We start from the raw sequence: 72,089 nt of genomic DNA, 5'->3' as shown, positions 1-72,089 counted from the left end.
CATTGGTCGTACCTCTGTGACAGAATCAGCAACCAAGGATCTCTGTTCCAGAGATCAGTTAATGGTAGTACCTCTGTGACAGAATCAGCAACCAATCCTGAAGAAAAGTGAAAGTAAAGACTGGGCCGAGGCCCGGTATGGCCTCCACTACGCGCCGCCCCTGCTCCAGAGATCACGATGTGATACCTTCACTGATGTAGTGATAGCATTGCTCCGCCATTGTCGACCACCTCGCTCCCCCTACCAATGATCATCATCATTCTACATTAGCAACACCGATATAGTCTTGTCTCATGTGGGTGTTGTCTACATGTGTCCTCCAACAATACTAAGAGGTAGGTGAACTTGAGAGATGGGTGGCTTCTAGTGTTGAAGCCATCTAAGCAACCCTATCAAGAAGTTACTTCTCTACCTAGTTCACTATTCCTGATTTGTGTATTGTATTACGATTTGTATTTCGCTATTTTGTATCAAGGGCGGTGTGGTGCACTAGATTATGTTTTGTTGTGGCTCTTGATGGATAAAAATGTTTCAAATACTTTTTGCGTTTTCTAGGAGTCATTTATGCAAGGGTATGTTGCATAGCTCAATCAGTACATCGCTACTTGGTGGACCTTGTTGTGAAGGATTGTAATAGTTGACAGAGAAAATATAATTCTCTCCTCAAAACATGATTTAACTAATGGAAATAATTAATAATGGTGTACATATATATTTATAGGAATAAAAAATACCTTACTGCGTCAAGATATAACCCATGTCCATATATATTATATTATACAAAATATTGCATGCCATAAATGTGCTCATTAAAGTATTAAATATGCACCAAATATACGCTATATAGCAACGGTCGAAATCCCAAGCATGGGGACCATGTGTGTCCTATATTTATATGAAAATTAATGCTTGCACAAATCTTAGATACTGCAATTATTTTCGATAGTATTTCTTATAGGTGTTGATGGCTATATATACATTGCACCCTGGCAAGTTGAGAGCTCAGTCACAACACAATACTACTGTACTTTTGTCGTTTACCTCGGTGCTCATACAAAGGACTACTGCTTAGTTCAAAGGTATTTACACGAGATATATCATATTGTATTATGTTATATAATCAACTCTTGTTTATTCTTGCTATTTTTAGATCTATAACATCTTAAATTGAGCACAGATTCTTCACTGTATTTCCCCACGTGTTCTGGGAAAGAGCGTTAGATCCACAATGGAGTGAGTGCCACGTGGTTAGACAAAGTAACGTCCCACGTGTTATTTGGTAGATCTGTAGTATCTCGCTATAAAGAAGTTTCAAATGGTAAAACATGTAGCATAGATCTATAGATCTTATTTATATCTCATTTTTAGATCTATAATGTCATCTTGTTTGTGTTCCTATTCTTAGATCTATAACGTCGAAAGTTGAAAATGGGTTATTCATAACATGTATCATAGATCTATAGATCTTATTACATAATCAAATCTTATTTATGTCTCATGCTTAGATCTATCATGGATTCTTCCCAACATGTAGCATCCCATCATGGATTCTTCCCAACATGTAGCATCCCACTTGTTTTTAGAAACAACGTGAATTAGATCCACGACAAAGTGAGTGGCACGTGGGTGAACGATGTAATATAGATTTGGTGTATCTTGCTATAAAGAAGCTTCAAATGGTAAAACATGTCTTATTCCATTATTACACTTACTGTGAGATTGGTTATGGGTACGATGTTTTTCCTCCAATCGAAACATTTGGGAACCGCATCATTTGATTATTTATTGCAGCGTATCAACATGTTATTGTGTAGTATTTATTTTAGAGCCCTTTGAGAAAATGTGGTAAGATATTGCTGTTAATTTGATATCATTTATTATGTCTATCTTTCTTATAAAGGAACGAAATTCGAATTATCTAGATCTGCATCCACTAGATCTATCTGTACCGACTTACTCCTCTTAGTAGGTGAAGAAACACTTGACCAATACATTGGCTATTTTAAATATTAAAGTGTAGATGTACTTTCTGTTGTAACACCGTCCCTTTTTTCTAAGTTGTTAAGTTTTTTCACTTATATTTTTGGTAGTACATTGGGGAATAAACATCTAATGATTTCTTAGTGATACCTCTAACACTATTTCTTCGTGAGATTTATCCGCATGATTTTTTTAATAGATCACCATGGAGGGACAGTGGGAGCAAGAAAAGAACGATGATGTGAACACTGAGCTTGTCCTCGGCATCGGAAGCCCTGGTGAGTACAGCCTGATGTTGCAAGATCTTAGAGTTGATCCAGATGGCCTGCTTGGACTTGTGAAGAACACCAACATGGGCAAACATGGTGATGCTAGCACAACAGCTGCTGAGCAAGACAATAGCAATGACATCGCGAGGAGAGCAGACTGGAGTGGAAGGCGTCACAACCGAGACCAAGTGCATCAGCTCGAAATGTATACATTACATTATTAGATAATCTACTTTATTTCTTATTGAAGAAGATGTATGTGGCACTTATCTATTCTTGCTAACTTTACGTGTAGTGTGTTCCGGGAAAACCAACATCCTTATGAAAAACAGCGTGCGGACCTTGCGAGGAGGCTTGGCATAACTGAAAAGCAGGTCAAGTTCTGGTTCCAGAACCGACGAACCTTCCAAAAGGTAGAACCATTTTCTTCCGATCCACCAGGAGCCATTTTGGCTTGTCATCATATTGTAATGCACTACTCTATGCTAACTACTTGAATTTTTCGTGTTTGGAATTAACAATTGCAGACCCAGGGACAGAGGAAGGAGACAAATGAGCTTAGAGAAGAGAATGAGTCGCTAAAAGCTGAACGCCTAGCCCTCATGTCCGCAATAGAGGATAGTAGGTGCCTCACATGCAGTGGGAGGATGATACAAGCTGGCGAAACAGCCCGGCAACAGTTGCTCTTGGAGAACACGAGGCTTAGGGAAGAAATCCAGAAGACAAACACCTTCCTTCAAACAGTCTCCATGGGGACGACGCCAAGACTAACGGCGACCGGCATTCTGTTTAAGGCGTTTCAGGCGGCACACATGCGTAGCTAAACATGTTGCTTCCAATGATACATGGATGCAGAGCTGACGCGGGTGTCAATCCGGTCGCGGCAAGTCAATTGGCCGGGATCCATCTCAATCGCTAGCTTCTACTAGCCCGAAAGCAAAGTTGGGGAAAAAATCAACAACGGCCAAAACCAAAGTTATTCTTTTTTCTCATTCTCGAACATATACCAATGTGGGCAGAATTACCTTTCGAGATTTTTCAAATTAATTTTAAAATTCATCCATCTGCTGCCTCTAGTCCATAATAAGTTTCATGGTTCTAGTTTAAATTCAAACTAAATCACATTGTTTATTATGGATCGAAGGGAGTAGAATCATTTAAATTTGGCCGCAAATTGCACGAATTTTGGTAAATATCGGTCGGTCATTTCGTGTAAAGGTGGCTACCCAGCAAGATAGCTGCCAACAAAAAAAACCTGTGCAAAACATGTCGAACGAGGCATGCGCCATGATAGAAAGGTGTCGCCATGCCCAGAGACAACTAGTCTCATCTTGACATATTGTGTGTGTGTGTCGCAGCGATGAGCATGTAAGATGCGTGTGGGGTGGGGGGTTCTCATATAATGTCGCCATCACTAACCGGCCGGATCCAAATCAATTCATGGTGTCAAAGAAGCGGGAACAGATATGGCCGGCCGTCGACCGAGTTATAGCTCGTCGGCCGTACGCCCATCATGGTCCACGGCATATCTGTTGCGACCGAGCCACCGCGGAGGATGTCACATGGTTATTGTTCGATAGTATGGTCAGCAACCACACCAAGCCGATCTAAAGATCACCTGCCAGGTGCCCATTGCTTCACGCGTTATTATTGAATGATAGGTGTTGCTCGTCATTTCATGTGTCGTCTCAACGTCGCTCATTTTCGGGATCCTTAATTCATGCTACAACAAAGTCGTTGCTTGTCGTTATCTATGATTTTATTTCCTACCCCAATCAATGTTTCGATATTTGGCACGATGAAATAAGTGATACTTATTCTATCTATTCGTTATATCTTGCTATTAATGTGAAACCCACATCCCCACCTAGCGACAGCACCTACCGACTCTTCTCTCTCCCTCCCTCTCTCTCTCCCTCCCTCCCTCCCTCTCTCTCCCTCTCCCTCTCTCCCTCGCTCTCTCTCCCTCTCCCTCTCCCTCTCTCTCTCTCTCTGGCACCAATAAGATGTCCATAATGCACCTGCCGCAGATCTCCCCATGGAACACAATCTAAACCATCCAAAAATATCACACATCCAACCCCTCGATCCTCCCTAAAAGAGGACATAGAGTACACCGAACCTTGCCAAATTCTTTTCCAGAAGCTAAAGAGCACAGGATGACTTAGTCCCCAGAAAAGAACCGGATATCTTCTTTGTTGGAATGCTGATGTACTCCAATGCGGCACATTGGTCGTGGATTCGTGTCGATCTACGTATTCAGAGGCCAGATATGCCCTTCGGCCAAGTCGGTTCGTCCTCAACCTCCACCGTGGCCAAGACGGCGCGAGACTACGCCCATCAACCTCCAGCAGTTTTACATTGTTAGATTTTGCATGTTTACCTTCTATTTATAGCTCGGATCTACTCTATGCACGGGTGTTTTTTGGTGGCAAGATTGGACTGTATAGTGAGTTAGATCCATGTTTTACTCTATTTGGTTGCTACATCTTTGAGAATTCTCTACTAATATAAGTGTGTGATTCGGTGTATGATGCCAATGATTAAATTCAGTAGCACAAAAGGATGATTTTGCATACTTACCTTCTAATTTAAGGTCAGATGTACTCTAAGCACCGGTGTTTTTGGTGACAATATTGAATTATATAGTGAGTTAGATCCATGTTTTACTCCATTCAGTAGCTACATCCTTGAGAATGCTCTGTTAATATAAATGTGTGATTTGGTGTATGAGACTGATGCACAAAAAGATGATTCTATCTAACCTTGTGTACCATTTAGTGCCACACTTATTTTGTGGAACCCTATGTTCTGCACAAGCAGTCCTCATTGTGCATAGTACTTGGTTCCATAGGATCAAGTGTGTCATTGCGTATGATTGGTATTATGAGACCTTCATTTGTATGTGAATCATTCTTGTAAGTACGTTTATGATGTTGGTGATTAAAATGTTGACGAGATGAACTGCATCTACCCACTTCTATCGAGCAACTATGTTTGTACATCAAACTTGGTAGATACCGATTCATCTCGCTGACTATATGAGGCACATTGTACATTGTTCATTCTTTTGATATTATGATGTTTAACCATAGCTAACTCCATCTCTGTTCCATACACTTGGCCATAGTGATCTTATTTTGGTAACACTTCATAAGATAAAGATAAAGGGGAGAAAATGATGTTTCACCTATTTAACTCTAGCTGTCATATTATAATAGGAAAGATATTTTAGTGACACTGCATAAGAATTGGACAACTCTGGTTATGCACCATCACTTGCGAGTAAGAACGCAAATCATTAGCACTTGCATTTTTAAATTTTTACTTGTCTATATTTATGGTCTAACGCCAATGAGTTTTTTGTGCGGTTTTCCCAACTTGTGCCATGATTCTAGGAAAGCACAGAATTGAATCCAGATTATGGCCAGTGATAATGGACGCATGCGGGTGTCCTACCACAAATTCCAGCGGCATCAGAGGTGGGGTGGAGGTGCATCATCGCAAGTAGAACCTGTGTCATGGAGACTACGACTTAACCAAGAATTTCCATAGTTAGCAATTGAACCTATATTGAAATACATGTATACATGTGATGTATGAAATGTACAATCAAATATAGATGAGTTATGCTAATGTATTTGCATGCATTATTGAGTTATGGGATTCTTAGTACAGCTGGGTATTGCTTGTTGCGTATATAAACGTTTGTGAAGCTTGCTGAAATCATACGACTGGTTGAGACAAATGTGTGCCACCTGGCTACACCACACACACCCAGTTCAACACTAGTTCTTTGGGATCTTGTACTGCGCTGACGTTAGGGTATAGCAAATCATTTGTGATAGCATTTCTACTGCAAACGGTTTCCTGCAATGACGCGGGTGCGAATGGAGGCCCCATCGCACACGGTTAATTCAACCATGTGCTTTGTAGAGAAGCATCGCCCACCCTTGGATAGTGACGGAAGGTTCACCGTGTGTGACAAGCCATTTCAGCCGTGCATGAATGCATGTTCTATACTAGTGGGTGGCGGAAGATGGCGGTTGGGTTGACGCAGAGCACGTGCGATAGAATGGGAATGCTTGGCCGGATCTAGGGCCACGTGGGCTTGTTGAGGGATGGCATAGAGGTGACCCTTGATCCAGCCGGTGGGGCGAAGGCCGGTGTAGGATGTTGGGGCAGTGGCCCTAGAGATAGTTATGCGAGATAGCTGCAGCTGTGGCGGGATCTGCTTACATCTAGTGTCACATTCTCTCCGATTGATGGGATTGAAGGAGTTGTGACTGTGACTAGAAGAGGAGAAGTGATGCATCAACCTGCTTCCTGTGTCTTCTCCAACGGCCTGTGAGATCCTCTTTCTCTCAGGTCCGGGATCTGACTAGAAAGAACTTGTGAGCTAGTAGCGAGATTGTTGGTGGTGCTCGTGTCGCCTATCGATGACAAGTATGCACACACTCTAGTGGAAACACAAGGTCCATGATTAGGCAATGTCGACACACATTTGTTGTGCATTGCTAAAAGTGGTGGGTCAGAGCTCTACTTTAGGGGTGAAAATCTTATGATCGACATATAGTTGGACTCGTCTTCATTGGCGCACGTATGATGAACCTTATTAAAGATATTTTCTAGAAGTTGAGTACATTTTGTTGTTGGGTCTCTTGTCACAGTGTTTGTGAATATACCGTTGCGAGGTTATCCATTTTGGAAGGCCTCATTTTTTCTCTTTGTTTATCCAAATGACATTGATTCAATCCTTTATTTGGCACTAATGAATGTTAAGTAATATATGACCACGTGCATCAACAGATCTAAAAGCCGGGGTCATCCTCCTTTTCTGAAAAAAAGACATTGTGTTTCTAACACTGAAGTGTTATAATACTATAATAAAATTTACAACTACATACTAAATTATGTTGGATAAGAACCAGATGTTGAGACTCTTGATTTAGAGATAAGTATTTGTCCATTGACTAAGAACTAGATACCACGTGAGTTATATGGAATTTTAGTTCCCGAGCTCCATTGAGCTCTTTATTTTTCTTAGTCTTTATCTTTTTTTAGGACATGGTGTTTTCCATATGCACCTATCATAGATAATGAATTCTAAATGCATTTTGAAATTCCAAAAAAAATACTGATTATGCACCCGGACATTCTATGTTCTCACAAAACAGTTTGTGAACAAAAACATATTTTTGTGTGGATTGTTTAGAAATGACAAAAGAGTGTAGCGTGAAAAGCTATTTTAAAGCACCGAAAATTATCTTTTTTACACTGTCCTTGCAAAATGTCTTTTTTTCGTGAAACTTTCTGTGCAAGCATAGGATGTCTTGATGTAGACCTGCATATTCTATCCAATTTTTTTAGACATTTTGAAATATATTTTTTGGGTAATGGGTGTATATGTACCTTTGAGACAAAATGGATTTCCTTTTTGTTGATCTCTACTCTCATAAAGGTATGAGTTGGGGACGGTCTATTCAATTCTACTCCCTCGGTCCAAAAAATAAGTGACTCAACCTTATTTAGATGCGAATGTATCTAGATTTATTTTAGTTATAGACGCATGCATATCTAAAGATAAGTTAATTATTTTTGGAGAGAGGGAGTGTAAGATTGCCTATTTAATCGACAAGAAGCTGCAGTTATCATGAATTTTATTTACTCTAGACTCTAATACACATATGTATCGTTAGCTTTTGATTAATTACATGTTCAGATTTATCTATAATTATAGATAAATTTTACTATAATAATAGTTACTCACAACTGCAATACATCACAATATACTATTATTATTATCATCCATTTTTGTATGAATTTTGTATTCCTTTTGTTTTGCGATTACCGTTCTGTAATATCCCAGGTATTGGGGTTACAAAAATAGAGGAAACAGATGTGTGCATTGCATTCATGCATAGAAAATCTGGGGAATTTTCGCGCTTTAAAGTAAAACAGTCACGATGACTCGAAGTTTCACTTGACCTTGGTGGAATTGAAGTAGCTCATCAAGTCAAGCGCTAAAAACCTCAATGTGACTTTGCTAAAACCTTGCTTTGGGTAGAGATGATTTGATCTATGGGGTTAGATCAAAGGGAAACCAATAATCAACACAACAACACTATAATCAATGATCAATTGCTTGATCTTATAAAATATTATAATATGGCAATCCTTGCCACAGCATATGAACATCTAATCAATTACAAACCAAGTAACAATAAAATGGAGAAACCACTCTTGACTATCTGTTCCATGTCTTAAACTAATCCCTGATCCTACCAGGAACCTCATGGTATCCATTTTACTCCATTCATGGAAAAATAACAAGGAGATCAACTTCAGAAATAGATATTCTTCTCCATTCCAAGTTATTACACATCAAACCTAGAGAGGTGAGAGTTCTGTTGTAATTATTAGAGAAGCAATAACAAACCTTGAGTTAAACCTTGGATATACATCCAAGTATTCAAATCATCATCTCTAAGAGAAACCCTAGGATATTATCCAAGACAATTCCTAGAGAGATAAATCATTTATATTTAACATAGACATTGATGATCACATCAACCTCTAGGAAGCCTAACCTTAGGCTAGTATTGAAGTCCTTCCCAAATGAGAGAGACCAATCATGCCAATCTTAGCTTTACCTATTTAAGAATAAAGGACAACCATTGCACTAAAGTATTAGGAGTACACCATAAACCCTAGAATAACTATTCCTATATGAGAGAACTCAAGTTATGGTGTTACACTCAAATTAATGAGGCAACACTTGGACTTGGGAAAGAGAACTATCCATATACTCAGATGATTATATCATCATTCCCTGGAAAGAATCCTAAGAATTATCCCAGGCAATTTCCTGGGATATCAATTATAGAGGCCACCATAATAGCTCATCCTAGAAAATAAAATAGAAGTGCTATACCTTAGTTCATCAAGACAATGCTTGATCATGGAAGTGAGAAACCCATTTAATGAGAGATCCCTTAGGAAGCCAAACCTTGATCATTATAAATTGAGTGATGATCATAAACCCTAAGAACTTGAGGTAGAGATATTAAGAACAAGTTGATCATGCCTAATCCATGATCATGCTCTTGAGGGATGTGAGGATAATTTAAACCCTAATATGATTATTAGATATTATTCCCCACATGAAATCATAGGGAGGTAACTAGTAAACAAACCTAGATTTATATCCTAAACCCTAACTTGTGAACCACTTGGTGATCACAAGTAGGATTCTACCACACCTACATTCCACTTGTTTTTCATCTAAGAAAGCTTTAGAGTAAAACTCTATACTTGATATGGTGAGAAATCATCAATCCATATGACCAAAGTTAACTATAAAAAGAACTATAACCACTGTAGTTACTTTAATGATAAATTGAGGTTAACAATAGAAGTTAATTGGTAAAAGATAAAACCACTTCTCAAATCCTTAGTAACTAGGAAGCACATGAAATATTAAGTAAGTAAACACCTTACCATGGTTAGGGAAGATTAAACCCTAGCATGCAATATGGTGTCATCTCATTTCTACAACCTTGAATTAAATCTCAACACTGGTTTATGTATCACTATGGTGATCATAATATAAAACCAGGCCATACTTGAGATTCAAACCAATTCCCATTAGGCCTCGTTTGGCAGCCCGGGTTCTAGGTGGATTCACGTGTATTTTACCAGCCTAGCCCGTTACCCAGAAATACTCGCTACAGCCCATTTGGCAGCCCGGTATAGAGGCGTGTAAGCCCGAGAAAACTCGCACAAACACGTCAGGTGGACGGGTTTCCAAGACGCGAGGAGGGTGACGCGTTTCTTACACGCGCGGCGGCGGCGGCTGCAGCAAAACCACTGTCGCGGCGGAGCTTCACCGACGGCGCGGTCGATCTCGCCGCCGCCAGATCTCGGCGCCGTCAGATCTCGCCACCGCTTCCTCCCGCCACCACCTCCTCGACACGAAGACCTCTTCGGTCGCCAGATCCCGCCGCCTCCTCGCCGTCGCCCCCAACGGAACCTCCAACCGCCGTATCCTCGCGCCGTCAGCTCGGCCACCAGCTGCTCCGTTGAACTGGCGTTCACTCCGGTATGTTCCCCTCCATTACGATAGCTGTGTACTGGGTTTAACTGAATAGTTGCGTCATGGATGCACAAATCTTTGATTTGGTCCGGTTATTTAATGCCGATAGACATGCACAACGATGATGCGCCATGGACGCCATGAATTTGCAGTTGTATGCAGTTGTATTCGATGCAATACATTGTTGAAAGTAGAGATTATTCCCCAGTCTTCTGAATAAATCACAACAGCATTTCTTGGATGTTTAATATACTGCTGTAGATTACAACCGTTTCTTGGATGCTACATTATCACTATTCCAGGTTGTTGATTAGTTTCTGACGCTAAAGAAAATAGCTAGCTACTTGATCCTATAGACCTGAAACAGAAAAATGAAGTGATACTCCATAATTGTTTGCAGGTTGAGTTAGCTAGATGCGTAGATAGATTTGATAGCGGGTTAACAACGGAAGATCTTAGACAGTTCTGGGTGCTTAGGTTACAAAATATTCCTATATATGCTTGTTGATTGCTTGTGCTGGTGTGCTTGTGCGTATATACGCATACTGATTGTGCACACCGCATCCATTAACTAAGTAGATCATACTCTGAAACACGATATCTCTGTAACACTTCTCATCTTGAATGTGCGTATATCTCTGTAACACTTCTCATCTTGAATGCTATGGTTCATAGATACATCTTTCAAATGCTATCCTACTGTGCTGAACACATAAGCCCAGCAATTTTCTGGATAGGATTCAGTGCCTGTTAGTTTTGGAAAGTTGACAGAGATTACATTCATTTGTATGTGCATATCTTGCCTTCTTGTTAGACCAATCTCATTCTATAACCTGCCGATTCAACCTGACTCTTCTCTGCATTGACCATGTGTCCAATTCTGCAAGTAGTAGGATTGCATCGACTATAGGTTCAGTTCTGCAAATAGTAGGATTGCATCGACAGGGAAGTTGTGCATATGTTCTGCAAGTAGTAGGAACCGAAGAGGAGAATGCTCCACCAGGCTAGGACCCTGTGCCTAACCCTTGAAACTGATAGTAGTAGTAGGACCGGAGTGTTTGTGCATCTGCTGTTTTCAGACTATGCAGTGTTCAGTTGCTTCGAGTATCACTTAACAATGCCAATGAGTTTACTCACTGTTTATGCCTCTGTTGTTTCAGGAATGCAGCATAATTGAAATTCAGGAATCCAAGAGGAGGACGCTCCACAGCTAGTAGTTTTTAGTGTATGTTTTCTAAGATTGTGAACTGGTGAATTTGTCATCTCTGCTTCCAAAGTTGAGCACAAGAAGTGTCATTTAATATATTGCATTTACTTGATACTTAATTTAGTTTTGTGGTCACCATTGATTGAAGTTAATGTGAGCCAGTTGATGAACAGAATGGTATACAGTTTTGATTTTTATTACTTCACAATGCAACATGCCATTTGCTCCCAGTTTGTGTTCAAATGCGATCAGATTTATCCCTGTGTGCCAAACGATGGGATTGGATGGAGAGTATTGTGGTGTGAGAGTATTGGGTGGGAGAAAGGGAATTGGGTGACGGAAGTGTATTCACCAAAAACACGTTGTATTATACACTCCAAAACACTGGAATCCACCGTTGCCAAACGAGGCCTTAGGTGAATATGCTTAGAACCCTAGGATTGTTCACTAGTTAAATCCTAGACTTAATTATGGAGCATAAGAGGAACATAGTTGAAACCCTTTATTTAAAACCATGTGAGGTGATCAATCACTTACCTTTGTAATCAAGACCAAACCATTATGAGAACAATATTTACTCTAGACATTTTCAATAATAATAATAGTGTTCATCTTAAAAGGGGGTTATAAGAGAATTTACAAAACTACAATAAATAGGTGATTCCATAAAATAATATGTAAGTGAAACAAACTCTCAATTAAGAACTCAATACCTTATAATAATCTTTGAAATGCTTTGAGCACTAATTATACACTTTAAATAATCCAAAAGAAAATTAAAGTGTAAATATAAATTCATGCCTATTTGTTATTTTGAATAAGCCAACAAGCATGAAATATGATCAAGTATAAAATATCTGCCTCAAATAGGAAAGTGGTGTAATAGTCATTGCACTACACATTAATGGAATTAACATAGTAATAAAACCTGCAAGGTATAAATAGGATTCAAATTTGAATTTTAAAAGCAGAATTCAAAACAGAAAATAAGAGAAAAAGAAAACAGAAAGGAAAATAAGAGAGAGGAGAGGCTTACCGGTTGGGCCACCGCAGCCCAACACCAATCCACCAGCAGCCCGTTAGGCCAGCCCAAACCACAGCCCAGTCTAGCCCAAAGTACCCCTTCGCTCGGATAAGAACGAGAGAGACGGAGAGGACTTCGTCTTCCTCTCTGGACGCCCTGGAGCTCGCCACCGCGACGCCCGCTCCACGTCCCGCGGTCGCCGCCGCCTATGCTGACCTCCAGCTCACGCTGAAGAGCCTATAAAACGCGTCGGCAACCTCAATTTTCCCTCTTTTCGTCTCAAACCGCCAAATTCCCGAAACCCTAGCTCGACAGCAATTATCTCGCCCCAGCGATTCTGACCACCTCTGAGGCCGCCGTTGAGCTTGGGAGGAGCGCCTCGTCGTCCTCGGTCGTCTGGTAGAGTTTCGCGTCAAGGGGAGCTCGGGTTATGGCGCAATCGACCGTTTCCTTCCGCCGGGGTTCCACAGAAAAATGGACCATGGCGTCGCCACCGTCGACAATCGCCGTCGTCAAGCCTACCGTGAGCATCTAGGTGAGCATGCGCTTCTCTGGAGCCCAAAATCGCATCCTAGTTCGCATCGTAGCTCCACCGCGTCGTTGCTCGTCGGAAACCGCCGCGGTTCTTAGTCGCCGGCAAGGTTCCGGTGGCTATTTCCGAGCGGCGCCGCCACTATCGCGTTCACCTCGGCGTGCTTGTTCCAGTGGGCACCTGCGTGACCCCGCGGGAACCCTGGACCGCCGCCGTCGATCCCGTCTGGCCGCCGGCCAGCAGCCTCGTTGCCACGGTGGCAATTTTGACCCAGTCAAATGCCCCGTGGCAGATGAGGTGGACAGACCCCACCAGTCATAGACTATGGGTGGTATCTGTCCAGGTATGTTTAGCAGTTTCGTTTCATTTCAAATTTCAATAATACCTGCAATTTCAAATGAATTTAAAAAATTCAATTTAAGTCAGAAAAATATAAATGAGATATCACAATTCTTAGAAAAGAAAATTCTATCCAATAAAAATACAATATGAAATTTTTATTTTTATAAAAAAAAATCATTTATTTAATACTTATTAAATGAGCCTTTTCTTTAATTCTAAATTGAATTAAAATTCAATAAATTGGAAAACCTTCTAAAATAAATAAAAACCAGTAAGAAAAATAAAGAAAACATTAAAGTTATTTTTCTTTACTTGTTATTTTGTTAAATCTTTATTAGTGGAAATTTAAACCCTAATTAATAATTATCTTAATTATTAATTTATTAAAAATAATAAAATGCCAAACCTAACATTATTTTTATTTCAAAGTTATTAATAACTTCAACTTTATTAATGAAGTTATTAATCCAATAATTATAGGGTAATTAAGAAACCCTAGTTTCATTATAAACCAAGTGATAACCTCATAATTTTGTGTGGAATCCTAAAACCCTAATTCAACTATGCACCAAATCCTAGCTCCATTAATTCATAAGAAACCTAAATTGATTCTAACCTAAACCCTAGGTTAGAGCATGTGATCATGGTACCTTCTTCCAAACCATAAGAATTATGGTAGCAACTAAATACTTAGCTTAGTCACATAAAATGTAGAAGACCTATCACTAGCAAGATAGATAGCCCATGTGTTCATCTCATCAAACCTAGATGATCAAACAGGAACACCTAAGTCTAAACCCTTGTTCCTATCATCAAAATATCAACCTTACTCATACCTATATGGAATCACACCATTGTGATGAACTCCAATAACAACCATGCTAATATTGACATCACATCCCATACACACTAAACCCTATTAGTGTGAGATAATTATTAAACATCCTATTTAGGAAACCATCATTTCTTACTTAATAAACCCAATAACAAAACCTAGACAACCTCAACCCTAATTGATATACTTCTTATTATGTAAGAAGTATGTTCTTCAAAAGTTATTCTTTTGAAGTAAATAAATAATCATCATCAACCCTACCTAACAGGACCTATTAACTCTAGCTAGCTATCACCAGCAAAATGAATCAACCTTGCAAACAACCATGTATAAATACTTGCTTAGGATGCCTAGGCTTAACTCAGCCTTATCAGCCCTAGGTATTGATGAATCCAACATTGTTGTGATCCATCTACTACTTACTCCAGAAACCAATTACAATCATAGAAAACCATAGAACCCCACAAACCTAATATCATACTTGTTCTTCATTTTAGAACATGTTCTTCAAAAGTTATTCTTTTGAATTATATGATAAATAATCATTAACCATGTCATATAATGCTAACCCCCAACCACTATTCATTACATGTCGGGATTATACAAAATGTTATTGTTGTGTGCTATTAATGCTATTGTTATGATATGTTGCAACACCTGTCTATGATACTATGTAACCACACCTGAATAAGAACCTTGTTTGTAAATCACTCTAAAAGTGCAACACACCCTGAATTAATCATCCCAACTCACTAATCCTAAATCATCGGGGTTAGGTCACGCTTAGAGCGATTGCATCTCATTCTTATGCATTATTGCATCCTTGCCAATCTTTTAAACATCGTCCTTACCGGACGATGATGCTATTTCAGAATTTGGAGTTAATACGCATCGAAGACCTTGTCTGCATAATCTTGCAGCCAAGAAAGGCAAGTTCATCACTTGCTCATGTCATTTGAGTATTTTTATCAAATTACTTGCAAAGTATTATGGTTATCACTATTGCACAAAATCAAAACCACTACTTTCATAACTATGAATATGACTATGTGGTGGGCAATGGAACCATGGATTGTGATGATATGGTGGAGGTTCCATTGCACGGGCTTATATCCATCTAGGATTAAACAACAAATGTCGCCGAGTGATTCTTGTGCCGTAATATCCGTGTTAACCATAAGATCCGGAGTGGGACGGAGTAGTCAAAAGTGTTTCCACCTCTCGTTCATCAACGGATGCGCTTTACCGTAGACACTTGTATCCGTCGGAGCAAGCGGTGGGCTGGGGATCCAGCCTAAAGTCCCCACGGCATAGCTTGCCGTAGACACTTGTCGTCTCGAAGTGCAAGCGGTGGGCTGGGGAAGCCATTCTAAGTCCCCACGGTAATGCGATCTATGATGGGTTGCAGCCACCGGCGAAGGAGTGTATGGTTAACGAGTCCCAACATCGTTGTCGTGGTCGGGGTCCATCCTTAAGTACGGTAATAATGAGGACCGACGAGGACCCGGGGTCGGCGTATGCAACAAAGGGTGGGTGTTCGAGGTAGCGGAGGAACATGATTGGCTAGACCTTATACCGGGCCTCACACCATAGGAAGTGTGGACGGGTTGTGCGCCGGTTGGCACCAAGGTTAAGATCTCTTATGGGTAAAGCAACACACCTCTGCAGAGTGTAAAGAACCGTGACCTGTCACTCCCCGTTCCGGGATATGGAACTGCGAACGCGGCCGGAAAGGAGCTCCATGAAGTTCTAGTAAACCGGTGAAGGCCGACGGACATAGTTCTTCTGAATAAAAGCAACCTCTTGAAGAAATGGTTATGAAAACCTGCATTGGTATTAGACTTTCTGGTCTAATGCCGTAGCTAGTGCATTAAACACCTCTTTCCTATAATGAACTTGTTGAGTACGCTCGTACTCATCCCACTCTTAAATCCCCTGCTTAGATATGGAGGCCATCGAAGGAGGATCTACAGGTGCAACTCGAAGACCGAGGAAATCAACAACTACTTCAAGGGACATGAACTCGTCGGAGGAGTCAAACACCACATCTCACAAGAATACAACCTAGATTAGCAATAGAAAGGAACTAGCTTCCTAAACTTAGCTCCTATTTAGCTAGAATCTACTCATAGCCTCTGTAGCTAGTTAAATACTCTACAAATAGAGTTCGTGATAAGGCTAGTATACGAGTCGTTCTTCCGGAGTTATTTGCGGTTTTACCTCATTGTAAAGTAGGAGGCTGTGATGATCTTATGTAACAGAGTCAATGTTGTAATTCTATAGACATGCCTTGGACCCGCATATGTTTTCGTTGTACCACTCGAGCGATATAATACTAGTGGAACGGTGTTTCATTGGTGTTATATCGGACTTGCATACTACACCATGCAGTGGTATGCCGGGTCACCACAGTTGGTATCAGAGCAAATGCTTTGACCTTAGGATTAAAACCCTTTAAAGGAGACCTATAGGATTGGTAGTGTCTATAGGAAATTATCTTAGTTAAACCAAATACTCCTTTTGACTTGAGATGGATATTCACTTGAGAATAATCCTGACACACTTGAGTCAACATTTCTTATCTAGTTTATCAAGATAAAATAAAGTTAGTTAGCTAATCCCAAATATGTAGTATACCATTAAGTCCTTAGAACAATAGATGAGTAGATCACAGTTGGTATACAATACATGGTAGTCCAAAGAGAGGATACAACCATAAGGAAGATATCCTATTGGAAGATGTGTACCAACACATGTTATAGTCAAATAAGAATTACTCAGACCTGCACTAGAAGTAATAACAAGTGATGTAGATAATTAAGATACCCTAATAGAGAATGTAGACCAAGCTAAGTAATGAGTAAGTAAAATATCTCAACTTGTAAAACAATTGATAACAAGTGATAACTATGAGTTATATGAGGTAGTATAGACCAGGATAAGTCAATCATGAGAGGTAAGTAAGAGAGATAGAAATAAAACATGTCTACTTAAAGAGTAGTGATAGTAATCATATATGATTCACCTGAGAATCGTTATGTGATGGACTAGAACCTTATAATAATTAAAAGGTGTACATTAAGAAGCCAGTTGTTCAACAATAGTGCAAGAACTGTGTACCAAAAATATGGAAGTGTGCCAAGCACATCATGACCATATGCTTATAATAGAAACACTTGGAAGTATAGGAGTTATATCTTAATAGATATGTATTCAGAGTAACTATATTAGAACTAGAGGTATCATACCAAATAGTCCTCAATAGCACTTATATATGGAATAATACTAAGTTAAGTAGTACTTCCAAAGAAAATTAGGTTAACCTTAACCATCCCAAACCACTTTGTTTCAAGTTTATCTCATTGCAGAGGTGCAATTAAGGTAAAGGTTGAGACAAATAGTAAAATCCCCATATTCGAGCTAAGTATCACGATATAAACCTATATTATGTGGTGTTCTATACTACACATCAGAGCCTGATGTTTAGAGATGTCTTACTCAACTATCATATTCAGGCTTATGATGATGTGTATTATAAGCACAAAGCTGAATCTTCTTGGATTTTATGGGATTTTCATTGTTTGACTAGATCCATACATGAAGTTGGACTTTGATATGCAAATGCATGTTGCAATATCTAGTTCTTACTTGATGCTATAGATCTAGAGGGTAATGGTATTCGTGTGAGGAAGTGACGAATTCTGAAGATTCTGAAGACATGAGGAAGTCCCATCAGAAAAAAGAAAGTAAAGTTCTGGGAAGTAACCACAACACTCTGAAGGAAGTACAATCAGTTGCTCATGCTTACCTCAACAGAGGAGTACTTTAGTACATGAGAAGCATGAGGGTGGGAAATCTGGTGATTATGGAGAAGCTCAAGCAGATCCATAGTCAATATAGAAGAGGGAATGCATGGGAAATCACTCAGAATACTATATTCATAGTGTTAACTAGTGGTTTTTTTGCAACAATAAACCCTCGAAAAAGGAAGATGACCTATGAAACCATAGCAGATATAAGAAGACCATAGTCGATATCAGAAGACCACAATTGGTATAGGAACAATACTGCGAGATAAAGTAGAAGATGTCTCGTCCAGTTGATCAGAACCTATAATCGAATCCATTTTTAGATATCAAATAGCCACAGTTGGTATAATAACCACAGCTGGTATCAGTTGGTATTACTAATAGTCCACGATTTAATTAGTTGTAACAAAAGTTTGTGAACAAATAAAAATCTTGCCAGCCAAATAGCTAGATCTATAATCATTTAGTTGAAGGATTCACATTGGATGTCCACAATTGAGTGGATACACCACAAAGATGCTTCACAAGACCTTAGAAGAATATAAACAATAAGCTACACCTAGACCAATATTCTAACCATCAATCCAATGCTTGGAAGAAAAAGGAATTGAAGACCATAAGAAAACTCTAAGGGGTAGAATAAAGATTGAGTTGGATGTACAATAACTCAATACCTTGAGCATAATAGAAGAAGAAGGTCTGAACTGAGAGGAAGTTCGATCTTATTTTCATAAGATTGTTGAACACTACTTTCAGAAGGATGTCAGATCAGAAGCCGAGGTTTATACCTCGAGGAAGTAAGAAGATGACTATCACTTGAGAAAGGGAGAAATATTTACTCAGAAGTACGAAATCTCAAGTAAGTTAAGCTTAGTGAAGTTGGAAGAAGGAAATATAGGAGACCAAATAAAGCTCAAGGAGGTCAAAGACTGAAAGGATTTGACCATACCAGAATCAGAGACTACATGAAAGATTCCTTTCATGGAACCTAAATAAACCAAAAATCGTTATAGGTATCAACTATAAACCATGATTGGATGGACTAAATGAGTCTAATCCATTCTTAGGAATAAACCATCACGATCATTTCCATGATAAGTACTTTACGAAGTACCAATATTGAAGTTTTGGTAGTAAGGGGAAAACAAAGACCTATTTTATCAAATAGGAGAATGTTATCCAATTAGTCCTCAATAAAGACTGCCAGGACAAGAAGAAGTCCCAATAATTGAATATTCAATGAGAAAGGAAACAAGCTTATAATATTGGAGGAAGTCATGGAAGTAAAGGAAGTAATAGTTGTTTGATGACAAACACTAATGGATTCCAGGAAGAATCTGGACAAGGGATATATTCAATTATATCCAGTGAGATCACCACGGAGTTCGAGAAAAGTCGTAGTATGCACAAGTCAGATACACACTTCGGAAACGTGAGAGAGTTCAAACTTCGAGGACGAAGTTTAATTTAAGGGGTAGAGACTGTAATATCCCAGGTATTGGGGTTACAAAAATAGAGGAAACAGATGTGTGCATTGCATTCATGCATAGAAAATGCTGGGAATTTTCGCGCTTTAAAGTAAAACAGATCACGATGAATCGAAGTTTCACTTGACCTTGGTGGAATTGAAGTAGCTCATCAAGTCAAGCGCTAAAAACCTCAATGTGACTTTGCTAAAACCTTGCGTTGGGTAGAGATGATTTGATCTATGGGGTTAGATCAAAGGGAAACCAATAATCAACACAACAACACTATAATCAATGATCAATTGCTTGATCTTATAAAATATTATAATATGGCAATCCTTGCCATAACATATGAACATCTAATTAATTACAAACCAAGTAACAATAAATTGGAGAAACCACTCTTGACTTATCTGTCTCCATGTCTTAAACTAATCCATGATCCTACCATGAACCTCATGGTATCCATTTTACTCCATTCATGGAAACAATAACAAGGAGATCAACTCTAGAAATAGATATTCTTCTCCATTCCATAGTTATTACACATCAAACCTAGAGAGGTGAGAGTTCTATGTGTAATTATTAGAGAAGCAATAACAAACCTTGAGTTAAACCTTGGATATACATCCAAGTATTCAAATCATCATCTCTAAGAGAAATCCTAGGATATTATCCAAGACAATTCCTAGAGAGATAAATCATTTATATTTAACATAGACATTGATGATCACATCAATCCTCTAGGAAGCCTAACCTTAGGCTAGTATTGAAGTCCTTCCCAAATGAGAGAGACCAATCATGCCAATCTTAGCTTTACCTATTTAAGAATAAAGGACAACCATTGCACTAGAAGTATTAGGAGTACACCATAAACCCTAGAATAAACTATTCCTATATGAGAGAACTCAAGTTATGGTGTTACACTCAAATTAAGTGAGGCAACACTTGGACTTGGGAAAGAGAACTATCCATATACTCGGATGATTATATCATCATTCCTTAGAATAGAATCCTAAGAATTATCTCAGGCAATTCTCCGGGATATCAATTTATAGAGGCCACCATAGCCATAGTCTCATCCTAGAAAATAAAATAGAAGTGCTATACCTTAGTTCATCAAGACAATGCTTGATCATGGAAGTGAGAAACCCATTTAATGAGAGATCACCTTAGGAAGCCAAACCTTGATCATTATAAATTGAGTGATGATCATAAACCCTAAGAACTTGAGGTAGAGATATTAAGAACAAGTTGATCATGCCTAATCCATGATCATGCTCTTGAGGTATGTGAGGATAATTTAAACCCTAATATGATTATTAGATATTATTCCCCACATGAAATCATAAGGAGGTCAACTAGTAAACAAACCTAGATTTATATCCTAAACCCTAACTTGTGAACCACTTGGTGATCACAAGTAGGATTCTACCACACCTACATTCCACTTGTTTTTCATCTAAGAACCATGAAAACCTTTAGAGTAAAACTCTATACTTGATATGGTGAGAAATCATCATATCCATATGACCAAAGTTAACTATAAAAAGAACTATAACCAATGTAGTTACTTTAATGATAGAATTGAGGTTAACTAATAGAAGTTAATTGGTAGAAGATAAAACCACTTCTCAAATCCTTAGTAACTAGAGAAGCACATGAAATATTAAGTAAGTAAACACCTTACCATGGTTAGGGAAGATTAAACCCTATCGCATGCAATATGGTGTCATCTCATTTCTACAACCTTGAATTAAATCTCAACACCTGGTTTATGTATCACTATGGTGATCATAATATAAAACCTAGACCATACTTGAGATTCAAACCAATTCCCATTAGGTGAATATGCTTAGAACCCTAGGATTGTTCACTAGATTAAATCCTAGACTTCAATTATGGAGCATAAGAGGAACATAGTTGAAACCCTTATATTTAAAACCATAAGTGTAGGTGATCAATCACTTACCTTTGTAATCAAGACCAAACCATTATGAGAACAATATTTACTCTAGACATTTTCAATAATAATAATAGTGTTCATCTTAAAAGGGGTTATAAGAGAATTTACAAAACTACAATAAATAGGTGATTCACATAAAATAATATGCAAGTGAAACAAACTCTCAATTAAGAACTCAATACCTTATAATAATCTTTGAAATGCTTTGAGTCACTAATTACTACACTTTAAATAATCCATAAAGAAAAATTAAAGTGTAAATATAAATTCATGCCTATTTGTTATTTTGAATAAGCCAACAAGCATGAAATATGATCAAGTATAAAATATCTTATTTCAAATAGGAAAGTGGTGTAATAGTCATTGCACTACACATTAATGGAATTAACATAGTAATAAAACCTGCAAGGTATAAATAGGATTCAAATTTGAATTTTAAAAGCGAAATTCAAAACAGAAAATAAGAGAAAAAGAAAACGAAAGGAAAATAAGAGAGAGGAGAGGCTTACCGGTTGGGCCACCGCAGCCCAACACCAATCCACCAACGAGCCCGTTAGGCCAGCCCAAACCACAGCCCAGCCTAGCCCAAAGTACCCCTTCGCTCGGATAAGAACGAGAGAGACGGAGAGGACTTCGTCTTCCTCTCCGGACGCCCCGGAGCTCGCCACCGCGACGCCCGCTCCACGTCCCGCGGTCGCCGCCGCCTATGCCGACCTCCGGCTCACGCCGAAGAGCCTATAAAACGCGTCGGCAACCTCAATTTTCCCTCTTTTCGTCTCAAACCGCCAAATCCCCGAAACCCTAGCTCGACAGCAATTATCTCGCCCCAGCGATTCTGACCACCTCTGAGGCCGCCGTTGAGCTTGGGAGGAGCGCCTCGTCGTCCTCGGTCGTCTGGTAGAGTTTCGCGTCAAGGGGAGCTCGGGATATGGCGCAATCGACCGTTTCCTTCCGCCGGGGTTCCACAGAAAAATGGACCATGGCGTCGCCACCGTCGACAATCGCTGTCGTCAAGCCTACCGTGAGCATCTAGGTGAGCATGCGCTTCTCTGGAGCCCAAAATCGCATCCTAGTTCGCATCGTAGCTCCACCGCGTCGTTGCTCGTCGGAAACCGCCGCGGTTCTTAGTCGCCGGCAAGGTTCCGGTGGCTATTTCCGAGCGGCGCCGCCACTATCGCGTTCACCTCGGCGTGCTTGTTCCAATGGGCACTGCGTGACCCCGCGGGAACCCCGGACCGCCGCCGTCGATCCCGCTCGGCCGCCGGCCAGCAGCCTCGTTGCCACGGTGGCAATTTTGACCCGGTCAAATGCCCCGTGGCAGATGAGGTGGACAGACCCCACCAGTCATAGACTATGGGTGGTATCTCGTCCGGTATGTTTAGCGGTTTCGTTTCATTTCAAATTTCAATAATACTCGCAATTTCAAATGAATTTAAAAAATTCAATTTAAGTCAGAAAAATATAAATGAGATATCACAATTCTTAGAAAAGAAAATTCTATCCAATAAAAATACAATATGAAATTTTTATTTTTATAAAAAAAAATCATTTATTTAATACTTATTAAATGAGCCTTTTCTTTAATTCTAAATTGAATTAAAATTCAATAAATTGGAAAACCTTCTAAAATAAATAAAAACCAGTAAGAAAAATAAAGAAAACATTAAAGTTATTTTTCTTTACTTGTTATTTTGTTAAATCTTTATTAGTGGAAATTTAAACCCTAATTAATAATTATCTTAATTATTAATTTATTAAAAATAATAAAATGCCAAACCTAACATTATTTTTATTTCAAAGTTATTAATAACTTAAACTTTATTAATGAAGTTATTAATCCAATAATTATAGGGTAATTAAGAAACCCTAGTTTCATTATAAACCAAGTGATAACCTCATAATTTTGTGTGGAATCCTAAAACCCTAATTCAACTATGCACCAAATCCTAGCTCCATTAATTCATAAGAAACCTAAATTGATTCTAACCTAAACCCTAGGTTAGAGCATGTGATCATGGTACCTTCTTCCAAACCATAAGAATTATGGTAGCAACTAAATACTTAGCTTAGTCACATAAAATGTAGAAGACCTATCACTAGCAAGATAGATAGCCCATGTGTTCATCTCATCAAACCTAGATGATCAAACAGGAACACCTAAGTCTAAACCCTTGTTCCTATCATCAAAATATCAACCTTACTCATACCTATATGGAATCACACCATTGTGATGAACTCCAATAACAACCATGCTAATATTGACATCACATCCCATACACACTAAACCCTATTAGTGTGAGATAATTATTAAACATCCTATTTAGGAAACCATCATTCCTTACTTAATAAACCCAATAACAAAACCTAGACAACCTCAACCCTAATTGATATACTTCTTATTATGTAAGAAGTATGTTCTTCAAAAGTTATTCTTTTGAAGTAAATAAATAATCATCATCAACCCTACCTAATAGGACCTATTAACTCTAGCTAGCTATCACCAGCAAAATGAATCAACCTTGCTAACAACCATGTATAAATACTTGCTTAGGATGCCTAGGCTTAACTCAGCCTTATCAGCCCTAGGTATTGATGAATCCAACATTGTTGTGATCCATCTACTACTTACTCCAGAAACCAATTACAATCATAGAAAACCATAGAACCCCACAAACCTAATATCATACTTGTTCTTCATTTTAGAACATGTTCTTCAAAAGTTATTCTTTTGAATTATATGATAAATAATCATTAACCATGTCATATAATGCTAACCCCCAACCACTATTCATTACATGTCGGGATTATACAAAATGTTATTGTTGTGTGCTATTAATGCTATTGTTATGATATGTTGCAACACCTGTCTATGATACTATGTAACCACACCCGAATAAGAACCTTGTTTGTAAATCACTCTAAAAGTGCAACACACCCTGAATTAATCATCCCAACTCACTAATCCTAAATCATCGGGGTTAGGTCACGCTTAGAGCGATTGCATCTCATTCTTATGCATTATTGCATCCTTGCCAATCTTTTAAACATCGTCCTTACCGGACGATGATGCTATTTCAGAATTTGGAGTTATTACGCATCGAAGACCTTGTCTGCATAATCTTGCAGCCAAGAAAGGCAAGTTCATCACTTGCTCATGTCATTTGAGTATTTCTATCAAATTACTTGCAAAGTATTATGGTTATCACTATTGCACAAAATCAAAACCACTACTTTCATAACTATGAATATGACTATGTGGTGGGCAATGGAACCATGGATTGTGATGATATGGTGGAGGTTCCATTGCACGGGCTTATATCCATCTAGGATTAAACAACAAATGTCGCCGAGTGATTCTTGTGCCGTAATATCCGTGTTAACCATAAGATCCGGAGTGGGACGGAGTAGTCAAAAGTGTTTCCACCTCTCGTTCATCAACGGATGCGCTTTACCGTAGACACTTGTATCCGTCGGAGCAAGCGGAGGGTGGGGAAGCCTTCAAAGTCCCCACGGCATAGCTTGCCGTAGACACTTGTCGCTCGAAGTGCAAGCGGTGGGCTGGGGAAGCCATTCAAAGTCCCCACGGTATTGCGGTCTATGATGGGTTGCAGCTACCGGCGAAGGAGTTATGGTTAACGAGTCCCAAGCTCGTTGTCGTGGTCGGGGTCCATCCTGAAGTGGTAATAATGAGGACCGACGAGGACCCGTGGTCGGCGTATGCAACAAAGGGTGGGTGTTCGAGGTAGCGGAGGAACATGATTGGCTAGACCTTATACCGGGCCTCACACCATAGGAAGTGTGGACGGGTTGCGCGCCGGTTGGCACCAAGGTTAAGATCTCTTATGGGTAAAGCAACACACCTCTGCAGAGTGTAAAGAACCGTGACTCGTCACTCCTCGTTCCGGGATATGGAACTGCGAACGCGGCCGGAAAGGAGCTCCATGAAGTTCTAGTAAACCGGTGAAGGCCGACGGACATAGTTCTTCCGAATAAAAGCAACCTCTTGAAGAAATGGTTATGAAAACCTGCATTGGTATTAGACTTTCCGGTCTAATGCCGTAGCTAGTGCATTAAACACCTCTTTCCTATAATGAACTTGTTGAGTACGCTCGTACTCATCCCACTCTTAAATCCCCGCTTAGATATGGAGGCCATGAAGGAGGATCTACAGTGCAACTCGAAGACCGAGGAAATCAACAACTACTTCAAGGGACATGAATCTGTCAGAGGAGTCAAACACCACACTCACAAGAATACAACCTAGATTAGCAATAGAAGGAACTAGCTTCCTAAACTTAGCTCCTATTTAGCTAGAATCTACTCATAGCCTCTGTAGCTAGTTAAATACTCTACAAATAGAGTTCGTGATAAGGCTAGTATACGAGTCGTTCTTCTGGAGTTATTTGCAGTTTTACCTCATTGTAAAGTAGGAGGCTGTGATGATCTTATGTAACAGAGTCAATGTTGTAATTCTATAGACATGCCTTGGACCCGCATATGTTTCTGTTGTACCACTCTGAGCGATATAATACTAGTGGAACGGTGTTTCATTGGTGTTATATCAGACTTGCATACTACACCATGCAGTGGTATGCCGGGTCACCACACGTTCCTTGCATCGACAGATCAACTGGGTTTTGCTTTCATCGATCCCCTGATGTTGACAGGTAAGAACATAAGCCATGTAGTATCAAAATAGAGTTTGATGAGGAATAACCATGTACGCTCCTACTAAATGAGATACTACAGTCACTTAACCCTTTCTAATAATGCATTAAAACATGGATGCACCTAGAGCAAAATCATTCAGATTTGGTATTTCTAGTAGATAGTGTTTGGCCGTAATGACCCCGATCGGGGTTCTCCTCTCTTTATATATACAACAGAAGGAGTACACTACACGGCAAGGTAGGATCACAATCCCTTGAATACAGGATAGGGAAATTTCTATACTTAGCTAACTGAATCAAAACCGTATCCTATCGTTAACATTTCTAAAACGGCTGATAAAGTAGTGTTTTTGAAGTGTAACCAACACAAAGGCAAGAAATATGGAGATTTATAATTACCTATCTACAATTACTTTTGCATGTGTCACCAATTACACTTTTAGTACTTAACGTGTTGTACTTTTTTTCTTGCATTAAGTTATTCTTTTTACCGATAATAATAAGGAGCTAAGCATGGGACGCCAAAGGCAGTTACCAGTCCTAAAGCTGTTACTCCCTCTAGCTAATGTACTTCCTCCGTCTTTGGGTAAGTGTATTTCTAGAAAATATCTTAAGTCAAATATTGTAAAGTTTGAAAAAACTTATGGGAAAAAGTAAAAACATTTATGGCACCAATTTAGTATCATTAGATCCATCTTTAAATGTAGTTTCATATTATACTGTTGTGATGTCATACATGTTGTTAATATTTTCAATAAAATTGGTCAAAGTTCAATTTTTGGGACTTAAGTAAAATCACACTTACTTAAGGATGGTGGAAGTACATGACATCCTTGATTTAACTTTGAATTTCAATACGATCAATAAAAATTCATGAGACATGTGCCATATAAATAATACCTTTGGAAAGTTTTTCAAATAATAAATTTATGGCATTAATTTGTAGCAAATAATACGTATATATTTTATGGACGCTGCTAGTTCTTAGTCGTCCTAGCACAAACTTAATTCTTGGCTACCAAATTTCATGCGATGTTCATGTGCAACTTACGAAAAAGATGCGCAATTGCACACCCACTTGCAGTTAAACACTCATGTGCAATTCTCATATGAATCTAAATGTGCTAGAGTCGAAATCGATCGACCTAAAACCGACTTAATTCTCGGTTGACATAGAACTAGCAAAAGAAGATATTTTATTTGTCAAATTGATGGTGAAAATTGAACCACAAAATATATGTACACCATGGAAATAAAGATGAAGTGGGTACATCAACTGCGTTTACTTTCATCGATTGATAGCTATAGCCCCGAAGTGGTGGAGATAGCAAAAGCAATTACCTCGAAGTAGCAAACGGCAATGGCTTGCTTGCTCGGGCATGCACGGATCGCTAAATTGTCTGCAGTAGGGTCCACGATAACGACATGCCGATCGCTCCCAGCGGCTCACAACCCTGGGAGCTTAGATCTCTTAGAGGATATATAAGTCCAACCTATCTCGCAAACTAGAAGAGAAGTCAGAGTCTACCACCCAAACAGGCCTGAAAAGGAGGCCGGATTATAGAGTATAGATCGAGTAAACATAACAACTGTCACAGCTCCTGGAAGCAAGCTTGGCCGCGCGCGAGCTTCTGCACTATAACTACCTTAGCAGGCGCTGGCGAGGACGCGTCGTTAGCCGGAGACATGGGTGGCGCAACGGCAGACGCCAAGAAGGATGGCCCGGCGAAGGCGGCGGTCGGGTCGTCCTTCAGGTCGGTGTTCATGCACGCGGACGCGGTGGACGTGGTGCTGATGGCGCTGGGCCTGGTGGGCGCCGTCGGCGACGGCCTGTCGATGCCTGTGATGCTTTTCATCACCAGCCGCATCTTCAATGACCTCGGCGGCAGCGCGGCCGACCTCCTCCAGGAGTTCAGCTCCAAGATCAACGAGGTACGCATCCACAACACAAGAATTCCACATTTGTACCCCATTGTTTAGTCTGTAACGTATGCAAGAGTAATTAACTTCTTGTCATTCTCTTGTGCGTTGAATGATCCACTCTCGATCAGAACGCGAGGAACCTCGTCTTCTTGGCGCTGGGCTGCTGGATCATGGCGTTCCTAGGTAAGCAAGACTACACAATCTGAATGCCAGCAATGGCGTAGTACGTGCAATGTTGAAGCTAGACATGACAGTAGGTACATACGATGTGTATTTACAGAGGGGTACTGCTGGGCGCGGACGGCGGAGCGGCAGGCGTCGCGGATGCGCGCGCGGTACCTGGCGGCGGTGCTCCGGCAGGACGTGGAGTACTTCGACCTCAAGGTCGGCTCCACCGCCGAGGTGATCGCCAGCGTCTCCAACGACAGCCTCGTCGTCCAGGACGTGCTGAGCGAGAAGGTCCCCAACTTCGTGATGAACACCGCCATGTTCCTGGGCGCCTACGCCGTCGGCTTCGCGCTCCTCTGGCGCCTCACGCTGGTGTCCCTCCCATCCATCCTGCTCCTCATCATCCCGGGATTCACCTACGGCCGCATCCTCATCGGCCTCGCGCGCCGGATCAGGGAGCAGTACTCCCGCCCCGGCGCCATCGCCGAGCAGGCCGTGTCGTCGGTGCGCACCGTGTACTCGTTCGCGGCGGAGCGGGACACCCTGGCGCGGTTCTCGGCCGCGCTCGAGGAGTCGGCGAGGCTGGGCATCAAGCAGGGCCTCGCCAAGGGCGTCGCCATCGGCAGCAACGGCATCACCTTCGCCATCTGGGCATTCAACGTGTGGTACGGCAGCCGCCTCGTCATGTACCACGGCTACAAGGGCGGCACCGTCTTCGCCGTCTCCGCCGCCATCGTCGTCGGAGGCCTGTACGTTTAATTTCTAGCTCATGCATACTTGATATATACACCTTCTCGCCGCGCGAGCGCGCCGCCATTGACGACGAATCGTGCGTGACATGCAGGGCGCTGGGGTCGGGACTGTCCAACCTCAAGTACTTCTCGGAGGCGAGCGCGGCGGGAGAGAGGGTCCTGGAGGTGATCCGGCGGGTGCCCAAGATCGACTCCGCGAGCGATGCCGGAGAGGAACTAGCCAACGTGGCCGGCGATGTGGAATTCAAGAACGTGGAGTTCTGCTACCCGTCGCGGCCGGAGAGCCCCATCTTCACAAGTTTCAGCCTGCGCGTGCCGGCGGGGCGCACCGCGGCGCTGGTGGGAAGCAGCGGGTCCGGCAAGTCGACGGTGGTGGCGCTGCTGGAGAGGTTCTACGACCCGTCGGCGGGGGAGGTGGCGCTGGACGGCGTGGACATCCGGCGGCTGCGGCTCAAGTGGCTGCGCGCGCAGATGGGGCTGGTCAGCCAGGAGCCGGCGCTGTTCGCCACGTCGATCATGGAGAACATACTGTTCGGCAAGGAGGACGCCACGCCGGAGGAGGTCACCGCCGCCGCCAAGGCCGCCAACGCGCACAACTTCATCTCGCAGCTGCCCCAGGGCTACGACACGCAGGTAACTAATTACTCGAATCCCCTAGGTAGCTGGAGTACTATTTTTCTTTTACCTTTGCAAGTCGCAGTCGTCTTCGTTTCTTGTTCTTGTTCCGGAATGCGAAACTTATGTTCGGTTCAGTACGGCGTCACACAAAAATGTAGTGACAAAGCCCTCTGTATATATTTTCTCAAAAGTCAAAAGCCAGAACCAATCAATTACTAGTAAAAGGAATATGATTCAGATAGTTTCTAAACCATAATTATGGCTACAGATTCTAAAGGCAAAGCAACAATGTAAATTCCGGAGAACCATTTCTGAAAAATGGAAGCTCCACTTTGCACTGACATGGACGTTCATGTATATAGTTGTATACTGAGAAAAATCTTACTCGAATTAGAAAAGAAGACAAGGAATAAGATTTTCCCTAAAGGTACTTTCATAGTTAAGTATAGCAACCACAACCTAGCCCAAAGTAGCAGAATAACTAAACCGAAACCAACATGTCCCCAGGAAGCTCTCCTCCTTGTTTATAGAATAGGATTGGTATGCAGCCGCTGCATGTGGCCTTGGAATCATTCCAAAATGCTCCTTTTACGCTTCTAGTTGTGCCTCCTTTTACCGGGGATTCTTCAGGCAGTTCTGATTGATTTTCGGAAGCAGCACCCTTTGTTTTTAGTGTAGTCACCAGCACTAGTTAATTGATCCATCTAGCCGCATACCCACTGGCAGAGAACATGGGTCTTTGCCTCTCAAAAGAAAAGCCCTCATGCAATCTGGGGATTCAGGGAGAGCTGAGCTGACCGTCTTGTGTTGCCAATCCCAGAAAGTGCCACACCTCAATTATGTTGACCCTGCTGAAAAATATTGTACTACTGACAGTCATACCGAACCACGCTCAATATCATGCCATCACAGAAAAGGTCATAAACTAAGCATTCCTACAGGGATTTAGTGGAAAACCAGCAGCCATCCAGTCCCATTGAGTGTTGCCGTTCTTGCACCAGGTTCTCCAAACTCGGGGACTCTCTTCAAAAAATTCAACAGAATGAAAGTGATCCTCACGATTAAAGTAGCACATCATTGCGTAGAAATGTAGGTGTTTGGATGAAGATTTACAGTGTAAGAAGTGCATCTTGTGTGTATCTTAGGAGCACCCTTAAGAATCCTAAAACTGGAGATGCACATATATAAATTTTAACACCCAACCAGGTAGTGTAAACTACCACACCATCTTTTCGATAAAGGGAATATATTAATATCGAAGGATACCATTTACTACCACACCATCTGGGAACAAAAGAGAATATTTAAAGAAAGTAAAAGTAAAGCTCATTAACATATCGACGCCTGAACAGAAATACCACCCAATCAGGTAATGGAAGCTTTTAAGGGCCTAACAAGTGACAACAAGAAATCATAAAAAACCCAACAAAAAAAAACTTCAGACGATGATTTACCATGATTAAAACATCTGATATTGTGGCACATTCCTCCGCAATGAATGAGTGGTCGCCTTGTGGTGCGTGGTGTAACCATTCTTGCCACCAGTTCAGCATATTAGTTCCTCCCCACTTAGTTCTTCTCCAATGTACCTGCCACACAAATATCTGTCCACTTTTGGGAAAGAAATTGGTACATTAGGATGGTTTCAGTCGTTTTCGCTTACCGAAAGAATATTGTACGAGATGCCTTTCAAGATATACTACATGACAACATGAGTTACACAAAGCAGCAGTGATGGATTAGATGAATTATATAAGCTAAGGTCTGAAGTTAAATCCATAACAATATAGGCAATGCTCTCTTAACTTCAATTTATTTCCCTGTTAGCTTAAAGTGGCAGTACTATTACTTCTAAAGCTGCTAGAACACCACTTCACCACGATTCGGTTCAAGTAGTGATGGTACGACACTTCAAAGCACTCCCTTTGGAGTTTGGAAAATGGCTGATGGCGGGGACTAGGACATAGAGTGGTGATCCAGGTGGAAAAGGGAGATTAGTTGGCCCACCACTCAGGGTGTGTGCCTACATGGTCGGTGGGCACTGGCGGCAAGCAGCTGGGAGGCTTTTTGCAAATCTAGTAACAAGAAAAGGTTTGCCAGCCAACAGTTATGGTGTTCCAACTTTCCCAGCAATCAGGATTTCACCCAGGTCCTCTCATGCACTAAATTCTTTTCTGACAGCAATATGGTAGGCAGAGATCTGACAGAACGAAGTGCCTGTGTGCGTGTGTACGTGTCGTGGCATGACTGCTTCCAAAAGTTAACTTTAATCAGCACAAAATCAAAACGATTCAGAGAAGCATCATTAACCTGGACTGTTGCCACCGGCCACTGTAAACTATTGCGTTTCAAAGTCACTAAGTCGTTAAAAGGGAGAAGATGTGACTTTTCCGTCTGCCATGCTGCTCCAACATATGACTTCTTCAAGATGCAGCCCCCCAGCTAATAATGAGAAATCCCCCTGATGATTCAAACTCTAGTGGCATGCATGTAAACCTGAAAAGTTCATTCATGGACAGAACCCCACCACTATAATTTCTGCTGCGTGCAAACCTGCCGTGGCTGTGGGGGCGTGGGGCACAAAAATTAGGACACGCTAGTTTTTGATGTGGGCATACCAGCGGCATAATGATCTGATAGGCACTCAAAATACCCTTCATGTTGAGTACCTACCAGTTCATATACATTTAACTGAACTTACATTCCCCCTGTTCAAGTAGAAAAGATCACAGTGAAGTGTCCGATGAAAATAATAGACAGCTTAGCTTTGCCACTGTACCCACAGAACAAACTAACTACACCATACATTTAATAATAGAACAAGCTTGCAGGATCATGTCTAACTAATGCACACATCACGCAAATATCGTGTTAAAAAAGGCCATATTTTGTCAATAATTTTCAGAAGTCAGATTTTTCATGGTGTTATTGCGGGGAATAAGCTTGAGTAGATATCATATTATCAACTCATGACCAATATAATGGCTAGCTGCATGTTTGGCATACTAAAGGAAAACAAGATGTCAAATCTGCAAGACAAAGCTAAATGGTCAGAATGATGCTAATAATGTAGCTAGTTCCGTAACTATATATTCGTGTCAATTGTCAATACAGAATAAACAAGAGTAGTGGCTTTCAGGACGCTTACCGTAACATCTTAGTTTGCTACAGATTTGACCATTCTTTGCACTCGTGAAAGACTATTCCCGTCCATGAATAAACTAACATGGAAAGATGGGATAAGTTAGTTCTGCGAATCATAAAATTAATGAAATATTATACAAATAGGAACATGAGTATCAGAGCACGGTTTTATGTGAGAGATGTGATTTAGAGTCCGAGAGGGTAAATCATATCCGTATGAGAATGATAAAAGTGTTGTTATCTATTTGTAAATACTGCGCATCGATAATGGAAAGGTCACACGAAGATGAGGAAATCTTTCGGTAAAACCTGTCTTACCTTTACAGATGGTAATCTTATCATCTTTCAGTTAGGATCATTGTCCATGATCGATTCACATCACAGGGTAGAATAATTACTTGAGAAAATCAATTAGCAAACTGAAACATTGATACAACAAACATGATTTCACCCTTTAAAGGACATGGCTATGACCCTCGGATGCTGATGCTTCCAAGTGTCTCTAGGTCTTGAAAAAAACGACTTCCTGCCAATACTTCACTTATCAACTAAGATTGCTGCTTTCTTCCAGGCAACACAGAACTTCTGATTGCCATTGACAGTTTCAGTGATCTTTTTTCTAGGCACAGTATGAGAAAACGGTAAATTTATATGCATGTATGAATTTGAAATCCCACATTGCAATGCTTAGCTAGATGTTTAAGATAAGCTAGGTTCAAAGTTGAAATGGAAACACTAGATGTTTATAATCAGTGGAGGATACTGGTCTAGCAGTGTGACAACTAACAGACTGCAACATACATATCAGTTTTGCATAAGTATCACGGACATTTCTGTATATTCTTCCAATGAGAAAATGCAGTTTTGAAGTGGAAAGGGGAGTTGTACATACAGAAGTATGGAAAAGAAACTTTAGCTAATTATGTGTCTTCTTCGCAATGAAACTTGGATTCGATGTATTTGTTGCAAGAAATTACAGAGGGTTACAGTTAGCTCATCAAGAAACTAGTTCGTCTTACGATGTTGATCTTTTCCTATCCTCCATGTGAACAAAGTTGTGGTTCATACTCTGATAGTATTGTATGACCGTATTAACCATATCTGGAATAAAAACAGGTGGGTGAGCGTGGTGTCCAAATGTCTGGAGGACAGAAGCAGAGGATTGCTATTGCCAGAGCAATTCTGAAGTCACCCAAGATCCTCCTCCTTGATGAAGCCACCAGCGCACTGGACACTGAGTCAGAACGTGTTGTACAGGAGGCGCTTGACCTGGCCTCCGTGGGCCGTACGACTATTGTGGTTGCACATCGCCTCTCCACCATCCGCAATGCTGACATGATTGCTGTCATGCAATACGGCGAGGTCAAGGAGCTGGGCTCCCATGATGAGCTCATCGCCGATGAGAATGGCCTCTACTCGTCTCTTGTTCGCCTTCAGCAGACTAGAGAATCAAAAGAGGCTGATCAGGTCAGTGGAACTGGTAGTACTTCCGCTGTGGGGCAGTCCAGCAGCCACAGCATGAGCAGGAGATTCTCTGCGGTCAGCAGGTCAAGCTCGGCCCGGTCATTAGGTGATGCAGGTGATGTTGGAAACTCTGAGGAGCCAAAGCTTCCTCTGCCATCCTTCAGAAGGCTGCTTATGCTCAATGCACCAGAGTGGAGGCAGGCGCTTATGGGAAGCTTGAGTGCAATTGTGTTTGGAGGCATCCAGCCTGCTTATGCATACGCTCTGGGAAGCATGATCTCAGTCTACTTCTTGACAGATCATGATGAAATCAGGGATAAAACAAGGGCTTATGCACTCATCTTCGTCGCTCTTGCAGTGCTCTCATTCTTGATCAATATTGGACAGCACTACAACTTTGGTATCATGGGAGAATACCTCACCAAGAGGGTCAGGGAACAGATGCTCAAAAAAATCCTCACTTTTGAGATTGGTTGGTTCGACCGTGATGAGAACTCCAGTGGTGCCATATGCTCACAGCTTGCCAAGGAAGCCAATGTTGTAAGTACCAAACAAAAAACAAGTGCATTGATACTTCAATGGAAATTTATCTAACCTAGCATAATTTTTGTTGTTGTAGGTGAGGTCTCTAGTGGGTGACCGAATGGCGCTGGTGATCCAGACAGTTTCTGCAGTGCTTATTGCTTGCACCATGGGTCTGGTCATTGCCTGGCGCCTGGCCCTTGTCATGATAGCAGTGCAGCCTCTCATCATTGTCTGCTTTTATGCTCGCCGTGTCTTACTCAAGAGCATGTCTAAGAAATCAATACAGGCACAATCTGAAAGTAGCAAGCTAGCTTCTGAGGCTGTCTCCAATCTCCGTACCATCACGGCCTTCTCGTCGCAGGGCCGCATCTTAGGCCTCTTCAACCAAGCACAGAATGGACCAAGAAAGGAAAGTATCCGGCAGTCGTGGATTGCGGGCCTTGGCCTCGGCACTTCCATGAGCCTGATGGTATGCACATGGGCGCTTGACTTCTGGTTTGGTGGCAGGCTCATAGCTGAGCACCACATTACTGCCAAGGCACTCTTCCAGACCTTCTTTATTCTAGTAAGCACAGGGCGTGTGATTGCTGATGCAGGTGCCATGACAACAGACCTAGCTAAGGGTGCTGATGCAATTGCTTCAGTGTTTGCTGTTCTTGACCGGGTAACAGAAATTGACCCTGACAGCCCCGAGGGACACAAGCCAGAGAAGATCAAAGGTGAGGTGGAGATCAGAGGAGTCGACTTTGCATACCCGTCAAGGCCAGATGTGATCATCTTCAAAGGATTCTCATTAAGCATTCAACCAGGCAAGTCCACAGCCCTGGTTGGGCAAAGTGGCTCAGGCAAGTCAACCATTATCGGGCTTATAGAGCGGTTCTACGACCCACTTAGGGGAATGGTAAAGATTGATGGAAGGGATATCAAAACATATAATCTTCGAGCCCTGCGACAGCACATTGGACTGGTCAGCCAGGAGCCAACTCTATTTGCAGGCACGATCAAGGAAAACATTGTGTATGGGACAGAAGCAGCAAGTGAGGCAGAAATTGAGAATGCAGCAAGGTCCGCCAATGCACATGACTTCATCAGCAACCTCAAGGATGGATATGACACATCGTGTGGTGAGAGAGGTGTTCAGCTGTCAGGAGGGCAGAAGCAGCGCATCGCAATTGCCCGTGCCATCCTGAAGAACCCAGCTATCTTGCTACTGGATGAGGCTACAAGTGCGCTGGACAGCCAGTCAGAGAAGGTGGTACAGGAGGCACTGGAGCGAGTGATGGTCGGCAGGACAAGCGTGGTGGTGGCACACAGGCTCAGCACAATCCAAAACTGTGACCTGATCACTGTGCTGGACAGAGGAATTGTTGTGGAGAAGGGCACACACTCATCCCTCATGTCAAAGGGTCTCTCCGGAACATATTATAGCTTGGTTAGTATGCAACAAGGAGGCAACCAGAACTGAGTATTTGGATGAGAATATAGCACTCGTTTTCAAATTAGAACTGCAAGCAAGGACGATGACCAGATCACTGAAATTTTCTGCAACAATGGGTTATTTTTCCTCCCGTTGTTCTGTCAGTACAAAGAAGCGTACCAAGCTTGTCGTTTTTTCATGTAACTGCTGGATATGTATTGTAGTGGTGCGAAGTTTAAAAAAAAGAGAGAGAGAGATAAGCTGTATATCGGGTTGTATGTCTATTTATTCTGCTGTCACCTATTTATCTGAAGTCATAGTACCAGCATGAGATACACATCACAAATTTAACAAAAGTACTAGTATATCTCAACGGAGCAGTGGATTGACTATAAATGCAAGAATGGACCAGAGATCCTTTTTGTCAAGTATGTTAAAAGTTTGTTTGCAGGAGTGGAGCAGTGGATTGACTATATCTCAACTGAATTTTTCTACTGTACATTAGTATCACAATGTGCAAAATTCAGTAGTCTATGTGGCAGTAGTTAAGAGTCATATTTATGTCTGATGCAAACACTTGAAACTAAATAGAGTAGTAAGAGATCATCATGACTAATCAAGGCAGTTTAAATTCGAGGAATTCCACAGAATTAGTTAGTATATCAAAGCCAAATGTTAAGAGTTGAGCAATATTTGTGGCACTGGTCGACAGTCGCATATTCATGCCTGACACCAACACTTGAAAGTTGAAACTGAGGGAGGGGGTACGAAACTCATGACTAATCAAGGCAGTTTTAATTCGAGGTTCCTCCGAGCTAAGAATCTGAACCCTTCGACGAGCATCTGATAACTCTATCGTCCAACATTAGCAGATTCAACTCGTATTTAGACTTGGTGGAATGGTGGTGGTATCAGTATGATTCACCTGGAGGGAGCGAGGTGGAACGGACTCTTGGGATGGCGCCGGAGAGACCGCCGGGCGTCGTCCACGTCGAAGAAGAGCGGCTCGGGCTCGGGCGCGGGCAATGCGGTGCGGCGTCGCGGGTGGGGATCGGCGCACGTTGCGCACTTTGGGGGAGATGTTGGGAGGCTAATCGCTCGGATGGAAGAAATCGGCTGCGCCGGGGGAGCCGGGCCAGCACGACGTGCTGCGGCGCGGCGAGGATGGCGGAGGCAAGTGTAAGGGCGTCGTGGAACTGGGATGCGCCTCTCCGTGTCGTTTACGTACTTCATCGTTTAAGTTACCATTGAACAGGTGTTGGACGGAGGCTGGCTAGACACCTACCTCCAGCTGTCCGCTCTGCCACCAATCCACCGAGACAGGTTACTCTGGGATGGTTTGGTTCGAGGTCCTGCCATGAATTCGATCCACTTCAGGCCCCCCATGACTGAGGGCGATTTCGCGGGGTGGTGATCACTGGTCGTGCGGATCGCCCCTCGCCAGTTGCGCAAAGACATTTCGTCGATTATCATGCTTACGGTATGATGGATATGGGAACACCGAAACGCAACGGTCTTCGACAACGCATAGCCTTCGGCGGTCCCTATTCAACGACATCGTGGCAGAAGCGCGGCAATGGGCAGACGCGAGAGTCCAGGGTGTGCGCCTTTTGCTCCCCTAGATAAGTTTTTTTCTTTTTTGTTGGGTCGAGTTGTACGGCGTGGTGTTCATCCGTCCTTGGACTTATAATATAACCTTCTTTATCTATCAATGCATCGAAACGCAGGGCTTTTACTTTTTGCAACAAAAAATGTTACCATTGAACCTATCTTCACCCTTCCTCTATACCAAAATGGGATGGCCGTAGGGTGCATTAGTCCTATAAATGCCCTTCTCAAAAAAATTATGATGACATTGATATTTGGTGTTCTGGGTCGACTGGATCTTACCATGAGAATCTTTACCTACTAATAAAGGAAGTAAGGTTTCTCACGTAAGGCATTATTTTTTTTCCGCTGCTTAGTTCCCCGGTCAAGCCATAAGGGCATCTCCAGTGGCGCGATGCATTTCGGACGTCTGAAATGTCCGTTTGCGTCGAGCGGCGGACGCGAGACAGACCGTTTTTGTCCGCGCGTTCGTTTGCACCTGGGGGTGGCTCCAGCGGCCCGACGCATTTCCGCGTTTGCATCAATTTATGAAGTTTCCAAACAGCAAAATAAGGAAATCAACGAAGTCATAGTTATTACATTTAAATTTTTAAAAGTCTACATGAAAATAAGATAGTATTTCTCTAGGCATGATCTTCATGGCCAGCCAATGTCCACTGTCTGTAGCCGTTTGCACACGTTCTCGTCAGTGATTTCTACATTGATATTTAGATACTCCTGCCAAGATGACGCCCCATGGAGTGGCGCAACTGCTCACCTTGAAAGTCTCAGTGGTTCTCGTTGCGGCCATCAGGACGCTCGTTCTCAACGATCATGTTGTTTCACGCAGCATGTCATTACCTCATGCATGGTCTTCAGGGACCATGTTCTTGTCGGGTGATGGACAATTTCCCACCGAGTTTGGAGCACACCAAATCCGCGCTCCATATCTTTCCTGCAAGCCTCTTGCATCTTGGCAAACCTCCTCGTCTTCACGGAGTTTGGATTACGGACAGTCTTCACCAATGTGGCCCAGTCAGGGTAGATGCCATCAGCAAGATAATATGGCTTGTCATATGCATTTCCGTTGATCTCATAACTCACCCGGAGAGCTTTGTCTTGCATGAGCCTGTTGAAAACCGGTGATCGGTGCAACACATTGATGTCATTGTTGGAACCGGTCATGCCAAAGAACGAATGCCAAATCCATAAATCTTGAGATATGACAACTTCAAGAATGACAGTTTTTCCCTCCTCATGCCCGATGTACGCACCCTGCCATCCAAATGGACAATTTTTCCACTCCCAGTGCATGCAATCTATGCTACCAATCATTCCTGGGAACCCTCTAGACTCGTTGATAGACAGGAGCCGCCTTGTATCCTCAACAGTTGGCTCCCTACAGTAATGCTCTCCGAACACGGCAATCACGGCTCGGCAAAACTTGTACATGGCCTCAAGGCAGGTTCTCTCACCCATTCGAAGATACTCATCGAATATATCCGCATCCATTCCATATGAGAGCATGCGAATAGCCGCGGAGCATTTTTGGTAGGAGGTGAAGCCTAGCGCACCTGTTGCATCGGGCCTGCATTGGAAGTAGGGGTCGTATTTTCTGACGCCCCGTAGAATGACCAAGAACAGGTCCCTTGACATCCTGTGTCGGCGCCGGAACATTTTTCCGGGAAGATCGGATTGGTGAGGTGGAAGTAGTCCGTGTGGAGGCGGGCCTGCCCTTCCACTCTGTTGTGCGACAGGTTTTTGGAGCGCCCCTTCACAAAGCCCCGGTGTTGTGGCCCCGGGTTAGAGGTGAACTCGTGGATCATGGAGGCCGCAGTAGTTTCCAATGTCTACGTCGACTCATCGGACTCCTCGTCGGAAGAGGAGTCGACGACCTCCGCGCGGAACTTGTCCAACATCTGCCACATGTCCATCTGCGTGGGTACAAACTGCAGATCAATGGCCGCGCACAATAGCGCCAAAAACACGAGTAAGAAACCTACCGACGCAATTGACCAAACAGGTCGTGGGCGGCGCGGAAGGGCGGTGCAACCGGGAGCGTTTCGCCCGAAAACAGCCGGCAGGTACGTGTAACATCCCAAAAATTTCAAAACAAACAAAATAGATTTCCCTAGTTCCAAATTTTGGAACCAACAAAAACTTTTATTAAATTAAGTTGATACATAGAGATCTTGTTAATTTAATTCTTGTGCTATTGCCATGATTGCTTGTTTAATTAGTATTGAAATAATCTCAAACCCTAAAACCTCACACCCCTTTTTACCACCCAAGTTAAAATAAAATAAAAAGACTTTAAATAAGAAAAAGGCATATGTGCCTATGACTATTTTTATAAAACTTTACCCTGGACCTTTCCACTTTATTTAGAAGATTGGAAATTCTTCATAAACCTTATCTAGTACTTCTCAAACCAATTCCAAGTTGAACCCAAAGAAAATAAAAAGAAACTAAAAATGCCATAGAGGCATATGAGAGTAAAATGCAAATTTGTGAATTTGAGGATCTTGACCCTAGGACTTGAGGTGAATGGTTGGATCACTCCTCTATACCATTTCAACCCTCAACAACATCAAATGGGCCAAGAACAATCAAATTAGAAATCAAATGCAACATATCATAGAGGCATATGTGACACATAGCCCTTTTCACCAATTCTTGTCCTATGCACTTCTACCTTGACCAAATGGTGTGAAACCATCTCTAAACCTAATCTCACACTATATGGACCCTCAACCTTGCCCAAGTAAAGCAAGGAGAACAAATTACAAGAATAAAAAAAATTGACACATCCCCTCTTATGTGTTATGGCTATTTTTGCAAATCTTTGAGCTAGACCTTTTGGAATGGTTTCAATGGTTTGGAAATGTTCATAAACTAATAAGAATCACTTTAGAGTCAAGAAAAATCAAATCAAAAAGAGAGAAATCAAGTAGGGAGAAAATCCCATTTTCACCTCACATACACATTTAGCCACTTTTGCAAATCTTCAACCAAGGCCACCATGGCTTGTGCCTTTGTTTGAAAAACACTTATATATCTTTTACAAACCCAAATGCATCAAAGAAACCCAATTCAAATCAAATAAAAATTCAAATCCAACATACATGTGATAATGGTCATGTGACCCTTTTATATCATCTTCACCACTTTGCACCCCTGGTTTGGACTTTTCCTAAACCAACCTTGACCAACTCTTGCCATGTCATCCAAGACCTCATCAAGATGAACAAGTTTGATGTTGACCATCAGGGTTGACTCTGCCTAGGTTGACCAGAATAGAGGAGGCAAGTAGAGACATTGAAATAAAGAGAAGATTCACCCCCAATTTGAAACTTTGCAAATCAACACCAATTTGACCACCACCACCTCCATTCTACCTCTCTGATTATATGAATGAGATCCACCAAAGGAATTTCCCAAATTCAACAAAATCTCTCTTGCGGCCATTTTCACAAACACCTTGTGAGCAGAATCAAATATGAAGCCCATGCTGAATTTTTGGTTGGACCAAGTCCAACCCTGGCCCTTCCCTGCTGCCCTGAAGCCTCCTCTCACCCCTCAGCATCAATCCATGCCTCTGCCTTCACTGTTGCTTGCTCACCACGACCATGACCATGCATGTCGTGGCATGCCAAGTCCCCACCATGCCATCACTCCCTCCTCTCACATCCATCTCCCCTCACCATGTCAGCTGACTTCCCCTGACTCTCCTGAACCCGCTCGTGCACGCCATTGACTGAGACAACAACGACACTGCCCAGGACCTGCGCGCCCAGACGTGCCCAGCATCTGCCAGGATCGGCATGGACGCGCGCCAGGACGCCCCAGAGCGCGACAGGACGCCGCCGTGCCCCGTCGACACAGCACTCCCCTCCCTCTCCCCTGGCGCATGCACGCTCACCTCAACGTCAGCTAGCGACTTGACAACGCCACTTGGACGCGCTCGCCCTGTAGCCGTCGTCACGGACGACGAACTTCCGCCACCGTACTGCCATGACGCGAGGAAGATGACGACGCGACCGTTCATCCCTCTGCCTCGCCACGAAGCGCGTCAGCACCACCACGACGTCGCCTACACGACCAGCCCATTCCTTGCCCCTTCGCTGCCCTGGAACGGCGAGCTCGCCGTCGACCCGCCAGCTCCGCCACGGCCACCCCCTTGAACCTATAAAAGGAGACCCCTCCGCGGCGGATTTCTCACGCCATTCTACTCCTCTCCTCTCTCTGATCCTCCACCGCTCCTCTCCTAGCCACATCGTCGCCGGCAGCCGCCCAATTGCGAGCTGAAGACCCGCAGCACCGCCACCAAGCAAGCCGTCGATTGCGGCCACCATCCGAGCCGCCGTCTGCTCCATCTACTTCCCCTGCCTCGACAACGTCGCCGCCGCACGTCGCCACCCCTCGCCGGAGCTCCAGCGCGCCGCCGACCCCCTACCTCCGCCGCTCCAGCATGCCCTTCCCCCCGACGAAGACGACGCCCCTGCGCCGTTCGATCGTCGTCTGATCCAACGGCCTTAAGCCCTGCGTACCGCTTCGGGTGAGTACTCTCGCTGACCCGTGGGACCCTTTTTCAGCTGGCCCGCGTCGTTAGTTGGGCTGGCCATTCCGAGATTCAAATCTTTCGGCCCAATTGCCATCCCGCCAGCCCAAGTCCTTTAAACTTCAAATCCTAGTTTTAATTCAAATTGCAAACTGGTGATGTGTTCAAAATTGCATAACTCCAAATCTACCTGGCCAAATTTTACAAATTTTATATATTTGGAAAGCTTATAAAAATCTCTATCCAATGCCACTGGTTTGAACCCTAGATCAGTTATAGAATTAAAGTAGAAAAATAAACAATACAGGGACTTTTCTGACTTAGAATAATTATTAAAGATCAACCAAAAATGCTTTTGAGTTGAATCCAACTCCTATGAATCACATTTCACTTGCACTAATTGTTTCTGCAAAAATATGTCATGCTTACTTTGAATGATCATGGCCTAGTTTAATTAAAGGACTCTATGGCTATTTCTAGTCAATGATATTGTCCAAAACTATTTAAAATTCATATGGGAGTGATACGTCTCCGACGTATCGATAATTTCTTATGTTCCATGCCACATTATTGATGTTATCTACATGTTTTATGCACACTTTATGTCATATTCGTGCATTTTCTGGAACTAACCTATTAACAAGATGCCGAAGTGCCGCTTGTCATGTTCATCGCTTTTTGGTTTCGAAATCCTAGTAACGAAATATTCTCGGAATTGGACGAAATCAACGCCTGGGGTCCTATTTTGCCACGAAGCTTCCGAAGTCCGAAGAAGAGACGAAGAGGGGCCACGAGGGGGCCACACCCTAGGGCGGCGCGGCCCCCCTTGGCCGCGCGGCCCCGTGGTGTGGGGCCCTCGTGCCGCCTCCCGACCTCGCCCTTCCGCCTACTTAAAGCCTCCGTTGCGAAACCCCCAGTACCGAGAGCCACGATACGGAAAACCTTCCAGAAACGCCGCCGCCGCCGATCCCATCTCGGGGGATCCAGGAGATCGCCTCCGGCACCCTGCCGGAGAGGGGAATCATCTCCCGGAGGACTCTACGCCGCCATGGTCGCCTCCGGCGTGATGTGTGAGTAGTCTACCCCTGGACTATGGGTCCATAGCAGTAGCTAGATGGTTGTCTTCTCCCCATTGTGCTATCATTGTCGGATCTTGTGAGCTGCCTAACATGATCAAGATCATCTATCTGTAATTCTATATGTTGCGTTTGTTGGGATCCGATGAATAGAGAATACTTGTTATGTTGATTATCAAAGTTATATCTATGTGTTGTTTATGATCTTGCATGCTCTCCGTTACTAGTAGATGCTCCGGCCAAGTAGATGCTTGTAACTCCAAGAGGGAGTATTTATGCTCGATAGTGGGTTCATGCCTCGCATTGACACCGGGACGATGGATGTAAAGTTCTAAGGTTGTGTTGTGATGTTGCCACTAGGGATAAAACATTGATGCTATGTCTAAGGATGTAGTTGTTGATTACATTACGCACCATACTTAATGCAATTGTCTCGTTGCTTTGCAACTTAATACTGGAGGGGGTTCGGATGATAACCTGAAGGTAGACTTTTTAGGCATAGATGCAGTTGGATGGCGGTCTATGTACTTTGTCGTAATGCCCAATTAAATCTCACTATACTCATCATGATATGTATGTGCATGGTCATGCCCTCTTTATTTGTCAATTGCCCAACTGTAATTTGTTCACCCAACATGCCGTTTATCTTATGGGAGAGACACCTCTAGTGAACTCGTGGACCCCGGTCCAATTCTCTTTACTGAAATACAATCTACTGCAATACTTGTTCTACCGTTTTCTCGCAAACAATCATCTTCCACACAATACGGTTAATCCTTTGTTACAAGCAAGCCGGTGAGATTGACAACCTCACTGTTTCGTTGGGGCAAAGTACTTTGGTTGTGTTGTGCAGGTTCCACGTTGGCGCCGAAATCCCCGGTGTTGCGCCGCACTACATCCCGCCGCCATCAACCTTCAACGTGCTTCTTGGCTCCTCCCGGTTCGATAAACCTTGGTTTCTTTCTCGGGGAAAACTTGCTGCCGTGCGCATCATACCTTCCTCTTGGGGTTCCCAACGAACGTGTGAGTTACACGCCATCAAGCTCTTTTTCTGGCGCCATTGCCGGGGAGATCAAGACACGCTGCAAGGGGAGTCTCCACTTCTCAATCTCTTTACTTTGTTTTTGTCTTGCTTAGTTTTATTTACTACTTTTTTTGCTGCACTAAATCAAAATACAAAAAAATTAGTTGCTAGTTTTACTTTATTTGCTATCTTGTTTGCTATATCAAAAACACAAAAAAAATAGTTACTTTTGTTACCATGTCTAGCTCTGAACCTGTTACTTCTTCGCCTGAAGAATTAGTCTTCACTTTTAAACAAGGGGATGAGGAGAGTTTTAAGGATGCTTGGTCTACAATTTTTACTTCTTATCGTAAAACTGAACCTCAAATGACTCTAAGTTTGCTCCTTAGTAATTTTTATTTTGGTCTTATGATTCGCTATAGATATGCTTTGGATGCTTTAGTGGGAGGAGATTTCCTTCATTGCAATGGGGATCAAGCTTTTAATGCCATAAAGAAGTTGGTTGCATCACATGATTCAGCTAATAACTTTGATTCTGCCCTCACTAGCATTTATAATAGATTGAACAATCTCGAGATAAGTACATCTCGCTTGAATGATAACTATTGCCATGTTCGTAATCGTCTTGAACAAGTTTTAGTGAACTCTAAACTTTCATTGTGGGATCCTACCGTTAAAATTGTTATCGGTGATCGAACTCTTCGTGCCAACTGCGATATTATGTCTGAATTTTGCCTTATGCCTGAGAGCGTTTATAAATCTTTGAAACTTTGGGGAGTCGATGAAGGAGGAGAAGAAATAACTCTCATTGATAACTCTATTATAATTCCTAAGGGAATAGCTGCAGGTGTGCATACAACCATTCTTGGAAGAACAATATCCATTGATTATCTTGTTGTTGAATGTGTAGGGACAGGAAAAATCACACTCGAAAGATCCATGTTGAAACTATTGGGAGCAGTCATTGATGTGGGAGAAGGCATCCTGAAATTCACCTCTATACCGGGGGGATATCATATATTTCCTAAATCAAAGGGAAAGAAAAACAATAAGAAAGGTAAGGGTAAAGCCCAAGGTAAGGTTGACACACCATCTCTCGATAATACTTGATACACACTTTCTGCGCCTAGCTGAAAGGCGTTAAAGAAAAGCGCTTATGGGAGACAACCCATGGTTTTTACCTACAGTACTTTGTTTTTATTTTGTGTCTTGAAAGTTGTTTACTACTGTAGCAACCTCTCCTTATCTTAGTTTAGTGTTTTATTGTGCCAAGTAAAGCCGTTGATAGAAAAGTTCATACTAGATTTGGATTACTGCGCAGAAACAGATTTCTTTGCTGTCACGAATCTGGGCTGTTTTCCCCTGTAGGTAACTCAGAAAATTATGCCAATTTACGTGAGTGATCCTCAGATATGTACGCAACTTTCATTCAATTTGAGCATTTTTATTTGAGCAAGTCTGGTGCCTCGATAAAATTCGTCAATACGAACTGTTCTGTTTTGACAGATTCTGCCTTTTATTTCGCATTGCCTCTTTTGCTATGTTGGATGAATTTCTTTGATCCATTAATGTCCAGTAGCATTATGCAATGTCCAGAAGTGTTAAGAATGATTGTGTCACCTCTGAACATGCTAATTTTTATTGTCGCTAACCCTCTAATGAGTTGTTCTAAGTTTGGTGTGGAGGAAGTTTTCAAGGATCAAGAGAGGAGTATGATGCAACATGATCAAGGAGAGTGAAAGCTCTAAGCTTGGGGATGCCCCGGTGGTTCACCCCTGCATATATCAAGAAGACTCAAGCGTCTAAGCTTGGGGATGCCCAAGGCATCCCCTTCTTCATCGACAACATTATCGGGTTCCTCCCCCGAAACTATATTTTTATTCCATCACATCTTATGTGCTTTGCTTGGAGCGTCGGTTTGTTTTTGTTTTTTGTTTTGTTTGAATAAAATGGATCCTAGCATTCACTTTATGGGAGAGAGACACGCTCCGCTGTAGCATATGGACAAGTATGTCCTTAGTTTCTACTCATAGTATTCATGGCGAAGTTTCTCCTTCGTTAAATTGTTATATGGTTGGAATTGGAAAATGATACATGTAGTAATTGCTATTAATGTCTTGGGTAATGTGATACTTGGCAATTGTTGTGCTCATGATTAAGCTCTTGCATCATATGCTTTGTACCCATTAATGAAGAAATACATAGAGCATGCTAAAATTTGGTTTGCATATTTTGTTTCTCTAAGGTCTAGATAATTTCTAGTATTGAGTTTGAACAACAAGGAAGACGGTGTAGAGTCTTATAATGTTTTCAATATGTCTTTTATGTGAGTTTTGCTGCACCGGTTCATCCTTGTGTTTGTTTCAAATAAGTTTTGCTAGCCTAAACCTTGTATCGAGAGGGAATACTTCTCATGCATCCAAAATACTTGAGCCAACCACTATGCCATTTGTGTCCACCATACCTACCTACTACATGGTATTTTCCGCCATTCCAAAGTAAATTGCTTGAGTGCTACCTTTAAAACTCCATCATTCACCTTTACAATATAGCTCATGGGACAAATAGCTTAAAAACTATTGTGGTATTGAATATGTAATTATGCACTTTATCTCTTATTAAGTTGCTTGTTGTGCGATAACCATGTTTACTGGGGACGCCATCAACTACTCTTTGTTGAATTTCATGTGAGTTGCTATGCATGTCCGTCTTGTCTGAAGTAAGAGAGATCTACCACCTTATGGTTAAGCATGCATATTGTTAGAGAAGAACATTGGGCCGCTAACTAAAGCCATGATCCATGGTGGAAGTTTCAGTTTTGGACAAATATCCTCAATCTCATATGAGAAAGAATTATTAATTGTTGTTACATGCTTATGCATAAAAGAGGAGTCCATTATCTGTTGTCTATGTTGTCCCGGTATGGATGTCTAAGTTGAGAATAATCAATAGCGAGAAATCCAATGCGAGCTTTCTCCTTAGACCTTTGTACAGGCGGCATAGAGGTACCCCTTTGTGACACTTGGTTAAAACATGTGCATTGTGATGATCCGGTAGTCCAAGCTAATTAGGACAAGGTGCGGGCACTATTAGTACACTATGCATGAGGCTTGCAACTTATAAGATATAATTTACATGATACATATGCTTTATTACTACCGTTGACAAAATTGTTTCATGTTTTCAAAATCAAAGCTCTAGCACAAATATAGCAATCGATGCTTTTCCTCTATGGAGGACCATTCTTTTACTTTCATTGTTGAGTCAGTTCACCTATTTCTCTCCACCTCAAGAAGCAAACACTTGTGTGAACTGTGCATTGATTCCTACATATTTGCTTATTGCACTTATTATGTTACTCTATGTTGACAATATCCATGAGATATACATGTTATAAGTTGAAAGCAACCGCTGAAACTTAATCTTCCTTTGTGTTGCTTCAATGCCTTTACTTTGAATTATTGCTTTATGAGTTAACTCTTATGCAAGACTTATTGATGCTTGTCTTCAAGTGCTATTCATGAAAAGTCTTTGCTTTATGATTCACTTGTTTACTCATGTCATATACATTGTTTTGATCGTTGCATTCACTACATATGCTTTACAAATAGTATGATCAAGGTTATGATGGCATGTCACTCCGAAATTATCCGTGTTATCGTTTTACTCGCTCGGGACGAGCAGTAACTAAGCTTGGGGATGCCGATACGTCTCCGACGTATCAATAATTTCTTATGTTCCATGCCACATTATTGATGTTATCTACATGTTTTATGCACACTTTATGTCATATTCGTGCATTTTCCGGAACTAACCTATTAACAAGATGCCGAAGTGCCGATTCTGTTTTCTGCTGTTTTTGGTTTCGAAATCCTAGTAACGAAATATTCTCGGAATTGGATGAAATCAACGCCCAGGGTCCTATTTTGCCACGAAGCTTCCAGAAGTCCGAAGAAGAGACGAAGAGGGGCCACGAGGGGGCCACACCCTAGGGCGGCGCGGCCCCCCCCCCTTGGCCGCGCGGCCATGTGGTGTGGGGCCCTCGTGCCGCCTCCTGACATGCCCTTCCGCCTACTTAAAGCCTCCGTTGCGAAAACCCCAGTACCGAGAGCCACGATACGGAAAACCTTCCAGAGACGCCGCCGCCGCCGATCCCATCTCGGGGGATCTAGGAGATCGCCTCCGGCACCCTGCCGGAGAGGGGAATCATCTCCCGGAGGACTCTACGCCGCCATGGTCGCCTCCGGAGTGATGTGTGAGTAGTCTACCCCTGGACTATGGGTCCATAGCAGTAGCTAGATGGTTGTCTTCTCCCCATTGTGCTATCATTGTCGGATCTTGTGAGCTGCCTAACATGATCAAGATCATCTATCCGTAATTCTATATGTTGCGTTTGTTGGGATCCGATGAATAGAGAATACTTGTTATGTTGATTATCAAAGTTATATCTATGTGTTGTTTATGATCTTGCATGCTCTCCGTTACTAGTAGATGCTCCGGCCAAGTAGATGCTTGTAACTCCAAGAGGGAGTATTTATGCTCGATAGTGGGTTCATGCTCGCATTGACACACGGGACGAGTGACAGAAAGTTCTAAGGTTGTGTTGTGCTCGTTGCCACTAGGGATAAAACATTGATGCTATGTCTAAGGATGTAGTTGTTGATTACATTACGCACCATACTTAATGCAATTGTCTCGTTGCTTTGCAACTTAATATTGGAGGGGTTCGGATGATAACCTCGAAGGTGGACTTTTTAGGCATAGATGCGGTTGGATGGCGGTCTATGTACTTTGTCGTAATGCCCAATTAAATCTCACTATACTCATCATGATATGTATGTGCATGGTCATGCCCTCTTTATTTGTCAATTGCCCAACCGTAATTTGTTCACCCAACATGCTCGTTTATCTTATGGGAGAGACACCTCTAGTGCACTCGTGGACCCCGGTCCAATTCTCTTTACTTGAAATACAATCTACTTTAATACTTGTTCTACTTGTTTTCCGCAAACAATCATCTTCCACACAATACGGTTAATCCTTTGTTACAGCAAGCCGGTGAGATTGACAACCTCACTGTTTCGTTGGGGCAAAGTACTTTGGTTGTGTTGTGCAGGTTCCACGTTGGCGCCGGAATCCCTGGTGTTGCGCTGCACTACATCCCGCCGCCATCAACCTTCAACGTGCTTCTTGGCTCCTCCTGGTTCGATAAATCTTGGTTTCTTTCTGAGGGAAAACTTGCTGCTGTGCGCATCATACCTTCCTCTTGGGGTTCCCAACGAACGTGTGAGTTACACGCCATCAGGGAGTCGTTCTCTCATTTAAATCTTGTCACAAACAATTCAAAATGAGGTAGAGACTCTGGTCATTTAGGTCTCATATGAGTTGTTTGATGATATTAAATCTTTACCATGTTAGGATTAAATTGTATGAGGTGCTACACCTCATTTAAATCATTTTCTTAAATGATAAGTATGAAGAGGTTGAATTTGGTCAACCTAGGTCATATATTATTCATGAGAGAAATTAAATCCTAATAAGATAATGAGAGGAAATTATTTCTCTAAGTAATTGAAAATAACACCTAAGTTAGTATGAGAGGAAATTATTTTTCTTAAATAAGAAAACACATCGACCAACTTAATAAATAGTGTGTGATGTTAGTTTAAGTTGCGTGAATCTTGTGTGTGCTTAGTCTAGTACTTATGTTTGGTATGATGATGGTATACCTCGTATTCGTATTTTAGACGCTAGTACCAAGGAGTATCCAGAAGAGGAGGAAATCTACTTCCAAGGAGAAGAAGACCACTTTGACCAATTCCCCAACCAAGGCAAGATAATACTCTTGCAAAGTGAAAAGCTCACCATGAGCAAGGCATCCCCCATTTATTTTATGTTCATGTCCTATTTCCAAGTTTTACTTTACAAGCTTTATTACTTTTGTTTTATCAAAGTACTTTTTGATTTATGATTCACTTGGTTAGTATTGGATTAGTACAGGAGTATCAAAGTTAGCCTAGAAGCAAAGCAAATTACTAGAACCCCTCATACTTAGATGCTAGTTGTAAACCCTAAAAGTGACTACTCTAGTTGGGAACTTGTGAAATGAAAGAACTTTGAAAACCTTGGAATGATGAGTCATTCTATTGAAAGATTTTTGAAGGTGAATATGACTTGTGAATGACTTGGTGAATTTTACCAAAACTGATGGTTGGGTTCGGATGCGATACCATTCCAAATTTTACAAGTACCCCCACAATACCTGAATTTGGGTAAGGCTTAGCTGGAAACTTATGTATTTTAGTATGGGTTCCCTCTGAACAAGCGTCATCGGGGTTATGCCGAGGCTGCCTCCATCGAAAGTGAATTGACGTGAAATGAGGTGAATGTCCTACCCAAGCCCTGTGCAGTTCCCGGTTGGCGGTTTGCTTTCACCGGGAGGCCAAGCTCATGGGGAGAGATGCCTATACTAGGGTATGTAAATGAAAGGTTAGGATTGGTAGTTCGCGTACTGCGTACGATAAATCAGGCCCAGTTACCCCTGACGAACTATTGCAATTGTTGTGGCACAAGTGTACAACCTCTGCAGAGTTTAACCTATTCGAATAGCCGCGTCCGCGGTCATGGACAGTTGGGAAGGCCATACTGTTCCGTCATCAGAACTTTTCTAAAAATATGAATGGTGACTTGTGATTTGAATTGAAAGGTGACTTTGACTTTGAATCACAACTGAGTTGTGGGAATGACACTAATGTTCCCACTTGAGTTAGTTAGCACTTGAATAAGTCTTTTCTCAAATACTTGTGAACTAAAATTGGCTTTATGCAAAATAAACTAGAGCTTAGCACCCCTTACTAGAATTGTTAGCACTTACATTAATATTAGTTTGCGAGTACTTTAAAGTACTCACGGCTGTGTCCCTGGCTATTCAAATGGCCAGACTATGAAGAGGAGCAGAACTATCAAGATGACGACCAGCATGACGCCTACGACAACTAGGGAATCTTCCGACGTCAGACGTTGGCTTGTGGACTAGAGAGTCCCTTCTATTTACGCTTCCGCTATGAAACTATGAACTTTGTGTCCGTTGATCAATAGATCAACTAATTGTGTAATATTGGATCATGTGATCTCGAATTGTAAGACGACTATGGTATGTAATGAATGATGACTTATGATATTCAACTGTTATGTCTCGCAACAACAATATTCCTGGGATTGCGATGTATGGCATAACAGGCATCTGGACTTAAAAATCCGGGTGTTGACAGTACGCGACGGAGCCAAGCCCGAGTACGATCCTGCTCTCCCGCGCGGCGAGAACGGAGCTGACGGCGACTTCTGCGGTGCTGCGGCGGGACAGCGGCGGGTGGGATTGGGGTGGTGGCGTCGCACTAGGACAGCAAAGATGGGGAAAAAGAAGCAAATTGAAGCGGTCGACTTCGCTGTCCCTGACATGCGGGACCAGGTAAGAAATGGAAGACGCTCCGCGCGACCGCCGAGCGTTCACGGAGACGCAAACCTGGCACATATTTGAGCCAGGTTTGCGTCTCCACGGACGGCCCGGTCACTTTGCGTCGCTCCGCTGGAGTAGGCCCCAGACGCATTTCCGATCACGGCGGACGAAAACGATCGATGAGTATCCATTTGCGTCGCGCCGCTGGAGCTGACCTAAGGCCAAATAAAGAGTCGCGCGAGGGCCTGGCCCGCGAAGGTTTTCATCGTCCACGCACTTGCAGGAATGCAGGCTTGCAGCCAAGGATTCGTTTAAATCGATCCAAGAAATAGATTGCGGTTGAAAAGAGACAAGTGCATGGTTATTTTCGATTAGATAGTCCCACCTCGGCCCTTTACACGAAGTCCCGGCGATTTATATACTGGTAAATTACCTGAAATATCAGCAAGTTGGGAATCAACAGGCACTGGCACCGTTGATTGATCCGATATCAAATGAACAGGGAGGAAATAAGATTCCCCATGTCCTAAGGAAGGTTGAGCGCTGGAAAAAGAGGAGAGGGAAGAGCTGGCGAATGGGCCTGCTGCGCCGGTGACGAGCCGGAGGCAGAGGAAGCTGAACAATGAGGAGGGTGGGGGCGCGGGTGAAGGCCTCAAGGGAAAACGCTCGGTGGTGGTGCTGGAGAGCTGGAGTAGCTATAGGGTTAAGAGAGATGCCGATTTGGATGTCCTGCATGCGCGTGTCTCCAGGGAATTGCCTGGCCCATGGATGGATTAGTTCGGCCGGCTGAGGCCCATTTTCCTTTTAAAAAAATACGTAAGAAATAGAGGTTAGTGTTGTAACTTATGGATAGTGGTGGTCATTTTTTATATTTTAGGGGTATTTTTATGTTGGACCGTAGGAAACCCAACCACGAGAAAAATACCCATACACTGGTTTCAAGCTCAATCGCCCGTTGTCGCCGTCCCATGGTTTCGACAGCCATGGAAACTAGGGATCAACAAATAACTACAAATCGACTTTGCCGCCCAATTCCCGTGTTTCAATTTGTTTTGCCCGACTCCTCCCTTCAAAGATTGATCGGAGAGCCCGACTACCGCCGACCTCCGGGACGATGATCCGTGGTGCTTGGGCAGCGATGGAGGAGTGTGTGCTCCGATGATTTGTGGAAAAAATGCCCCACCGTCGCCAGCGTTGTCCATATGGATGCTGCAGGTTGGGAGATTGAGCTCCGCGTCGATCCTCACCTCGACGTCGACATGAATGGTAACGAGATGAGATATTCGCATCGAAGGTATGTTCGGATCGAGAGTTGCGACAACTATCACGAGCAGCCGTTGATGAAAAGAAAAATGCTCCCAAAAAGTATCGCGATGCATGTTCATGCCTTAATCTGAAACCTATGATAATATGATTTATGATGTTGAGATGTCCATCGATCCACCTCGATGGTGACATGGACGGTAATGAGACGAGATATTCGTGTCAAAGGTATGTTCCTGGATCGAGAGTTGCGACAGCTCCAAGATTTTGCCCTTCCACATTGATGATGTGCACGTCGACTAGAGACCTAACGAACGTGCCCGCACAACAAAGGAGCAAGATCCCCTCTGCTACCTCTCCTACGTCCCCTGGTGTTCCACTACTGGGCCAGGTGGCCGCTCCTCCTGTGGCGCAGGGCAACTACTGTCATCGCGTCAAGTTCTGGATCATTTGACTTCAATCACACTCGAATCAAAATTTAGGTGGCGCCAACATTTCATGAATTAATTTTTTTCTCGCTGCAACGCGCTGGCATTTGTGCTAGTCTATACCTAATAATAAAGAAATTAAGGACCTGTTTGGTTCCCAGCCACAGTTTACCAAGCCTAACTTTGGCAAGTGTGGCAACCACAAAAGTGTGGCTAGGATTTTGGAAGCCACAAAGTGTGGCAAAAGTTGGCAAAAAATCACTCTATGATAAGTGGGACATAGGATTAGTGAAGTGTGGCAGCTCTAAAGTGTGGCAAGAACCAAACACATACCAAATTGCCAAACTTTGGCTTGGCAAAGTGTGGCTAGGAACCAAACAGGCCCTAAGGTTTCTGACAAAATTTTCGTCCAATTTTTTTGGGATTTGCCCCTAGGTGCTAGACTATTTACACAGTTTACCACCGATAAGTGAAAAACGGTTCGCTCTGTTCAGATCGCCGGCTCTGGGCGTTCGTCTGTCCGGCTACGAGCCTATCTAGCCCATCGCATTGCTCTTTCTCCTGGGCTTCACAGTCAGTATTGGCCTACTAGGTTTCTTTGGTATTGGCCTATCCCGAAAGAATAGCTTGCGCTGAATGGAGGCAGGTTGCATCACTTTTTTTTTCCTTTCGATAGTCCCACCTCGTTCCTTGACACAAAGTTCTGTCGGTTTATATACGGAGAAATTTCTTGAAACGTCAGCAAGCTGGGAATAAGATCGAATGATTAGGGAGGAATAAATTTCCACATCCGCTGATGGATGGGCAAGGAGGAACTATGCCTGAGCTAAATTAAATCGATGGTTCGTGGCGCAAAGGCCAATAGGGTTCCTAGCTGCGCCGGCTGGCCTTGGATCTTCTCATTTTTTAAAATCATTTAAGATTATACTAAATAAGATGGGGTTTTATATATTAATATAAAAGACATTTTTTAGGAAAACAAAGGAAGCGCTTTATGCTGGAAAAGAAGTAATCTTTGTTTCCTGGCTAGATACACTGAAGTATACAAAAGATATTTCAACATGCAACCAAACAAACCTCCAGTATTTACATACATAAAATTTTACATGTATTATGTCCATATTTAATTAAAAGGCCGTGGCAACGCACGAGTATTCTGCTAGTTTTTATATAACAGCAGGATGGCAATTCTGGATTTCGATGTTGCCACCCGTGGCGAATTATTATTGGGTCGCTTCATAAATAGCCGCACGCCACTAGCTTTTTTTTTAATGATTGCGGGATGGCAATTCTAGATTTCGATGTTGCCACAGGTGGCAAATCATCATATGGTCGCTCCATGAGTAGCCACGTGCCACCAGATTTTCTTTAAAGTGATAGTGGGATGGCAATTCTAAATTGTGGCGTTGCCATGTAGCGAATCATCATTGGGTTGTTCCATAAATCGCCACACAGATTACGGTCCATAAAATTTAGGAAGTTGAGCAAAACTTGTGTCCAATTTGGTATATTTGCAAGTCATAGCCGGATTGCTAAATGCCCAATCATACAAAAAGTTACCGCGGGAAGCCCAACTGCCCTAGTCGGAAACTATCGATTGTACCTTGCCGATGCCTACACCATCCACGTCCTCCTTTGGCATTATCCAGCCACCTTTCCTCCCTCCCCAACCTTCTCCCGCAGCGCCACTAGCCCATCTCGCAGCTCGTGCGAGATCCCTAACGATGAGCTCAATTTCGGTCTCCCTTGCTCGACTCTGGCTAGACCGAGCGCCGAAAACGATGAATCCATTTGCACTCATCCCCCATTTGCACGGCCTCTCGCCTCCTCTTGCTTCTTTAATGAGTAGGGGTGCCACACCGTTTGCTTGCTGGAGGGAGTGGCATGCTGCCGTCGTGGATTAGGGGTGTCGCGTGCGCTATCATCGTGGAGTAGGGGTGCCAACATTGTTTGTGTGTGGGTGTTAGCGCATTTTCCCCTTATCTATGTTTTGGTGTTGATGATACTAGTTTTAGGGAACTAGTGATCTTTGCAAAGTTGTACTCAGGTTTTAGTCCCTAAAGATGTCTATGGACTAAGTTGAAGTATTCAAAGAATGAAAAGGAGACCACCCCTCCCATTTAAAAGAGAAGAAAAGTGTCGGGATGCCTTGAAGTTGATGTTCTTTTTACCTTGAGTTTTAGTTTTACCACACTACAAAGAGGGGTATCGGGTGCCCACCGTGAGTGACCCTGGTTTGGCCCAACAGGAGGCCCACATGAGTGTACCTTGTTAGGGATCACACAACCAAATAAAAATTGGCACTTGCGGAGCATCATAAGCCCAATTTCCTGGCGTGAGAAACAAGAACAAACCCAAGATTAGGGAACCCTAGGATTCGCCTTTAACGTGTAACCGGACCGGTCACGATACCTGAGACCTAGCCTCCCATATAAAGGAAGGGGCCACCGGAAGGCTCTCTTGAACTAGCGCATAATCTTCCCTAGGCAAGATCCAATCTACACCACCATAGCTATTACGGCAACCTTGTAATCTTCATCGATAATCAATAACATACAGGCAATAAGTAGGACATTACCCTCTAGGGGCCTGAACCTAGGTAAATCCCGCATTTTCATTTATTTGTTAGCCGGTAAATCTATCAGCGTACTCCTTTTCCTAAACCCAAGTCCATCATCAATGGGCATTGATGTGGATACCCCATGTCAGCATGAGGAAAGCCTTTTCATGATGGACACAATCCAATAGCAGAACTTGACCATCATCTTAGGAGGCTGAAAGAGATTAGATAAGAGATGAGGGGGCCAATTTGGAGAATTTTGTGTTTTGTATGGTGAAAAAGTGATAATAGATAGTAGTACTATGCAAAATTTCATTTAGTTGGGGGGTGTAAGGGTACATTGCCCCTAAGTGTGTTTTTGGTAATTAATAATAATTTATATGGACTAATATTTTCATTGTGTTTATATGAAGGAATGTTTCATAGGTATTGCTTGTAGTCCATGTGTTGGATTCAAGTGTGGATGCCATGAAGATTGATATATATACCTTTGGTATTGGCATCAAGATCATCGATTTGAAGAGATACAAGGTTGACCAAGACTAAGTGTAAAGATTAAATTCAAGTTGGTCAACATATGAAGCATAAAGAGTGTACCACTTTGGATCCTGTGATCTTGTGGTATGGTAAGCCTTGTCAATTATGCTTCATAGATAACCCATTATATATGTGTATTTGTGTTGTCTATGTGGGTTAGGTATCTTTCCATGGGATTGCATCGAGAATATGATCTCATATGGCCCATGTGAGGATGGCATCAAGTATGGATGTCATCAAGGTTGAGAAGAGCAAGTTCAAGATGGGCATATCGAGAAGATCATGCTTGAAGCTTGTCGTCCATTTGGTGATAATGGACCAGTGATGATGTGCTTCAATGAAGCTATCCCATCATGGTGTATGGGGGATCATTTGTGAGTCTTCACGAAGCAACAATGATCAAGTGAGGCATTCTGACTTGAGTGGAGCTTGAAGCGTTGTCATCAAGATCAAACGGGATGCACAAGTCAAAGGTATGACATTGCTAGATTTTCCTTTTACCGGTCTCAAGGTGGTTGTTGGGAGACCGGGTTATAAGATAGATGTCGCACTATCAAGAGAAGCTTTCGGTTGGGTAACTTGATCGCACCGTCTTAGGGAGCTCAATCCTTTGCATTCCTATATTCTTGCTGTTTCTTGGTGTTTCTCTGTGTAAGGTTCTTGAGCTTGTTGCTAGCTTTTCAACAAGCTCAAGTTCATTAAAAATGGAATCCGCATGAACCTTCTATTGCATATTCGAGGTTGAACGTCTTTACCATTTATTGACGTTGGGAGGCTCCCTCTCTAAAATAATCTAAAAATATTCTGTGAGGACTCTTAATATTTCATCATTTTTTTGGTTCTATTCGTCGTTATCTTTTCAACAAAATTGGTTCATCTCAATCGGAGTTCGGGAACATTGTTAAAGTTAAGTTCTTTCGAGAAAACTACGCTCGAGCGATTCTTGCGTTTTCGGCGCTGAAACCGGTAGTGTCGGCTCTCCTGGCAGAATATCTCAGCGAGCCGAAATGGTTCTGGTTTCGCCGGAACATGTTCCAGTACTCTGTTCCGGCAAAACCGGTTTCGTTCCGATGAGTCGGTCTCGTTCCGGCAAGAGAACCGGCGTGCCGGTTTCAGAACCGGTCGAGCCTCGTGTGCTGGAGATTTTCGGCCGTGGTTTCGGTCAGCTGGTTTGCTCGCCGGACCATTCCGACGTGTGAACCGACGGTGTCGGTTTTACTACCGGTACGAGTCACAGGAATTCCTCAAGGAGGAAGTAAGGTCAACCATTCTATTTGCTCTCTCTCTCTTCTACTCTATTGTTGAACCTCAAAAACTTGCTTTCTCTCCATCCCTCCCATGATTCTTGCATATTCTTGAGGGATTTGAAAGAGGAGATCTAGATCTACAACTCCACCAATCATTTCATCTTTATGAGGGTAACTCTTGGGATCTAGATCTTGGAGTCATTTGTTGATTTGCTCCATTGTTCTTCCTCTTTAATTCCTCCCTAGCACTTGTTCTTTGGTGAGATTTGAGTGTGAGGGATTTGAACACCTTTGGTGTTCTTGATTTTGCATCCTTGCATAAATGTTGAGCTCTCCATTACGATTTGTTCGAGTGAGAGACCGTGAGCTTGTTACTCTTGGAGTGTTTACCTCCTAGTTGGCTTGGCGGTTGGTGCTCCGGTGATCTCTTCGTGGAAGATTGTGAAAAGGCCATGCTTCTCCTTCGTGGAGCTTGTGAAGTGGTTGTGAAGCTTGCCATCTCCGGAGTGGAGAAAAATCTAACCATAAGGGAAAGGCCTTTGACCTTCGTGGTATTGGCTTGGAGAAGAAGGTGAGCCTTCGTGACGTTCGGGAGACCTTCGTGGTAGCCCGCATCCCTCCAATGTGACGTACCTCACCTTGTGTGGTGGAACACATGAATACATCTTCGTCTCCGCGTGTCTCGGTTATCTCTATATCCGAGTTTACTTTCCTTGTGATAGCCATTGTGTTTGAAGTACATATATCTTTCTATCACTTGTGCTACATTTTTTGTGCCTATCTTGGTTATCTAAGTTGCTGTTGTTGCACTTATTTGATGCTAGCATATTTAGGCTTTGTTCTTGTAAAATAAACGTTTGTTTAATTCCGCATTCTTACAAGCTAAATCCGTAATAGTTTTTAAATTTCCTATTCACCCTCCTCCCTAGGCGACATCTCGTCCTTTAGGGCGGTGGGGGGGGGGGCATGGCCCATGTTGGCCTCCACTTAGGTCCGACATTGGACACAACGAATCTCGATGAGAAGCAAAAGGTGTACATCAACCTTTGTAGTGATGAAGTGTTGCCAAAAACAGATGATTATGAGCTCCTACATGACTGTCATTGGAGGATACATTTTATTTGAAATGGGGAGTTTAACCCCGGCTTCTGCATCATGATGATGCACACGGTCTTTTATTAAAATACTAAAATATTTAAGTTTTATAACTCTCACAGCTCAATCATCGTCTACAGTTGATACAAAAATCAACCAGCAGAACAAATAAAACATAGTAATAGTGCACATCACTCTATTCTCCTAGTATGACGCCAGCTAGCCTGGCACAAGATATCCTGAGCGACCGTCTGGAGTAGTGTGCATCCAGAAACCATGGCATTCTGTCCTTCCGGCGAGAGAATGGCTCATAGCTGAACCCAATGTGCCATCATATGAATAACCTGCAAGTAATGAAAAGATTGTTTTTTTAAAGATAATATCATTTCTTGCCATCCAAATAGACCAACATAAAGCCGAAACCTCAATTCGGATGAAACTTTAGATTGTCTATCTACTCCATTGATACGTCCAAAACGTATCTACTTTCCCGAACACTTTTGCTATTGTTTTTCCTCTAATTTATGTATTTTGGATACAACTAACACGGACTAACGCTGTTTTCAGCAGAATTGCTCTAGTGTCTTGTTTTTGTGCAGAAATTCAACTTTCGGGAAAATCCTCGGAATTTATACCAAAGGGCCTATTTTACCAGAAGACTCACGGAGCCAGAAGGGCAAGCCAGGTGGAGGCCCGAGGGCCCCACCCACCAGGCCGGCGCGGCCCAAGAGGGGGGCGCGCCGCCCTAGTGTGTGGCCCCCTCGGCTGGCCTCCGATGCCCTCCTCTGGACTACTTAAAGGTTTCGATCTAAAAATCCGGGGCACGAAGTCGAAGTCGCCAGAAACCCTCCAGAACGCCGCCACATCGCGAAACTCCGTCTCGGGGGCCAGAAACTCCGTTCTGGCACTCCGCCGGGACGGGAATTGGAGGAGATCATCGCCATCATCACCACCGACGCCTCTCCATCGACCAGCAATGCTTCCCCCATCCATGTGTGAGTAATTCCCCCGCTGTAGGCTGAAGGGGATGGTAGGGATTGGATGAGATTGGTCATGTAATAGCATAAGATTGTTAGGGCATAGTGCCTAGTGTCCGTAATTGGTACTTTGATGATATTGTTGCAACTTGTTATGCTTAATGCTTGTCACTAGGGCCCGAGTGCCATGATGTCAGATCTGAACATGTTATTGTTTCATCATGATATGCATTGTTTTATGATCTTACCTGCAAGTTGTATACACATGTCGCTGTCCGGAACCAAAGGCCCCGAAGTGACAGAAATCGGGACAACCGGAGGGGATGGCGGTGATGTGAGGATCAGATGTGTTCACGAAGTGTTAATGCTTTGCTCCGGTACTCTATTAAAAGGAGTACCTTAATATCCAAGTAGATTCCCTAGAGGCCCGGTTGCCACCGGCTGGTAGGACAAAAGATGTTGTGCAAGTTTCTCATTGCGAGCACGTACGACTATATACGGAACACATGCCTATGGATTGCTTTGTACTTGGACACCGTTTTATTATTATCTGCAAATGCCCTGCTTTGATTGTTACATGAGTTTCTCTCATCCATGCAACGCCCGTCATCCATCCATGTGCCTACAGAATTTTAATCCTGCTGTTTACTATAATCACTATTGCTGTCTGTGTTACTCTGCTGCTGTTATTTCACTATTGCTACTGCTATAAAACTGTTACTACCGATAAACTCTTGCGAGCAAGTCTGTTTCCAGGTGCAGCTGAATTGACAACTCCGCTGTTAAGGCTTTCAAGTATTCTTTGTCTCCCCTTGTGTCGAATCAATAAATTGGGTTTTACTTCCCGCGAAGACTGTTGCGATCCCCTATACTTGTGGGTTATCAAGACTGTTTTCTGGCGCCGTTGCCGGGGAGCGTAGCTTTATTTGGAAGTTCACTTGGATTGATATTGTTCGCTGCAAATTCTCCATCATGGGTAAATCTTGCGATCCTAAAGTCGCCATATTACCATCCACTACAAGAAAAGGTACAACTCTGAGTACCTCTGCTACTCTTGATTCACCATTTGTGATAAGTCAACTTGTTTTACCCCGCAAGCTTCACTTGCTGGTACTTCTGCTGAATCTGAAAACTCTCATAATATTGATAATGTTTCTGCTGTGGTTGATGATAGTGGTTCATTGGGATCTTTTCTAGATGCTACAATTGCTAGGTGTAGACAAATTGAAAATACTGAAACTCCTAATGCTGCTACACCTGTTAATTCACCTGAACTTGATTATTCTAGTGATGATCCTGATGAGGATTATGTGGAGCTTAATGATGATTTTATTGATAAATGCAATGGTATTACTGCTGCAAGAAAAATTAAAAAGTTTCTCGCACAACATACTGTTAGATATAAGCTATCTCCTAATCCTAAATTTGCCACATCTCCTATAAACATTAAGGATAAAGATTATGATTTTTCTCTTGATCTATCTCATATAGCTATTGTAGAGAAAGCACCCTTTTATGGTACTGAAAAGGAAAGTGTTGTAGAACATATGAATGAACTTTCTTCTATGAGTAGCTTGTTTTCTGATGATGTCAAGATGCGTACCTATTTCGTTGCTAAAATTTTTCCTTTCTCATTAAAGGATGATGCTAAAACTTGGTATAATAATTTGCCTCCTGGTTCTATTAAAAGTCCAGGTGATTTGCTTAATGTTTTCTTTCGGAAATACTTTCCTGCTAGTGCTCAACATGCTGCTTACGTGAAAATTTATAGCTTTGACCAGGAAGATGGAGAGAAATTGCCTGAAGCATGGGCAAGATTTTGCTCTCTTATCAGAGCTCGACCTGGACATGATTTGGAAAAGCATGATTTACTTGATATATTCTATAGTGGACTAACCGTTGAGTCTAGAGCATATTTGGATAGTTGTGCTGGTTGTGTTTTCAGGAAAAGAACTCCAGACGAAGCTGAAGAATTATTGGCTAAAATAGGCCGGAATCATGATGATTCGACTACACCTGAACCAACTCGGACGCCAATATTGAAGAAGAGGGGTTTGATTAAATTAAATGATGAAGATATGAGGGAAGCCAAGAAGTCTCTTAAGGAGAAAGGTATTAAATCCGAAGATGTGAAGAATCTACCTCCCATAGAAGATTTATGTGAGATAATTCCCCCTTCATCCATGATTGAGGTAAACTCCCTTCAACGCTTTACTAGGGAAGATATTCCGTATTCAAAACCTCCTACGCAATGCTTAGATGAGTTTGATAATTATATTGTTAAGCAAGAAAATTTTAATATGAGAGTAGAGAATCATCTAATGGAAAATTCTCAAGCTATTAGCAATTTGCATGATATTGTGGAGAGAACCTCCAATGATGTTCATATGCTTGTTAAACATTTTCAAATGGTTCAAACTCAAATTGATCAACTCACTAAAGTTCAAAATGACTTGTTAAAAAATAATTCTAAAGAGAAACATGCTTATGAAGTAACAACTAGAAGCGGTGTCTCTACCCAGGATCCTCTATATCCTGAAGGACATCCCAAAAGAGTTGAACAAGATTCTCAACGCATTGAAACTAGTGCTCCTTCTAAGAAAAAGAAGAAGAAACATAAAAATGTTGTAGAATCCTCTGAGCCTGTTAATGATCCTAATAGTATTTCTATTTCTGATGCTGAAACCGAAAGTGGTAATGAACATGATAATGATAATGATAAGAATGATGCTTCTGATAAAGAAGAGGTTGAAGATGAACCTGAAAAGCATGCTAAAAATAAAAAGTATACTAAAGAAGATTTTATTGCTAAGAAACATGGTAATGAAAGGGAACCTTGGGTACAAAAGCAAATGCATTTTCCTGCTAAAAAACTAAAATCAAAGGAAGAAGAACACTATAATAAATTTTGTGATTGGATGAAACCTTTATTCTTGCAAATCCCTTTGACTGATGCTATTAAATTGCCTCCTTATTCAAACTATATGAAAGATATTGTCACTAACAAAAGGAAAGTTCCTAATGAGGAGATTTCCACTATGCTTGCTAATTACTCTTTCAATGGCAAAGTTCCAAAGAAGTTGGGCGACCCAGGTATACCTACTATTCCTTGTTCTATTAAGAATAATTATGTTAGAACTGCTCTATGTGATTTGGGAGCCGGTGTTAGTGTTATGCCTTTTTCTCTTTATAAGAGACTTTATTTAGATAAGTTGATACCAACTGATATATCTTTGCAAATGGCTGATAAATCTACTCGCTATTCCTGTTGGTATATGTGAGGATGTTCTGTTCAAGTTACTAATAATTGCTTGATATTAACTGATTTTGTTGTGTTGGAAATGCCTGAAGATGATAATATGTCTATTATTCTTGGGAGACCTTTTCTTAACACCGCAGGGGCTGTTATTGATTGCAATAAAGGAAAAGTTACTTTCAATGTTGATGACAAGGAGCATACCGTCTATTTCCCCAAGAGGATTGATAAAGTATGTGGAGTTAATACTATTTCTAATGTGAGAACTATCAAAGTGGGAACTATTGATTGTCCTATATATGAGCCTAAAGAAGGATATCAAAATCTTATGATTGGATCCATATCAATACAATTCAAGGTAACATGATTGATTTGAGGTTTATTTCTTCTTATGCTATGTAAAATTTATTTGGTGGCAAGACTTGATCAACCTTGTTAACAAATACTTTTTATATGCATAGAGGAGGTAAACAACATCTCTTTCTTCCTCCACTTGTTTTACTTGCTGTAGTACTTTTGTTTTGCAAAGTTCTTTAGTTAATTAGAGATTTCAAAATCTTTTCCTGTCCAGTAATAATAAATTTAATACCCAGAAATGTGCATTTTTCAAAGTTTTCAAAAATTCACAAAAATTATACTGTTGGTCCTATTTTTCGAAGACGCACACAGGAGCACCTGGGGATGACCAGTGGGGCACCCCGGGTGGCACCCCACGGGCCGGCGCGCCCTGGAAGGGGGGCGCGCCACCCTGGTGTGTGGGCTCCCCCTTGCCCCACTTCTTCATCTCTTCCTCCCACACTCTTCTCTCTCCCGAAAAAACCAGCACCAGCTTTCTCTCACTCGTGTTTCTGCTCAAGAGCTCAAGATTTCTCGATCTCTTTGCTCAGCCCAGATTTCTATCTGAAATTTGGCACATTTGCTCTCCGGTATGTGACTCCTCCGATTATCCAAGTAGAATTTTGTTTGGTTGAGTATATCTTGAATATTTTGCTGCTGTAGGTAACATGTTTAGTGAGCTTGCATGCTTGTTCTAAGTTGTAGAAACTAGTTTTGATGCATGATTAATACTCTAGCAAGCTCCTATAGTAGTTCCCCTCAATTATATGTCACCAAATCAAATTTTATATTGTTTGTTGAAAAATTTCAGAAAAGGAAGATGGATAATTTCAACTTTGGAGAAGTGTTTGAGAGAGAGACGAGAAGCACGGGAAGACCCTCTAGGACCGCCACCCGATTCCGGCGATCCTATAATGAGGATGTCATCGCGCCAAGCTTCGAGCCCGAAGAAGACAATGGAGTCCCTAACGCTTCATCTTTCCCATGTTATGACTTTTTGAGTAATGCAGGGTTGCTGGCTGATTTCTTGACCCTCGTTGATAAGGCGGGCTTAACCACCTATATGGGAGATGAAAGGGAGCAATACTTCATGCTCACCAAAATCTTTGTTGAGAGCTTCAAGTTCGAGAACAAGCACTATCGCCCAGCAGTTGCATTCAAGATCTATGGTAATCCTATTACTATGAAATTGGAAGAATTTTGTGTTGCATTGGGTATTGCCCCTGTAGGTACAGCAAGGAGGATTGAGGACAACCCCAGGGCCTTGTTGGAGCTCTATCGAGGGATCACCAATGATGATTGTCGCACCATTCAGCGTGGCAAGATAAGAAACATCCAACTCCCCGCCATTAAGTATTTTGCCTATTACATTGCTACTAGCATTCTTGGTAGGGAGAACACTAGCAATATTTCTAGCTACCATCTTGCTTTCTTAATTGCTGCACTTACTGGAGAGACACCTTATCATCTTGGTTCTCTTATTGCTCGCCGTTTGTCTAACAAGGGGCCTATTTTTGGAGGAATTATTGCATCACGCATTTTAGCACATCTAGAACTTCCTCTTGATCCTGCTGATGTGCCATTAACTCCTATGAGGCTTGATATTGCTGCTATGAAGAGCCATCAATTTGATACCACTGATTCTAGTTCAGATAATTTGGTCTATAGAATGTTGTTTGCTGACGGGGATGAGAGGGAAATCCCTTTGCCCCAGCCAGATTTGTTCAGTATTGACAGGAAACCATGGTCGCGCTCTAAGGAGGAGGTGGATGAGAAAAAGAAGATACAAGGCTTCCACCAGCAGCATGACTCCGAGGATGCCGAGCCCTCCTACGACTACACCGTCACGTATCCGGGTGCTTCTTCCAGCACATACCCGAAATATGATCCATCTTCGTCGTACTACGGAGGTGCTACTTCATGGGCACCATGGGATTGAACTCCACTTAGGCCAAAAGCCTAAGCTTGGGGGGAGGTATACCGGCATCACTCATTCTTTGCATATTATGGTTGCTGGATACTTGTATATACTTGTTTAGCATCTTTGAGTGGTTTTCTAATGAGAGGGAGATGATATTTGGGGAAGTGCTGCCTGAAAACAGATTCTGGACTGTTACCAACAAAAACTCAAAAATAGCCAGAACGATATTTTGCGAAGCCAATTTTCGTGCATGTTTCCCAGGTTGTTATCTAACTTTCATTAGTTGAACACTTTTCTATTTGAGCAGTTGAAGAATTTCTTAAAAATCGATTACTGTACTGCTGTCAAGTTTGACGAATTCCTGCTGCTTTGTGTTTATGTGATTTTTCTAGTTTTCATTTTCTAGTTTTTGCTTTGTTTCTTTCCTAAAACACAAAAAGACCAAAAATATTTCTGTTGTTTCTCTTCACCATTTGCTTATTTTGTTTTCTTGCATTTATTTTGCTTTATTTGCTATCGTTGGTTTGCTATAAGAAAATCCAAAAAGATTTTGCTTTGTTTGCTTGTTTCCTTTGTTCTTGTTTCGAATTCGAAAACACCAAAAATATTTGTTGTTATTCTTTGGTTTTGTAAAGTTCATTTTTAGTTCAATGGTCTTCGGTGGCTGGAGCGTGGTTTTCATTTAATATTATCCAAGCTACACAAGTGAAAGGCAATAATGACGATCTACGACAATTCGATTGTGGTGAGAGGCTGGTATGAACTCTATTTGTTTTCATTTTTGTACATATACTCATCCATGTGAGCATGCTTAGTTGGTTCATGTGAGGTATATGTCATTTAAGAAAGTCTAGTAGTTCATGATCTCTCATGTTTAGCTCCAATTTATTAATATGAGTAGCATGTAATGGATGTTTGCTTGCATTGTTTTATTCATAAATAGGTATGACATTGTGGTATCCTCCTCTGAATAATTCATTTAAATTGATTTGGCACATGCTCACGCATGCATACGACTGAACAAAAGTCAATTAAGCATCTATGATTTACATATACTTCAGAGTTTTTGTATCACTTTTATGCCTCCGTTAATTTATTTTGCCGCAAGCATGATTATGACAGTGACTGCTCTCTTGATTGTCGCTCCCCAGTCTATTGCTAGCCTTCACTAGTACTGAGCGGGAACGCTGCTCGTGCTTCCAAACCCTTGAAAACCAAGTTGTTCCAAAGTGTCCACCATAAATACCTATGCATGGCATTTCAAACCATTCCAAGTAAATTCTCATGCGCTACCTTTAAACCTTCAAAATGCTTCTCAATTTGTGTTAATGTTTTATAGCTCATGAGGAAGTATGTGGTGTTTATCTTTCAACCTTGTCATTTATTCTTGACGGACTTTCACTATGGACTAGTGGCACATCCACTTATCCAATAATTTTGCAAAAAGAGCTGGCAACGGGGTTTCCAGCCCCGATTAATCAAACTTCATTAATAATTCTCTTCACATGTTTTGCTCTGATTCATCAGTAAGCAACTTAACTTTGCAAATAGACACTCCTCCATGGTATGAGATTGATGGAAGGCACCCGAGGATTCGGTTAGTCATGGCTTGTGTAAGCAAAGGTTGGGGGGAGTGTCACCCATAATAGAACTAAAATACGTGTGTAAACAAAAGAGAAGAGGGATGATCTACCTTACTGGTAGAGATAACGTCCTTCATGGGAGCCGCTCTTGAAAGTCTGGTTGGCAAGGTAGTTGGTGTACCCATTACCATTCGTTGACAACAACAAACACCTCTCAAAATAATTTTACTCCTGTTTTAAAAATGAAAAGCTCTAGCGCATGTTAATCTCTGCTTCCCTCTGCGAAGGGTCAATCTTTTACTTTTATGTTGTGTCTCCATCCTTTCTTTGAGCACTTTCTTGAGAGCACAACTGTCATTCTTAGTATAATATGCTTGTCTCAAAATATGATTGACCGTGGTATAACTTTGATGCTTTTATCTTTGACAATCACTATTTCTAGTCTTTCTATGAACTTCAAAGGTGCCTGGGCATTTATGTTTTGTTGATCAAATATGGGCAAGCGAGATACCACTTTATCATACCCTTTTATGAACATTGCAATCCTTTTTAGAGACATGATTCATGATGCTTATTATTAATTGTTGGTACCTTTCCATGATTGACATAGCTATTAGATGATCTTATTTGCATGAACCTTATTATGAACTGCCTAAGTGTTAGCCATATCATGAGAATATTTACATCATATGAGCAAATGTGTTCGTGAAAGTTCTTTTATCGCACTCAGTTGTTAACTGAATTGCTTGAGGAAAAGCAATAAGCTAAGCTTGGGGGAGTTGATACGTCCAAAACGTATCTACTTTCCCGAACACTTTTGCTATTGTTTTGCCTCTAATTTGTGTATTTTGGATACAACTAACACGGACTAACACTCGTTTTCAGCAGAATTGCTCGGTGTCTTGTTTTTGTGCAGAAATTCAACTTTCGGGAAAATCCTCGGAATTTATACCAAAGGGCCTATTTTACCAGAAGACTCATGGAGCCAGAAGGGCAAGCCAGGTGGAGGCCCGAGGGCCCCACACACCAGGCCGGCGCGGCCCAGGAGGGGGGCGCGCCGCCCTAGTGTGTGTCCCCCTCGGCTGGCCTCCGACGCCCTCCTCTGGACTACTTAAAGGTTTCGATCTAAAAATCCGGGGCACGAAGTCGAAGTCGCCAGAAACCCTCCAGAACGCCGGCACATCGCGAAACTCCATCTCGGGGGCCAGAAACTCCGTTCTGGCACTCCGCCGGGACGGGGAATTGGAGGAGATCATCGCCATCATCACCACCGACGCCTCTCCATCGACCAGCAATGCTTCCCCATCCATGTGTGAGTAATTCCCCCGCTGTAGGCTGAATGGGATGGTAGGGATTGGATGAGATTGGTCATGTAATAGCATAAGATTATTAGGGCATAGTGCCTAGTGTCCGTAATTGGTACTTTGATGATATCGTTGCAACTTGTTATGCTTAATGCTTGTCACTAGGGCCTGAGTGCCATGATCTCAGATCTGAACATGTTATTGTTTCATCATGATATGCATTGTTTTATGATCTTACCTGCAAGTTGTATACACATGTCGCTGTCCGGAACCAAAGGCCCCTAAGTGACAGAAATCGGGACAACCGGAGGGATGGCGGTGATGTGAGGATCACATGTGTTCACGGAGTGTTAATGCTTTGCTCCGGTACTCTATTAAAAGGAGTACCTTAATATCCAGTAGATTCCCTAGAGGCCCGGCTGCCACCGACTGGTAGGACAAAAGATGTTGTGCAAGTTTCTCATTGCGAGCACGTACGACTATATACGGAACACATGCCTATGGATTGCTTTGTACTTGGACACCATTTTATTATTATCTGCAAATGCCCTTCTTTGATTGTTACATGAGTTTCTCTCATCCATGCAACGCCCGTCATCCATCCATGTGCCTACAGTATTTTAATCCTGCTGTTTACTATAATCACTACTGCTGTCTCGTGTTACTCGTCGTCGTTATTTCACTATCGCTATCGCTATAAAACTGTTACTACTGATAAACTCTTGCGAGCAAGTCTGTTTCTAGTTGCAGCTGAATTGACAACTCCGCTGTTAAGGCTTTCAAGTATTCTTTGTCTCCCTTTGTGTCGAATCAATAAATTGGGTTTTACTTCCCGCGAAGACTGTTGCGATCCCCTATACTTGTGGGTTATCATCCATTTAACCAATTACCAAACATATTTGTAATATTGGTTGGAGGAGGAAGATCAAAAGTGAAAGTAACCGTGCGCCAAAGAAGTTTAGCTAATGGATAATCAATGAACAGATGTTCGACGGTTTCCTGTTCACCACAAAAAACGCATTTCATACACACATTCCAATTCCGTTTAGCTAAATTATCTTTAGTTAACAAAACTTTGTTACTAAGGAACCACATGAATATTTTATTTTTAAAGGGACTTTAACCTTCCATATATATTTTCTCAGGTATGGGGTGTCATCACTCATGAGATCCTCATACATAGATTTTACCGTAAACAAACCATTGGTTGTCAGGCCCCAAACAAAGCGACTCTGCTCATTATTTAGATTTACCCGCATAAGTTTTTGGCATAACTGTAACCATAAAGTCATCTGTTTCCCAACAACGCCCGTGTAAAACTAATATTCAGTGGGGTTTGAGCTAACACATGAGCTACCGTTACGTTTTTATGCCGCACAATATTATATAACGACGGGTATTGATGAGCTAGTGGGGTATTCCCTAACCAAGTATCTTCCCAGAATCTAGTATTCAGTCCATTTCCAATTTCGAAGGAACTCCTATTAAAAAACTTCTCCTTCATTCTCATTAAACCTTCCAGAAGGAAGAATATGTGGGCTTAACTTGTACTGTCGATAAGGTCTTCTATATTAAGTATTTATTGTGTAACAGCTCCTGCCACACCCTGTCCTCATTAAGCAACTTAAAGAGCTATTTACTCAATAAGCATTTGTTTTTTAGTTCGAGTACCTCAATACCTAAGCCACCTTGATCTTTAGGCCGACAAACAATATTCTATTTTGTTAGCCTATATTTTCTCTTATTTTCATCAGACTGCCAGAAAAACCTAGATCTATAGAAATCCAATCTTTTCCTTACCCCAACGGGTATCTCTAGAAAGGATAACATCAACATAGGGAAACTAGTTAAAACTGAATTAATAAGGACAAGTCTATCTCCATAGGATAATAATTTTCCTTTCCAGCAGCCCAGTTCGCTTTCAAACCGTGTCTCAACTGGATACCAATCAGAATTTCTTAGTTTTCTGTAATGGATAAGAATACCTAAGTACCTAAAGGGAAGGGATCCAACATCACATCCAAAGATCTGCTTATATTGATCCTCTTCATCCTTTGCCTTACCAATACAGAAAAGCTCACTTTTATGAAAATTAATTTTTAGTCCCGAAAGTTCTTCAAAAATGCATAAGATTAACTTCATGTTTACGGCTTTGAGGAGATCATGTTCCAAAAAAGGGATCGTATCATCGGCATATTGTAGTAAGGAGATACCACCCTCAACAAGATGAGGAATAAGCCCTCCCGCTTGACCATAATTCTTTTCCCGTTCAATTAAGATGGCAAGCATATCTACTACAATATTGAACAACATTGGGGACAAAAGGTCCCCTTGCCGCAGCCCTTTCTTTGTTTGAAAATAATGACCAATGTCATCATTTACCTTCACTCCAACACTCCCCCTTGCACAAATTGCTGAATTAAGCTACACCATTATGTTGCAAAACCTTTCATTCTCAAAGATTGTTGTAAAAAGGACCACTTAACTTTATCATATGCTTTTTCAAAATCAATCTTAAACAACACCCCATCCAATTTCTTACCATGTAGCTCATGAATCGTTTCATGGAGAATGACTACCCCTTCTAATATATTTCGACCTGGTATAAAGGCAGTTTGTGTCGGTCTAATAACCTTTGGAGCAATCCCCGTTATTCTTTTTGTTCCTACCTTAGTAAAAAATTTGAAACAGACATTTAATAAGCAAATGGGTCTATATTGTTGTATTTGTACCGCATCCTCCTTCTTAGGTAACAAAGTAATAACACCAAAATTGAGTTTGTAAAGAGACAAATCCCATGTACTCAACTCATTAAAAAGTGCCATTAAGTCAAATTTTATTACTCTCCAAATTTTTTGGTAAAACTCCGCCGGAAAGCCATCAGGCCCAGGTGCTTTATTATGTTCCATCTGTGATATTGCCTCAAAGACCTCATCTTCAGTAAAAGGAGTTGTTAAAATCTCATTTTCAGTAGATGAAATCTGTGGAATATCATGCACCAACTCTTCTACTAAAGAAATATTGCTTGGATTCGGTGCCCCAAATATTTTTTTTATAAAATTCGGTGATATGCACCTTAAGATTATCCTCTCCAACAATTGTCCCTTCTTGCTGTTCCAATTGTATTTTTTTCTTATTTCTATGTTTACCATTTGCAATCAAATGAAAATACCTCGTATTACTTCACCCTTCTTGGATATGTTTAACTTTCGCTCGTTGAGCCCACTTAGATTCTTCCTCTCGTCTTAATTTATTCAAACCTTCATTTGCTTTCTTAAATTCTTCTCTTTCATGCGGACTCAAAGTACTTGTTTCCGCTTTTATATCAAAATGATCAATAATTTCTAATAATCTCTCTTTCTCCTTTTTATTTCCCACTTTGGTTTTTTCCCAACCTTTGAGAAACTTTCTAATATGCCTTTATTTATTTAGCCAAACATCTATGAGATTCATTCCAGCCACCACCGATTTCCACTCCTTCTCTATCATCTAAAAAAAAACCTCTTGTTTCAACCAATGTAACTCAAAAGAGAATTTTGATTGATTACCCAGGTGTGCTTTAACCCCTGAGTCAATGAGAATCGGTGTATGATCAGAATCCGCCCTTGTTAATGCACGAACAGTCACTAAAGGAAATTTATGTTCCCAAGAGATGGATGCTAGAACTCTATC

At 42.0% G+C, this 72,089-nt stretch overlaps 1 protein-coding gene across 1 annotated transcript; it reads left to right on the top strand.

The window, feature by feature from the left end:
* The first annotated feature begins 27,718 nt into the window (after positions 1–27,718).
* LOC124691858 (putative multidrug resistance protein) lies at positions 27,719–36,442 on the top strand. The gene is made up of 6 exons (XM_047225136.1): positions 27,719–28,127; positions 28,247–28,301; positions 28,399–29,035; positions 29,131–29,671; positions 33,917–34,804; positions 34,884–36,442. Exons 1-6 carry the CDS (start codon positions 27,882–27,884, stop codon positions 36,252–36,254), a joined length of 3,738 nt encoding a protein of 1,245 aa, XP_047081092.1. The 5' UTR covers positions 27,719–27,881; the 3' UTR covers positions 36,255–36,442.
* Positions 36,443–72,089: the final 35,647 nt, after the last annotated feature.

This window comes from Lolium rigidum, chromosome 2 (assembly GCF_022539505.1).
Source record: "Lolium rigidum isolate FL_2022 chromosome 2, APGP_CSIRO_Lrig_0.1, whole genome shotgun sequence".
Classification (NCBI taxonomy): Eukaryota; Viridiplantae; Streptophyta; class Magnoliopsida; order Poales; family Poaceae; genus Lolium; species Lolium rigidum.
Note: the sequence above shows the minus strand (reverse complement) of the source record. Positions and strands in the feature narration are given on the sequence as shown.

Coding starts and splice junctions, on each gene's coding strand:
- LOC124691858 (XM_047225136.1), top strand. CDS start 27,882: ATGGGTGGCGCAACGGCAGACGCCAAGAAGGATGGCCCGGCGAAGGCG. Junction 28,128..28,246: donor TCAGCTCCAAGATCAACGAG/GTACGCATCCAC, acceptor ACTCTCGATCAG/AACGCGAGGAACCTCGTCTT. Junction 29,672..33,916: donor CCCAGGGCTACGACACGCAG/GTAACTAATTAC, acceptor GAATAAAAACAG/GTGGGTGAGCGTGGTGTCCA.